The following is a 64,979-nucleotide window of genomic DNA, read 5'->3' as shown; positions in this document are numbered from 1 at the left end:
GACTGATCTTCCTCTCTCACCGCTCCACATCTGCTGCACCACTCTGCAAATCCCTACACTGGCTCCCTGTGTCCTCCAGAATCCAATTCTAATTACTCATATCAAAATACTCTCCCTCCCCCCCTCTGTCCCTCTGACCTGCGTCTTGTTTAGTCTCTGGTAACCACCTCTCACTCCCGCCTACAAGACTTCTCCTATACTGCTCCCCACTTATGAAATTCCCTACAAGGCCCAATCTGACTTTCCCACAGCCTTCAAATCTTTAGACGCTCCCTGAAAACCCATTTGTTTTTTAGAGCTTCCTTTATCCCTGATGATACTACAAACACTAATGCACCCTCACAGCTGTCCCAATCTCCACTCTGAGCCACACTCGCTCCTCTTGTTTTAGCTGTGCCCTCTTCCATTTCGAATGTATTGAGACAATACCCTTTGTTTTCATGTCTGCATCTATTGTGTCTACCTTGTGTGTCCCTTTTTTATGTATGCCCTGTTTCCCTACTGTACGGCACTGCAGAGCACTGTGGCACCTTAGAAATCTACGATAATAAAATTAATATTAAAGAAAAAACATTAAAAATTTCAGAAGTTGCTTTCTGTACATTGCCATATGTAAAAAACAAACAAAACATTTACAAATAGAACTGTTTACATGAACAAAATATCATCCTTTAGTTATGTCCGTCAGTCATTGATTATACATGTGCACGGTGAGTCCCTTACCGTTGCCAGTTTGGTACCATGGATCTCCCAGGTTGGTATAAAACCTTCTAGAGGACATTGGCGGATCCAGGGGGGGGGGCAGCCTTAGAACACAGAAAGGGGGCGGGGCCTAAATCGCCCCCCCTAAAATCGCCCCGGGTAGGGCAAATGTCTGGGTCCGCCCCTGCTAGAGGAGTTGGCGCGGCCTCCAGGTAAGTTCTTCTTCCCATGGTTTTATTTCTATAGAAAAAAATGTGGTTACTGTTATAATTAAGAGGTATTAAACCACTGTTGTTACTGTCAGTGTTACTTTGTTACCAACCTCTTAGTCTGATTTACTTATATATAAATATCCAAACTAGTTTCATCATTATTATGAGATGTTCCTTCCTGCAGTACAGATGGGGGAGCAGGACGTATACGGATCTCAGTGGATTTCATATAATATGGACTTTAATGATTTATCCTCAAGTAGTCACCAATATACCTGCAACATATCTACATTTGTATTAAACACTGTTATCTGCTCAGAGAATAGAAGGGATAAAACAAGGAAAATGCCTCAAGGATCTTTGTTACTGGTGGATTATAATATAAATATAACCAATAAACATTTATTGTCATCTTACAACCAGATTTAAACACATAAAGTGAAACGTGTAGATATGAATCATACTTTGATTGATCCATTTACTGTAGAAAAGGCTCTTTCTTTTGAGAACCAGCCTCATGTACAAGTGTTATATTCATATCCATGTTTTATTTCAGTGAGGTCGGGGCAGGAACTGATGTGAATGATTTAACCTTCTGTGTACAGTGTTATGTAATATGTAGGTGCTGTATAAATAACTAAACATAAATTAAACAAATACCGGTGTATTACAATGTAATCCTGCAGTCTGTGTATAACATGTGTCTGTTGTTCTATTAATGACAATGGTATAATAACATGTGATACATCAGCTGCTGGTATAACGGGTCTGCAGATACAATGTATCACAGGGACAGATACAAATACAACAGAGGGATTGAATGAGACCGAGGTGATCTAAACGCTAAAGGGACAGGCAGAGGAAAAAGTACAGGCATACCAGGAGTTAACTTATCTGGGTTGTGGTAGAAACCTGAGTTATCCAATCAGTAGAGCCGGAAGGAGAGGGGTTCGTTTTTCCAGAAGGGCTTATAACATATAGGAAAAGGATGTGACTTCCTCTTGCCGGATAGACTTGTTAGAGTAGGTATAGACTCTCTGCTGTCCTGGTGAGTATTGCTACATAAACTGTGTTTACTGTGTTTTACACCGTGTTATACTGTTTTTGTACTGTGTATATTGCTGTGATTTTGTCTTCTTTCATTGTATTCTCAGTTGTGTTTTATTTCACCTTTGTTTTCCAAATTTGTTCTCCTCCCTGTCTTTTCTATCCTTACTTTTCCTCCCCTTCTTTTTCCTCCCTATCCGTCCCCCTCCTCTCTCCCCCCTCCTCATTTTTCCTGCGTGATCCCCCTCTCCCCCTACCTAATATGCTCCGGGTCCTCGGGTTGTCTCCTGCACGGCGACATCTGGTTCGCAGAATCAGCAAGCCGGTGCTAGAGTGGCACCTGGACGTAGTGTAGGAGAACAGAGCAGGGCACTGCCGGTGAGAGCGGGGGCTGGGGGTCCCAGGCCGGAGGTTTCTTGTTCTGTGTCCCCGTCTGCAGGTTTACCGGGGCGTGTGAGTTTGGGTCGGAGATCTGGGCGTGCTTCTTATGCGGAAGCCGCTTCATCGACCACGGTGGGCCCATCATCCAGTGTGGAAGGAAGTGGCCGTGCAATCGGTGAGCATACCAGTGGGGGGGTCTGGTTCTAGCTCCGATTTCAGTTCTTCAGCCTCGGAGAGTGAGGTTGCGGCCAGGTCTGAGAGTGCAGACACAAAGTTGGTGAGGCTCCTGAGGAGGAAACTGCATAGTTCCCGCCGTAGGACGGAGGTTGGAGGCGGGGAGCCTCGGGAGGACAGTGGTACCTCAGGAGGTGATGTTGTGCACTGTGCCAATACAGCGGTCCTGCGTGATATTAGGATCAGTGTGCGCAGTAAGATACGTGCTGGTTGGTTTGTGGACATGTTTGCCATCACGAAAAAGGCTAAGGATGGCTTGTTAGCAGCACGATCACGCTCTGGCGTGGGGGAGGAAGCATATAGGAATTTTCAGAGTTGGTTGGAGGGCTTTCTAGTTTTCGCTGCCTGTTATCTGGAAACCAGGCCTGTGGAGCACATGAACGGGATTAAGTACATATACTTAATACAAGGAATGTTTACCCGATCCAGGGGTATTATGTGGAGGCGATACGATGAGGCCTTTCGAAGGAAGCAAGATGGTATGTCATTGATGGGTTTCGGGTGTAAGGATGTGGAGGTGTGGTTGGATGTGACACAGCCGAGGCTGGTACTGATGTGGGTGTGGCAAGACCGAGGCAGCCCCCTGTGCGTTTTGGGCAGCCCTTTCGGGGGGAAGTGTTTCGCTTTCAACGGGGGCCACTGTGAGAGAGATGCGGCCTGCAGATTCAAGCATGTATGTTCATACTGCAGTGGGGGACACCCGAGGAGAGAGTGCCCCAGGAGGAATAGTCCTGCCACTAGTGAGAGACCCGCCACTGGAGGCGCGGCTCGGTAAGGCGATATCGCCCATTATATTGTTTGAGCTTGGGAAATGGCTGGGTTGGTACCCTAATAGGAAGGCGGCTGAGTTTTTATGGAATGGTTTTAATGTTGGGTTCAGATTGCCGGTGACAGGTACGGTGCAGACTGGTATGCCCCGGAATTTGAAATCGGCTACGGAGTGGCCGAGGGTAGTGCACGAGAAAGTGTGTAAGGAGGTGTCGTTGGGCAGAATGTGGGGCCCCATATTGGTTCCCCCAATTCAGGATTTAGTTATTTCCCCGGTGGCGGTGGTGCCGAAGAAAGAAGTGGGGAAGTTTCGGCTAATTCAGCATTTATCTCACCCGCAGGGCACATCTGTGAATGATGCGATTGCAAAGTCTGTATGTTCGGTCGGTTACCAGTCTTTTTTGAGGTTGCTTTGTCATTGGTTCAGCAATGTGGCGCGGGTGCGCTGTTAGCGAAATTGGACATTGAGTCTGCTTTTAGGCTGTTGCCCCTGCATCCTTCTTCCTTTCGGTACATAGGTTTTCGGTTGTCAGATGGGTTTTACGTGGATAAATGTTTACCTATGGGTTGTTCGGTGTCGTGTGCGTTTTTTGAATGTTTTAGCACTTTTCTCCACTGGTGTGTTGTGGCCGGGTCGGGGCATCAGAGTGTGGCCCACTATCTTGACGATTTTCTGTTTATTGGTCCAGCGGGTACAGCAGTGTGTCAGGGTTTGTTGTTTTCAGCCCAGGCGCTGTTTAGAGTAATGGGAGTTCCGGTGGCAGCGGACAAGTCAGAGAGCCCGACTGTGAGGTTGTCATACCTAGGTATTGAGATTGACACGGTTACAGGTTGTTGTAGGCTCCCAGCGGAGAAAGTGTCTAAGTTGAGGGGAGTAATTGATGCAGTGCGGGGTGAATGTAAAGTGCAGTTGAGACAGGTGCAGTCGCTGCTTGGTCTTTTTAATTTTGCTTGCAGAGTCATTCCAATGGGGAGGGTGTTTTGTCGGAAGCTAGAGAGGGCTACGGTCGGTGTTAAACAGGCTAGTCATTTGGTGAGAATGTCCAAGGAGATTAGGGAGGATTTGGCTATGTGGCGACTATTCTTGGAGAGTTTTAATGGAGTTTGTTTGTGGCCCCTGCCTGGCGCCAATAACGTGGAGTTACAATTGTTCACAGATGCTGCTGGGTCTTCAGGGTTTGGCGCTTACCTGGATGGGGAGTGGTGTGCAGCAGCTTGGCCATGCGTTTGACATCAGGAGGGTCTCACAAGGAATCTTTTGCTGTAAGAGTTGTTCCCCATTATTGTAGCCGTCGAGTTGGGGGGGTTTGTCTGCGTAATAGAAGTATATCTTTCTGGTGTGACAATTTGGGGGTAGTACATGCTATTAATAATCAGAGGGCTACCTCCCTGCCAGCTTTGAGGCTATTGAGACATTTGGTTTATAGATGTTTAGTTCTTAATGTTACCTTTAGGGCAAGGCATGTTCCTGGGGTGGATAACGGAATTGCGGATGCTTTGTCTAGGTTTGATTGGCATAAGTTTCGTTCGTTAGCCCCTCATGCCAATGTGTCTGGTGTTTCATGCCCCGATTTTGTCTGGCAGATTATAAGGCCAGAGTAGAGGAGCTTGCTAAGCGTTCGGTTGCACCTGGGACGTTGAAGAAATATCGGGAGGCTTGGTCGTCCTGGGAGGGTTTTTGTGGATCTGATGAGGCTTGAGGTAAGACGCGGCGACAGCGCATGCTTGCATTTGTGTGGCATTGTTTTCAGGCGGGTAGATCTAAAACATATATGGTGTCTGCTTTGGCTGGTATTTCGTTTTTTCTGCAGATTACAGGTTGTCGGGATGTTACCAAACAGGCATTGGTGTGTAAGGTTTTAAGTGGTTGGGCTAGGATTTCCCCCCGTTAGAAGATAAACGTAGACCAATTGATAAGAGAATGTTAGTGAACTTGGTGAATGTTATCACGGTTGTGGCAACGGATGAGTTTGAGGCAGCCTTGTTTCGGCTGGCATTTCTTATGGCATTTTTCGGGGCTTTTAGAATAGGTGAGTTGGTAGCCTCGTCTAGGACGGCTGTTGATTCGGGGTTGCTCTCCAGGAATGTGGTGGTTCAGGATGAGAGTATTGCTTGTAAAATTCATAGATCAAAGACTGATTCGTTAGGTAGAGGGAAGTGGATCGCTTTGCAGCGGAACCAGGATATAGCAGTTTGTCCAGTAGAATTGACAAAATTGTACAGGGATAGGTCTCCTCCTCCCGGTGTTAATTGGCTTAGACACAGTGATGGTTTTCCCCTTACGAAGTTTCAGTTTTCAGCAGTATTCAAAAATTGCGTGGTTAAGCTTGGTTTGAGTGCAGCGGACTATGGGACGCATTCCTTTAGGATAGGGGCAGCTACGGTAGCGGCAGAAGGTGTGTCTGAGCAGAGCATTATGGCTTTGGGTAGATGGAGGTCTAAGTGTTTTAAGCGGTATGTTAGGCCAGCTGTGGTGCTCTAGGCTTAGACAGTGCGATGTAGTAAGGCTGACCCATGATATGCGTTGCTTACCTTGTTGAAAGGGAGCGCGGAGGGTTTTGCCATTTCTTTTTTCCGGGGGCCTGATTGGAGGTGGCACCCTGGGGTTTCCGGTTTTACCTTCGCATGGGTCACCCTGCGTCATGTGCGAATGTGGCAATTTTTGTTTTCCGTATTAATTATATTACTTTGTGTCATTTAATTTACATGCATTATTACTCCATGTTACAGGTGCACGTCAGGATGGGAGGAATATTTGGCTAGTCCGCCATTCATTTGTTTTTTGGGCCGGTAAGAGCGGCCCTGCTCATGATTTGAGCAAATTTCCCCGGGCAGAGTCAATAAGATAGATAGGTGTTAGGGGTATGCGTTGGGCATCTCTGTTGAATATCCTAAAAGACACTGAGAGTAGGTTTGGGCGCCCTTCAGAACTTATTATTCACCTTGGGGGGAATGACCTGTGTAAGTGGTCCAGTTTAGAGCTCACTGAGCAGATAAGATCTGATGTCGGGGCCATTAAGTTACATTGGCCAACAGTTCACCTTATATGGTCCGATATTATCCCTAGGCGCAATTGGAGGGGGGCGGATAAACCAGCACGGATTGAGAAAGCTCGTGGGAAGGTAAATCGGGCGGTGCGGAAGATCTTTCAAGAAGTAGGTGGTGGCTGCATTAGTTATCCTTCCATAAGGGCAGTTTTGACGCAGTACTATAGGCCCGATGGTGTACATTTGTCTGATGTGGGTATGGCATACTTTATAGAGCAGATTTTCGGTTTTCTTGTTTGGCTGTGAGAGGTCAGTTGGTGGCGGGCTGCGGTTCCTGGTGGGGAACCTTAGCTGTGGCGGTAAGCAGCCCAATCAGCGGCCATTTTGTTACATTGAAGGCGTAGTAGGCACTCTCATCTTAAAGGGATTGGGCAATTAGTCAAAATAGCCCTTCGGGATTAAGGGGCTCCGCTTAGGCAGGCGGGCCTCAGCTAATATGCCAAATGGGGGAGTTTGGCATTTTACGCCTAGTCGGGTCCAAATTAGTTTGGACAGAATTTACAACTGGTAGGTGTGGCCTGGATGCCGATTGGTCTGTTTAGGTTGGCCACCAATTTTCCCCAGCAGGTTCGCCTCTAATAAATTCCTCACCTTTCAAACGCCAATTCAAGTCTCTGTGTCGTTATTTTAGTTTGTTAAGTTAACTCTGGTAAAGGTTAAAGATGGTATAGTATGTGGTCCACCATAAGCGGTTTAGGTATCACAGGGACAGATACAGTACTTATTAGATGATATTTGTGATATGGTTTCATCAGTGCTGTCAGTGTTACTGTAATTACACATGTGGTGACATAAATACTCACATACCTGAGAAGATTGGTACAAAACAAGAAGAAAAAGGTGAATTCAGGACATTTTACACAGATTTTGTACCCGACCTATTCACAGGGAGTGTATACAGCCGACAGTGCTCCTGACACACATATGAAACATACTTACCTGCTGTGAAAAATAATTTGTGCAACTGGCATCTGGGCGCTGTCAGAGGCTGCGTCTTCTAGAAGATTATATTTATTTTACTGGGAAATTACGGCCTCATTTCTTTATAAATAATAGGGTCTCCTATACAGAAACATGGGGTCCAATCACTTGTGATAACGGGGTGAATAAATAGTGCAAAGCAGAAACAAAGCCCCATCACTGCAATATACGTTTTAGTCCGTTGATAAGGCTTCATAGATTATTTTACTATCAAAAATCTCTGTATCAAACTTTAACAAATACATTTTGGACTTCTGATAAATTATTTTAAAAATAAAAAAAATCTATAAAAAAATTGCTAACTTGTAATAAAAACCTTGTAATGAGTCACCTGAGCCAGTAGGACCCTCATACTTCTTACTGTCCCCTGATATATGCACATACTGGGTAGTACACCTGTGCTAGCCCCGCCTCCTGCGTGTGTGACATCACGTACGCACATCCACAGCCCGGCAGTTCAGGAGGCAGAGCGCGGACCCAGGAGGTTAGTCTACCTTATATTTTGAGAGAATAGGCAGACACAAAGCTACACACACACACATACAGACACACACACATAGAGTTGAATCTCACTCTTATACTCTGTGTGTAATCTCACAGCCAGTTATCCTGAGGAAACACTTTGAAACTACTACATCTGAAAGCTGGAGAGTGGCGGAAAGTTTCTTGCAGTACAGATCCATTTCCTGAAACATGTTATTTAATCTCTAGAGGAAAATAATTATAATAAATATATAATAAAAAATGACACAATTTATGAGAGCAGCAGCCATTTTCTTGTAGCATGGGAGGCTCAGGAGACGCTGGAGTTTATCTTACCTGCCGGGAGTCCAGGAGATCTCCCAATATAGAGTAGACAACTATGATCTGAGGACCCCGGAATACAGAGAGGGTCTTCTCTAGCTCCCAGTGTCACAGCTTTACCATAGAGAGATGTTTTATTTCTCTGCCATACAGCCGGGATCAGTTCTCCCAGCCTACATGTGTCACTTATGTGTTACATAGATGCTGGGACTTGTAGTACCACAACAGCTACGGAGACACAGACGATTACAATAATGCCAGATTACAGGAACAATTTGTGACATTTATTAACTGCATTACAGACATATAATTGATGAATAATCATTGGACATTAGATTTACATAAAAATATTGTTCTGAGTTTTACACATGATGCTATGAATTATTTATATTTACCATTCCAGGAATACAGATGTTAGATAATGTTCGAAATAAAACACAGCTGCTGCATAATTGGCAACTTTTATGATCAAGTGGTAAGTGCAGGGGAGGGGGCGAAGCGTTGCAAATCTGCACAATTCGCAGTAAATCACATTATTTTGGCTCCACCTTGTGATGCAATTGTGGTATTTCTCTGCTAGGGGTGTGATTCACTGTGAATTGTGTCATTGTCCCACCCACTTCACTAGGAAGAGGGCGGGGTCCGGGGGAAAGGACTGCTCTCCAGGGGGTCTGGGAGAACTACCTGAAATTCAGGAGTCTTCAGGACATTCCGGGAGATAGACAAGTATGACCTGCTGGGACATTGTATGCACAAGATTATATACTTATTACTTATACCAGGATCATATTCTTCATATACATATACACATATGTAACTCCACCCACTGCTCCATTATATGGGCTAATTGTTCCACCAATCAGATTCCCGTCATGTGCAGACCCGTTCTATTCATTTACTCTGCTCCTCTCCTATTGGCTAAGGATTTTGGCTCCAACATTTAAAAGGCCCCTCCTTTTGATTTTGGTGTCCAGTGATAGTAAATAAGGATAGACTGCTTATCCAGACTTGTAGTACCACAACAGCTACAGAGACACAGGCTGTCTAATACAATAATGCAAGATTACAGGAACATTTTGTGACATTTATTAACTACATTACTGACATATAACTGATGAATAATCATTGAACATTAGATTTACATAACAATATTGTTCTGAGTTTTACACCTGACGCTATAAATTATTTATATTTACCATTCCAGGAATACAAGCGTTAGATAATGTTGTACATAAAACACAGCTGCTGCATACATGGCAAATGTAATGACCAAGTGGTAAGTGCAGGGGAGGGGGTGAAGCGCTGCAAGTCTAATAATTGTGGCCCCTGGCAGAGAAATGTTACAATTGCACCAGGGGGTGGGGCCAAAATGATGTGATTCAATTGTGTCATTGAGGCCCCCGTCCCACCCACTTCACTAGGAAGAGGGAGGGGTCCGGGGGAAAGGACTGCTCTCCGGGGAGTCTGGGAGAACTACCTGAAATTCAGGAGTCTCCAGGACATTCCGGGAGATAGACAAGTATGACCTGCTGGGACATTGTATGCACAAGATTATACACTTATTACTTATACCAGGATCATATTCTTCATATACACAGCTGTAGCTCCACCCACTGCTCCATTCTATTGGGTAAATGTTCCACCAATCAGATTCCTGTTCCTGTGATGTCACCAGTCTCTGGGCGGATTTCTCCCAGCTCCTGATTCTCCCGTTATCATTATACAACCTCTCCATACACATAATGCAGCATGAAGGGGCTCAGTGAAGGTGGTAGTGACGGTGTGTAAGTGTCTGATCGGGTCACACAGAGAATAAAAGGACATCTGTCCAGCCTCATAATCCAGATATATCCTCACTCTATCATAGGGAATAGTGTCAGGTAACTGGATCACTTTATTGTCATGTATCACTGAATACTCATCACCAGTCCTATCCAAACACCAGGACTTGTTATTCCATCCAATGACTGACTCATCTCCTCTTCTGTCTATACTGGGATAACACATCCCTACACTCCACCACTCTGATTCACTGATCTCCACCTCCCAGTAATGTCGCCCTGAGGAAAATCTCCTGGTGCTTATTACCTGAGGATAATCCTGAAATCTCTCTGGTGTTTTTTGACATTTCTGCCTTATATCTGACCAGGATGCAGCTTTCTTATTACCTGATATATGTATATTATTACCAGCTGTGTCTACATCCAGTAATATGTCTGTAGGTTCCTGCACATAGAAGCATACATTTATACCTGTTATTATATCAGATAATGTGTGTAGTGCCCCTAAGATCAGACCCACATCCAGATTTCCTACATCATGGACCTGGTAATCATGTTTCTCTCCCTCCTCACTGTCTCCCTCCTCACTATCTTCCTCCTCAGTATTACATGTATTATCCCTGTGTGATTCCTCTTCTTGTACAACAGTCACAGGATCAGTCATGCTACTCAGCTCCTCAGTATCACAAAAGTCACCTGTGTCTGGTTCCTGTAAGACAGTCACTGGATCAGACATGTTACACAGCTCCTCAATGTGACGCATCTTCCTGGACAGCTCGTCCTTCTTTATTTCCAGCTGCTGGATCAGATCAGAGACTGAGAGTAAAACGCTCTCTTTCTGCCTGGAGATCTCACTCAGGACTCTCTTCTCTAGTTCTTCCAGCTGTCTCCTGATGTCTCTAAACAGGGCAGTGACCATCTCTGTTACACAATCTGCTTTTTCCTGATCTTCTCTCCTGCGCTCCTGCAGACTCTGGACTCTATTCTCGGTCTCATCTCCCTTTCTGGTCAATTTCTGCAGAAAAGTTCTCAGTTCCTCCTTCTTCTTCTCAGAGGCCTCATCCAGCGACTCCATCTGATGTCCTCTGTGTTCCCCGATCAGACAGCAGGACACACAGATACAGGCAGCGTCCTCAGTGCAATAATATTTCAAGATCTCGTCATGGATGGAACATTTTCTCTTCTCCAAGGAAGCTGTGGGATCAATTAAGACATGTTCTGCTGACTTGTTGTGTGTCTTACAATGTATATCACATAGAGAAGCTTCACACCTGAGGCAGGTTTTAAGAGCAGGTACTGGAGAGTGGACACAATAACTGCAGAATATCCCAGTTTTCTCCTCTGGAATAGAACGGACATGTTCTGCTATGTTGCACAGCTTCCTGTTTTTCTCCAGAACAGGACGCTCCTGACACTCTGATCTGCATTCAGGACAGGTATAAACTCCAGACCCCTCCTGTGTATCCAGCACACTATCAATACAGACTCGGCAGAAGTTGTGTCCACATCTCAGTGTTACAGGATCTGTATAAATGTTCAGGCAGATGGAACAGTCCAGCTCCTGTCTCAGATCAGCAGACGCCATCGCTGACAGCAGAAGAGAGAAATGAAAGTGTCTCTGACTCTCAGAAACCAGTGGGATCACATTCTCCACACAGGGAGAGGCTGAGCTTGTCACTCACATTATATCTATAGACTCAGTTATACTAAGTGACACAGCTAATACATAGAGGGCCAATATGCAGAACAATTGTCTTATTTTGGAAACAGTAAAGGTTATTTAATAAGCTGAACAGTTTTAATTTTGCACATTTTTCAGGGCTTACAGAAAACTTTAATAAATTATAGTTAGTAGACCTTATTTATCAAAAATATCTCACAGGGACAGCTGAGCGTCATTCTACTTTACTGGTGATAACGGCTCAGAGCGAATATAATTACTGATCGCTTTGCCGGACCAGTCTCCATCATTTGTGCATGAGTGAGGGGGGCTTCCCAGCCCACACGTGTGATATGAAATAACGACCACAGATTTCAGCATTAAATTCTATTAATGAAAAAATAAAACCAAAAATGTAATGTTAAATAAACACATACACAAATTTTCAGCACTACATATAAAGTATTACTTATATTTGTTACAAAATGTAAATTGTTTATTAATGTTCCTTAAATTCTTAAACTTTATGTAATTTTCTGTTAATGCATAAAGAAACATTACCTAAATAGAAGTGCATTGAAAAATGTTTTATTCCAAGAAATGGCGCAGCCAGAACAGGCATCGCAGCGGTACTAGCAACACCACAACATTGGAGGGAGGATGCTATTGCCGGCAATAATTAGCTGCAGTGGGGGTATCGCTGGAATTATCCACATTTGTATAAAGAATGTTACCAGGAAAAATACACGTTTTTACCAGCAAACGGTCCACTCAACATTTGCTAAATAGGCCCCTTAGTTTGTTTCAATATCTTATAATTCATAATAAAAATAATTTCTGCTCAGGAACCACTGCCCATTATACTGGGGTGGTGACGTTGGCGCTCCAGAGGTCTGAATCTTGGTATTACCCTGTCCCCACAGCCCAGCGGGGACGGGAAGAGCTCCATTCCTCTGTGCATGGGGCTGATAGGGTCTGTGTGGTGGGGGCAGCAGCCCTGTGATAACCACCCTGGGACTGGATTTCTCCATAGGATGGGGGTCCCCACGCTCCTGGGGGTAAATGCATCAAGGTCAGATTTTTTCAGCTATTTAAAATCACAGCAAATCGCGAGAGATAACCGGCGATTTTATTCCTCAAGTCGCTATATGGATAAAGTAGATTTTTTTGTCTGAACTTCAAAATCAAATGTAAATAAATAGGGAATACCTGGCACTAATAATATATTCAGAATCCCAATGGAATGTCTCAAAAACGCTGCTAGTCTGGGGATAGTGTCACTCCCCTCAATATATACTTATAACCACAAAAATTGACAGTGCGATTAAGAGGCATCCAATGGGTAAAGTGAGACAAAGATTGTCCAATGAAAATCCTTAATAAGATAAATAATAATCTACCTCAATTGCAAAAAATATATACAGATGTACATAAAATCAAATATTTAATGTATAAAATCCATATAATCACCAAAGATGATCTTATAAAATGAATACAAAGTAGGTGCACAATGATATCAGATGTTGATATACTCAGTATCAGTGAATCTCATACTATGACCAAAGATTAGCAGAATCCCGTATATGTCTCTTAGACCGTGAAATATTCTGTTATCCATTATATAATAATATTGATAAGATTGCTGAGATGAATGCCCGATAAAGCTTCTAGGAACGTGTATCCTCCAGAAATATGATACGCAATCACAAATAGGGTATTTAGCAATATACTTGCAGTTCTGAAATCCTCGCGGGGGAAGTTCTGATCTCGGTCTCAGTGTTTGTGTAATCCAAGAATCTCAGTCGGAATGAGGTGCACACCTCTCAGGTATCCGGATAGTTACACTGTGACTTAAACTGTGTTCCGCTCCACTGTGCTTAGAGCTTTCCGATCGGTATTGTTCCAAGTATAAACAGTCAGAATAATAGATGTTATGAGACAGATTGTATATTGGGTGGTCTAATTGATCCAATGTAGTAATAGCGACTGAGTTAGGACTTTTTCATAGCTGTTTATCTCTCGTGATTTGCGGAGCATTAAACTCGCCCATGTTTAGCTGAAAGTCGCCATTTGTACACAAATGACAATTTGTCAAAAATTTGAAAAATGATGACAATTTGAAAAATCACACGATTTTAGCCTCTCTTAAAAAAAATTGGTGAGTATATGGGGACTTATTAGTTTTATTAAATAGATGTGGTACTAAATAGGGTGTTTAGTGTTTTTATTGGGGTTTTATTACTTTTATTAAAGCTGTGTGGTTTTTATGAGGGTGTTATGGATTATTTAAAAATATTTTGTGGAACTACAGGTCACAGCAAGGCATGGGTGTCAGTGCATTTTGGCACTTGTGGTTCTCCAAGTGCCAACATGCCCTGACTGCCATGGGTATACTAGTGATTGTAGTTGTACAAGCATCAGCATGCCCGGCCTGGCTGGGACTTGTAGTTCCAGAAACAAATATGGCGTCTGTTTTTACATTAATTCGCCGTTAATACCCTAAACCCACCGCCCAGGGGTGTAGGAAGAGCTTCAGCACTGGGCTGGGTGTTCCTAGAGGGGGGGCCCGCACGTGTTTTTTTTGCAGACCCCACTCCCTAGGGAATCCAGCCCAGTGCTGAAGAGCCTGGGGTTGGTTGTCATTATGGCAGGTGGACCCCCTGCCGATCCCCTGCCACATGCGGTCCCCCACAATTTTTTTTCCCGATTTCCACGCAACAAGCGGTAGGCTGGCAGCACTAAGGTTACTAGTGCTCGGACAGGGGGACCCCACGTATATTTTTTTTTTTAAAAAAAAATTCATCTATTTTTAAACATTAGACAGCTGCTGGGACCTGCAGCTGTATAGGCAGCCAGTGTAACAGTGATGTGTTTGGCAATCTCATCTATAGAAAGTAGCGCGTTGTATCTGACAATTTTGACTTCAAACTCGGACGAGTTTGCAAAATCGCAGCTTCATAAATTAGGAGATTTGTACAGCTAGAGTGGGGAAAAATCGGGACCGCGATTTGCAGCAATTTTGAAAAAAAATGTCGCTGGTTTAAACTCGACCGCGATAATTGCTGGATTTTCAAGATCGCAGCTTGATACATTTACCCCCTGGTCTCCGTGTTATAGTGTAAACAAGCCCATGCTGTCAGTCACTGATAAGGATTTGGGGACATTATGTATTTATTATAAAATAACACAGTACACAGTGTCCCCACCAGCCATGTCACCCATGACACACATAGCAGGGCTGGTGGGCACTGTCATGGTGCCACCAGTAATAACAAGGTACTGTATGACATGATGACGGTACATAGGACACCCAGTCAGGGGATTGGTAAATGGCCCTGGAAATAACTTCTGGAAGTGGCCTCATGTGGGCGGGACCAAATCACCTGTAAGAGGGGCCAACACTAAAGTAGGCGGGATTAGCAGTTATCCAGAGCCACAATCAGTGGTAAGTGAGGCTAATGCAACATGCAATAGTAGGCGGAGTCATATCAACGCCAGGCAGAACTAATGCACAAATAAAAGGCTATAAAGTATTGTGCTCTACACAAAGTATTTAATGAATGTAAAGAACTAAACACTGGGCTGTGACCACATTTTGTAAACAAAAAGACATTTGATCCTCTGCACTCACCAAATACATTATTAATGCTATTCTAGCTACATCAAACTGTACAGGGAATGTTAGTTCCACATATTGCAATATATGGTAAGCTGACCAACGCACGCCAGTCTCGGGGGCGTATTTAGGGGGGGGGGGGGGGGTTATGTTGCCCAGAAACCCCCCTTATGCTTGAATAATGCTGAAAACTTTGTTTGAATAGGCAGCATCACTGTACATATCAGGGAATTACCCAGAATAAAGAGCCTGCACTCTGCTCTACTCGTACAAGAGAGTCCCATTTTAGGCGAACGAAATTAAACAGTGACAGTGTTGCATTCGTATCAGCACTTAGGTGAGAGTAGATTTTGCAGCACAGGGTTGGTATTGCCATTAACCCCCCTGTGCTGGCAGCTAGGGAACAGGGCAGAGAAGTCAATTGTCAAGCTCCTCACCAATTGTATTTCCCACCTAGCCCCTTTTTGACAGGCAGTGTTAAAGGGTCTGCATGGGGGGCTCAGTTTCAGTCCCAGCCCAGGCCTGTACGCAGATGGCTATACACGTCCCCTTCTGGTCGGGAGGAGGCATCCAGAGAGTGCAGAGCCTTTTTTGCCCATAATAGGGAGGAGGACATGGAGCCTTGGAGGCAGGGCCATTTTGGTACACAGAGGGGGTGGGAAGCCCGGGGCCATCCGGGCCGGAGTTTTGAAAACGCGGGCCAGGCGGGCGCTCAGCCGGCACGGTCGGCGAGCGGTTTGATACGTCACCAGTTATCCCCTCCAGAGAATAGGCAGTTGATGGAGAGCAGTTACCGGAGGTCCTCTGGACCAAGGTATATGGGGGCGCAGTGGAACCTGATTTAGGCCAAGCCCCTCCACAACTTTCGTTCCTAGTAGCGGAAACACACCAGACGCAGGGTTTGTAAGGAATGTCTCTGTTGGTATGCTCGAAACTAACAACGGTTTTATTTCAGCTTCACAGAACCAGCAGCCGGGGGTGCAAGTCACAGAAGATCGTGCAGTGGAGTCGCGGGCAGCCGCTGGTGGATCTTCATCGGGCACGATGGATCGGGCAACAAGAGACGTTTCTGCAAGTGCCGAGGAGCGGCCGGCGGTCGGGATGATGGCGGAACCCGGGCCGGAAGTGGAGGTCACGGATGAGAGAGGTGAGAACATTTCTGCTAGTACACACAAATCACGTGGTGTTAGCCCCCCGAAGTCTACAACGAGCGAGGAATCATCGGGTTCTGGCAGCAAGCCCCGCAAACTGATTAAACTATTGCAGACGCAATTAGGAGGGAAGTGGACCACTAGGCCTCTGCAAGCGCTAGGCCCCGACATAGTTGCGCGAGCTGGGGACTCGGGAAGAGTGGAGAATGAGGCCCTACTATATGGCATTAGGCTTGTGTCAAAGAGAAAATAAAAAAGGGTATTACGTTGATATGTTTACCTTGACTGATGAGGGCAAAAAAGGTCTTGAGGCTGCGATGGACAGGAACGGTTAAGGGGAAGAGAGTTACAAAACTTTCCCTAGGTGGGTGAAAGGTTTTTGTGTGTTTGCAACCCTTTACACGGATTTTAGGCCAGAGGAACAGGTTGAGGTATGGCAGTATCTACACCTAATTACAGACGTTTTCTTGAAGGACGGGCCGGTTATTTGGAGGAATTATGACGAGATGTTTCGCAAAAAGATGACGGGGCGGGAGAAGTTGCCATTAGATTTTAAAGACATAGATACGTGGATGAACCTCATGAGGCCAAGTAGTCAGCATCAGGGGGTTTCTCAAGGGAGGAGGTTTCCTGGGACGGGGAGGGCGCAGCAAACCCTCCCCGGCAAAGGAAAGTGCTTCGCTTTCAATTCAGGGTCTTGTCAGAGGGGGGCGGCCTGCAGGTTCCACCCAGCATCAGAGTGTATTAGAATCAGAGTTGGGGGTGAGAGAGGACGTGGGGCTGTTACAGCAGCTCCGGGTCAAGGCAAAATCCCCAGTTAAGCTTGAAGTTTTACATAAGTGGCTGTCACTTTACAGTGACGCCGAGGCCGCAGCCATAATTCGGGAAGGCTTTCATTTGGGATTTAAAATTCCTATTTTTAAAAAATTAAATTTACCATGGCCCCACAATCTGAAATCAGCTTTTATATTCCCGGAGATTTTGGACGAAAAAATTGCAAAGGAAGTCCGTTTAGGCAGGATGTTGGGGCCTTTCTTAAACGTAGTGCCCAAAAAAGCGGAGGGGAAGTTCAGACTCATTCAACACCTATCTTAGTAAATGCCGGCATTGACCCGGCAGTCAGCGCTGTCCAATATCAGTCATTTGAGGAGGCCCTTGCTCTAGTTCAGGAGTGCGGGGAGGGGGCATTAATGGCCAAGATTGATATAGAGTCAGCTTTCCATCTGTTGCCTCTCCATCCTGAATCATTCCAGTTTATGGGCTTTAGACACCGCAGCGGTTTCTATGTCGACCGCTGTCTGCCCATGGGTTGCTCGATTTCATGTGCTCTTTTCGAGAGGTTTAGCAGCTTTCTACACTGGTGCATTCAGGCTGGAACAGGACACAGGGGGATTGCTCACTACCTAGACGATTTTCTGATTATTGGTCCTGACAAGTCCAGCAGTTGCCTAGAGGTGCTAAAATCAGCGGAAGCCCTTTTTACAGTAATGGGAGTTCCCATTGCCAGCGATAAGACCGAGGGTCCGTCACGTTGTTTAGCTTTTTTAGGCATTGAAATTGACTCACAAGTAGGTTGTTGTAGGCTCCCGAGGATAAGTTGAAGAAAATGGGGGAGGCGATTGGGATGGCGCTTAGCTCTCCTTACATGTCATTAAAAAAAGTTCAGTCACTTCTGGGGCTCTTTAACTTTGCGTGTAGAGTGATCCCAATGGGCAGGGTTTTCTGTCGTAAATTGCAAAGAGCCATAGCGGGTAAGAGTAAACCCCATGCAGCGGTCAGGCTGTCACAAGAAATTAGAGATGTTCTTCAGGTATGGCAGAGGTTTCTTAAGGAGTTTAACGGGAAAAGGATTTGCCCCACCCCTCCGATAAACAACGCTACCCTTGAGCTTTTCACGGATGCTTCGGGATCGCATGGTTTTGGAGCTTACCTGGGTGGTCAGTGGTGTGCAGAGGCTTGCCCAGAGTCGTGGCATAGTAGTGGATGGGTTAAAAACTTGGTTTTGTTAGAGCTATTCCCGATTATTGTTGCCATAGAGCTATGGGCTGTCACCCTACGGGGTAAGCACGTTGTTTTTTGGTGTGATAACCTAGGGGTAGTTCAGTCAGTGAATAGCCAGAGCGCATCTTCCCCGCAGCCGATAGCTTTGTTGCTTCACCTGGTACTTCGGTGCCTTGAATACGAAATAATTTTTAATGCACGTCATGTTCCCGGGGTTAACAACGAAATAGCGGATGCCTTGTCTCGATTTCAATGGAGGAGATTTCGTGAACTGGCCCCTCAGGCAGATAGCAGAAGCATTCCCTGTCCCCCTTATGTTTGGCAGATCATCACGCCGGCATAAGAGGTCTAGCAGAACGCGGCCTAGCACAATCGACCTTGCGGGTCTATCGAGCAGCGTGGCGGCAGTGGGTCCATTTCAGTGCCCCCAAAGACCAGTCGGAGTCAGGCCAGCGGGATGCGGTGATGGAGTTCATGTGGTTGAAGTTTTGTGAGGGAGCATCTAAGGCTAGTATGTCTTCTACTCTGGCAGGCATTTCGTTTATGTCTCGGCTGCATGGCTGTGGTAGACGTAACTAAAGGCTTTTTGATATCTAAGGCTTTGAAAGGTTGGGCAAAGGAGAGACCGGCCAATAATGACACGCCCCAGCCGATTACTATACAGGTGTTAGCCCAGCTTATGAGGATTTTAGTGGATGTGGCTTGGGACGAGTATGAGGTCCTGCTGTTTCGTACTGCGTTTAGCCTGGCATTTTTTGGGGCTTTCAGGGTATCGGAACTAGTGGGGCAAGCGGCAGGTCAAGTATCCGCAGGTCTGCTTACTGAAAACGTGGTCATACGTGAGGATCATATTAGCGTTAAGATAGCCCGATCAAAAACGGATCAGAGGGGGAGAGGTTGCTGGTTACAAATGCAGGCCCAAAAAGATAAAGAGTTATGTCCAGTCGAATTAACCACCCAATTTAAGCTAATTAGGCCTCACAACTCAATTTTCCTAATACATAAGGATAAGGCGCAGCTTACCAGATATCAGTTTAATGCGGTCCTGAAACAGGCGATGAAGTTGCTAGGCCTTAACCCTTCTTTTTTCAGCTCATATTCCTTTAAAATTAGTGCGGCCACCTCCGCGGCCTTGTCAGGGGCTTCGGTAGAGGCTATAAAATCACTCGGGAGATGGAAATCTTCGGCTTATCAAAGTTACATTAGGCCTAATGTTTGCTGTGGATTAATGATACACGTGAATGTTGTGGTTATTTGACTTTGTATTTATTTTGCCTTTTCTCCCTTATGCTTTCATTATTATTGTTTGTCACTGTCAGATATCTCTGGACCCTTATCTTCATTGCCGTTTGTCCAATCCTCTTATCCCCTACCCTGTTACTCAAGGCTTATCTGCTCGTCGCGTTGAGCGAGAGCGCGAAGGGCTTTCTCCCGTTTTTTTTCTCCGGAGGCCTGATTAGTGGTGTGCCTCTGGGGTTTGATCGGGTTTCACCTTCGTGTGAGTAACTTACCCTTACCCAAATCCATTTGTCCCCATTTACTTTTCCTTGCCAGCTATCCTCCAGGCCCGTTTATGGGCTGCCTTCGTCAAAATTCCTATGTGCACCTGCGTGCTGTGTGTGATGATCCGGTAAAGATTGCAGTGATTAACTCTTGTCTCTTTTTTAGATGCTGGGGTTACTGCGAGAGATGTGTGGATCATCGGGCACTATTATATTTTCTGGGCAGCTAACCAGACGGGGGTGCAGACGAGGTTTACCAGCATAGGAGATAGACGGGTTTTTTGGTTAGGTAAACGGGGTTTAGTGTGGGGAGGTCTCTTGCCCTGGTTACAACAGCTAATTGAACGGTGGGGAGCCCCTGACATATTAGTTTTCCATCTTGGGGGGAATGACCTGGGTAAGGGTAAGTCCCTTGAGCTAATTATACAGATGAGAGAGGACCTTCACTATATTAACAAGGCATGGCCATCAATTACGCTGGGCTGGTCCGCAATGATTCCGAGGCTGTCGTGGCGGTCACAGATCCTTCTTAAAAAGATCCTGATAATGGAGAGGAAACTTAATAGTGCCCTTCGGAAGGTTGTTAGGTCCCTTGGAGGTTTTGTGGTAGATCACCCGGAGATAGCAGCGGATAGGGTGTATCTGTATAGGAGAGACGGTGTGCACCTCTCGGACGAGGGGTTGTGTATTTTTATGGAGAGCATTTATTTGGAGGTGAGGAGAGTGCTCGGTTTTGTTGGTGGCGGGCTGCTTGGCCTTTAGGGCCAGCAGCGTGGGAGGAAGGCACTGCGATCAGCGGCTGATATAGACGGCTCTATCGTGATTGGTCGCAGGTATCTGTCCTCTTACATGGCAAGCGGTTACTCTTGTCCCTTCCGTGGGGAGGGGCCTCGCCCGGCTCAGTGAGGGAGGGGGAGTGAGTAGTAAGGTGAGTGCAGTTTACCCTGATGCCAGGTTAGGGCCGGCCAAGCAGTGGGGTTATGAGAGAAGTGGGTGGACTTAAGGCTACATTGCCATGTCCACGCTTGGTTAGGTATCACTGGAGATGATCTTCAGCGCCCTTTCTCCGCCACCAGGTTTAATTAGGTTATAATAAAAATATTTTTAGTGCCACTTACTCAAGCCTTCGTGTCTTTATTTTATATAAGTCTTTATGTTACATAAGCGGTTATACTATTTAGGGTATTGTGTGGAACGAAGAGCATTCACAGTGAACTATTTACTCCCATTCACAGCAATAATAGCGCTATAATGTGAAACTACCGGGACTGGGAGGAGCAAGGCAGAGAGTGGAGGCTTCTCATTGGTTGTCGTTCACACATGTACCCAGCAATGACTGCCTATTGGAAGGAAACATAAATAATACAGTGATTGGCTAACAATTAGCCAATCATCTTACAGTCACTGCTGCTTCTTCACACTCCCCCTCTGAGAGATCCTCCCCGTCTCTTGCACAGTGTGAGGGGGGATAGAAAGCTGAATCCCACCCTCCTACCCCAGCATGTTACCCCCTACACCTGCCAGGACAGCAGCTGCACCTATAGTACAGGACTGAATATTACAGACGCTGCAGGGTGAGTATTAATTGTTTAGATTAATTGTTATGGTTAATATTAAATGGGAGGATTATCTATCATTTGAGAATTTAAACATTCATTTTGAGCTATTTAAATTTATTTGATTGGATTAATATTTAGTTGTCATTGTTAGAAATAATATATTCATTTTGAGTGGTTTAAATTCATGTCGGTTGGGTTAAAATGAATACTGGGTTTACATTGGGATTGTTCAGTCATTATTAAGGGTTTTATATTAATTACGAGGGTTTTATATTTATGGGATGGGTTAACCTTTAATCTGGGTGTATTACTAGTATCTGCAGATAGGGTGACAGGTTTTCTTATTATTATTATTTAAAAACAATATGTTAGAAATAGCTACAAAGAAAAATAAAACTACTAGAGACATAAGTGTCTATTTATCAATGTGCGTTGATGAGGCAGATTTTCAATAAAATATTGTGAGTGATACTCAGCAGCCTCTGCTGTACTGTCCCAGAGGGTAAGAGCCAATCCCAGGCTCAGTTTTGTTTAGTGGACAAATACATATGTGATATATATATATATATATATATATATATGTGGGCCTGAGTCACTAGGGGATGGATCACTGTATTCTGTGCGTATTGAACACAAATCCCTTCTGTGCCCGCTCACGACAAGAACTATCAGTCTCCAGCGAATACAGATCCTCAGCACTAGCAAACGCAATGGGCGGTTACTATGGGCTGCAATTTTGGGGTGTGAACATGGAGGTAAAGGGGCGTGGTGCCGTAGTCAATTCACAATGATGGCGTTCTCGTGCAGCGACGTCCAAGTCAGGGTCGAGCAAACCTAAGTAACAGCGTGGTTCTCAACGTATAGTCAGAACATTTGACAGACTGTCCTACCTGTTCATGTCACCACCTGTGGCTGCTGGTTTCTTTAGTTGCGGCTTGTCTGGATCTTGGAATGTCGGGGCCCTATTTGGGAAAAAAATGGGTACATTTAGAAAATTCCAGCCCCGGCGTTAAATCAGTTGGACCCACAATTAATACTTAGGCCTTCCTCCAGCCCCAACATTAAAGTAATAGTATTCCCATCTAATAAATAAAACTATTTCCCTCTTCCAGACAGCCCCAGCAAAAAATAAATAGCATTTACGTATAATAAATATATACCTATTTCCCGCAACCGTCACTGCCATTAAATAATTCATATTCACATTTAATAAATAGACCTCATACCACCCCATCTTAAATTAATAGTCCACACTATAAAATTAAATTGCCCCACCATCACCCCACAAACAAAAGAGCACCCATTAGTTAGCCACCACCTACCACACATACATTACATTGCCACAAGCCCGCTGTGCCATCACACACACATTACTGTGCCCCTTCATCAGCATGCTGTGCCCCCTTATGATCATACTACGCCCTCCATGCTGCTTTTGCTCCCCCCTTCTCCAGACCTCCTTCATCACCCTATGCCATGCTGCTTTGGCCCCCCTTCACCCTGCGTCATGCTGCTTTGGCCCCCCTTCACACTCCACCATGCTGCTTTGGCCCCTTCTCACTCTCTGTCATGCTGCCTTTGCCCCTTCACACTCTCTGCCATGCTGCTTTGGCCCCCTTCACACTCTGACATGGTGCTTTGGCCCCCTTCACACTCTGCCATGCTACTTTGGCCCCCCTTCACACTCTACGCTATCTGTGCTCCCCCTTCCTCCCAATTGTTTCCATTCTTGCACTTACCTTTTCCATCGGCTTCTTTCTTCTCTTCTTCTGTCTTCTCTCTTCTTGCCAACTCCTCTCTGTGCCGGTCCTCACTGAACGTCGGGTGTGATGATGTCACACCTGACATTCAGTGAGAACGGAGCAGAGAGGTGGTGTGTCGGCGCTGCGGTCACGTGAGTATTAGTTTTTCTATTTTTTTTTTTAAGGTGTACCTGCTCCCCCCACCAACGAAGATGAGAGCGATCAGGGTCAGGGCCTACAGGGGATAGCCCATCGGCCCAGTCTGACCCTGTGCGTGGGTTTCCTCTGGGTGCTACGGTTTTCTCCCACACTCCAAAAATATACCGATAGGTTAATTGGCTGCTATCTAATTGACCCTAGTCTCTCTCTCTCTCTCTCTCTGTATGTTAGGAAATGTAGGCTGTAAGCTCCGATGGGACAGGGACTGATGTGAGTGAGTCTCTGTACAGCGCTGCGGAATTAGTGGCGCTATATAAATAGCTGCTGCTGATGATGATAGTATCACCTAGGGCCATATTATTTACCACAAAATCACCAGGAAAAGTCCTCTCCACAACAGCACAAACCTTAGGGCCATGTACAAATTGTCAGTGGCAGTTTTATTGCAGGCACCAGTGCGTTCTCCTGCGCAAGCGCCAGTATACTAGGCTTAACCACCCACCCCTAATTACAAGATATTTGATTTAATTGACAGGTGAGTCAGCCATCTTGGTAATGGCAGTGACCTGTTCCGGGACTGACGTGCAGACGCACCTACGCGCACTGAGATCCAATAGCTGTGCTGAAATATCTCAGTTACTGGAAAACATGCGAGCAGCACCGTTCTCTTGTACCGAGCTGCGGGTGCTGACAGCAACACTTGACCGTTGCTTTCATCCGCAGCTCGATATGTAAGTAATGAGGAGAAGGTCAATGCATACAGGGCTGTCTGCAGGCGTCTGCGGCTCCAATTGGGCAGTTACAGCACCAATGGAGTGATTTGAGGAGGAGGCAGTCCGACCTCCTCGCAGAATTGAGTACAGAGATAACTGCGCATAAGTTTGCCCAAAATTCCAGTATTATATGCAAGTGGCAGAACACACACACACAAAACACACAAACAAATTTGGACACATGTTTGCAAATTACTTTTATGGACTTGTCTATTCCTACTGACTAGAGATTCTCATTTATTGTCCTTTTTTTGCTTGTTTTACTTCAGTTTATTAGGTGGCAGATAACATTTATAACGACCTTTGCTGTTCCAAAATGACTTGATTTGCATGTAGTGTTACATTAATCAGAATATGCTAAATAATAGTATATTGACAAATTTATATAAGAAAGATGCCACATAAATGGCGAATGTCTGCTGTGTAAGTAACTGCACTAGGTCAGATTGGGGGCAGAAGAGTCCACCATGGTCTTACTATTATTTTGTTCCATAATTTTTATGGTCCTTTAACTACTAATCAAAATTATACTATAACATATAATATATTCTCCAATCAAAAACAAGATGGATTATAATACACTTAATTGCTCCAATAACCAACCTTGCTAGGTCTTAGTCATGTGAGATAAACTGTTACTCAGGGCCCTCTTAAGAACATCTTGGGCCCCGGGCACAGCAGTGCACCGGGGCCCCTATATATACAGAAAAAAAATGATTATATATATATATATGGGCCCTGCAGCCCAGAGGGGCCTGTCGGAGGCAGGAAAAAAAACAAACCTGAAAAAAAGAAAATACTTACCTTGCGGTCAGCTGGCGATCCGGCTCCCTCCATGGTCTCCTCCTCCGTCGCGCTCCGCAATGGACTGCGAGCGCGAAGGAGGAGGAGACCAGGGAGGGAGCCGGATCGCCAGCTGACAGCACGGTAAGTATTTTCTTCAGGTTTTTTTTTTTTTTGCTTCCTCCGATGGGCCCCCCTGGGCTGCAGGGCCCCCGGGCACCTGCCCATTGTGCCCTATGGGAAAGACGGCCCTGCTGTTACTGCCAGGTCTAGGCCATATGAAACTGTGGTGGGTTATTTGGCCCAGTTATGGAACATGTGGTGTTGGATATTACACGATGCAGCTCCCACTATCTGCATGTCTGTATATGTTTGAGACAAAGAAAATTAAAAACAAATATAACACGTCCTATTTTTTAACAGGACGCCCCTATCACCGCCATGAGGGAGGCCCACAGGAGCCATTGGTCCAGGAGGAGGTGGCGGCTCAGGAGGAGGAGGCCGCGGAGTCCAACACTTTATCAAACTTCCCCCTGAACCAGCTGAGCAGCCACAGGTGCTGGTGGAAGAGAGTAAGTACCGGGATATTGTAATGTAGTGGAGTTGTGCCAATGTTTAGTTAAAGCAGAAAGACATTGACATGAGAAGCAGTTTACCCTTCCCATGGTTACACTGTACAATACCAGAGGGCATCCTAAGTACCCCCGATGGGGAACCTGCCCCCCCCCCCACTTTATGTCCTGTTTGCAGCTGGCTGGTACGGTAATGGTTGGCTTGAATATTGTAGCCTGGGGGTTGGGAATCTGCTTAGTACCCTATTGGCAACATTTACAATGAAAAGAAATGGGAAAAATATGCTGCTAAACTAACTAAACCCACAATATTATACTTCTGATTACTACTGTGTTCAGCATAACACAAATCTTGGGCCTGTTGTTTACTTAACACACCATATGCGCCCTCTACCGGGCCTGCAAAATGTATTTAAGTTCATCCATAGACCGAGCATTTCACCAAATCTATGTATTACGAGGGCATTTCCTAACTTTTTTAATTCTTTTTTTTGCAGCTGACGAGGAGGTAACTCCTAGACGCCGCCCATCCCAAATTCTGTTACAGAAAATAAAAAAGGAAGAAAAAATAGAAAAAAAAATATTAAAGAAAACCCAAAAAAGCCCCCAGATATAAGTCACCTTAATAAATTGCTAAATAAATTTAATTAAATTGTATTATATTATTTTATAAATCGCGTGTGTTTGATTTATGTTCTAAAAATGGGTATTTAAGATTTTTGAAGTAATAAATGCTGGACCTCAACCCCCAAACACCCAGGAAGCTGTACCCAGCTCCATGCTGATAGCACTGGGACTCTGCCCATAGCCCTGGGTGGTGGGTATAGGGGGGTAACAGTGATTTAGTTACGCCCGTCAGTAGGTTAAAGGGTGATGGGGGAACAGACAGGGGGGAACCTCCTATTAGTGCCCGGCCTGGTGGCAAAGTTGCCAATTGTAGTAACTAGAAGCACCTATGGGTGGACACATATTATAATGTACATTACAACAACCAGCACTACACAACCTACACTGTATTGTTTGGTAAATAACAAACAAGGGCAGACAGTAGGAAAGGTAGATGAAGGAACGCTTGAAAGCTACAAAGTTCCTGTGCTATTCAAATGCATAGTGTCCGCCGCCGTAAGAAGAGCAGGGAAGTAACTTGTGGATGAATCTTGTAGTTATACAGGTGGATGAGCACCGCACGGCAGTAACGTGTGTTACTCCTGCAGTCATTAAGTAGCGTATGTGACGATCCGTGTCTTGTTGACTTCGGGAGTGCGCAGTGGACAGGTCCGTGCATTGTAGCAGGAACGTGCACTGCGCTCAGTATGCGTGCTGTAATGACTCAGGCCCAGGTATTTTAAGACATAAAAAATGTTTTGTTCACAGAATAAAGCATTGTGTATGATATCTATGAGATGTACTCCTACCGCCCTAATCCTTGATAAATAGGCTCCCACGTGCTTTGTATGGTAAAGCAATCACCTACGTAAACTCCGGCGGTACCAACTTGATGTATAGGGAGAACCCTCATATCCATCAATACCACCAGCCGCCCATAGGGCTTTGTGACCTTTATAAACAGAACCCAGAATCTGTGCGAGTTACAGCAGATTATGTCACATACTTACACTGACACGTGTGCAGCTATAAGCGTTGTGTCCTGTGACTGTATAAGGATTGTCCATAGGAGAGGTAACGTCCACGCTGTGTGTATCACGGCTGTCTGTGGATCAGTGGATTTAGATGCTGCGCTATCTCTCTGGCGGTGTTATCCAGTGTTCTCTGTTTGGAACGTATCTTGAGGAATCGCTTGTATGGACTCCTAATATAAGTGTGCACAACCAACGTGTTCAGCTTGTTTATGGGCCTGGACCCCAAATCACTAGAGAAACTAACAAGGTCATTGGATCTTTATACGCCCTTAAACAGTCTCCCTTCCCCTCAAAGCTGTTGTATGTTTGTCTTATGTATGTTTTTTATATGAATGCCTTTGGGTCATGGGTTTCTTCCATGATCCATACATATTGGTAAGATAATTGGTATCTGCCTAAACTGATCCTGGTATGTGTATATTTGTGTGGTTACGGTAAGTAAGTTTAACTACAAAAACAGTTTTCTGTTTATTGTGGCAAGTTTTGTCTTTGTTCTGAAAGTATTTGGAACCCCCCTAAAAAATTTTCCCCTGAGTCTTCCTCTTCTGACCAGTCCTACAATAAATATAAACATGAATTTAGTTATGGTCATTGCTGCGCTTTGTAGCTGGGTTGTCTTACCTGCACACAGGCCCCTGCAGTTAGTAGACACCTGGGGAATCCCCTGACACAAGTTGGATAGGGACCTAACATACAAGTAGGTGACGCATTGTACTGGTAGGAGGAGGAATCACATGCAGGCAGTCAGCGCACCAGCAGGTGGAGTACACACATTGGTTATGGGAGTTACTCCAGCAGCCGGGAGTTCCCAGCTTTAGCTCTGCAGTGATAGTAGATGAGTCTGGGAAGTCCTTCCTGTTGCATGAAGCCCAATCTCATAACAGTCTTATCAGGTCTCCCTCTTGTTTTAAATTCTCCCTAGTAGCATAAAATAAAAAAAATAGTCCCTTTGCTCCTGTCTACCTGCACCCAATATGTTGGAGTGTCCCAGTCATGGTGGTGGGCCTGCCCTGCCCCCAAGGAGAGATTCCACCCTCCCAACACCCTCTGTGCCTCTTCTTGGGGGCAGGGATGGTGTTCAAGAAACAAAACAAAAAAAACTCTTACTTTTAAATATAACTGTGATTAACTACCTGTAAAGCATCAACAATTCAACAAATGCTAAATACAACGTTTTAACGTGAAACTCAACTTTTGAACCAAACTTTCTGTAAGTTATACTTTATAAACTTAAAGCTTAAGTGGAATAAATTTAAAGGTATTTCGCGAAAGAGTAAATGTCAAAACCAATCTACATTAGCTGGTACATTCTCTTATTCATGTGTGATTGGTCCATCATCCGCCTTGTGTATGTTGGGGTTGTTGGTTTTCAGTTTACATGAATGAAGATATTTCAGGTGAGAATTGAATACCTGTAAAACAGGTTTTATGAAACAGCTGGTAAGAGAAGATACAATTATAAGCACGGTGGCTCAGTGGTTAGCACTCCTGCCTTACAGCACTGGAGTCATGTGTTTGATTCCTGACCATGTCCTTATCTGTGTGGAGTTTGTATGTTCCCCCCATGTTTGCGTGGGTTTCCTCCGGGTGCTCCGTTTTCCTCCCACACTCCAAAAACATACTGGTAGGTTAATTGGCTGCTAACAAACTGACCATAGTATGTCTGTGTCTGTGTGTGTGTGTGTTAGGGAATTTAGACTGTAAGCTCCAATGGGACAGGGACTGATGTGAGAGAGTTGTCTGTACAGCGCTGCGGAATTAGTGGCGCTAAATATATATAAATGATGATGATGATGATGAATCCTCAACATTCTCCTCTAGGCCGTTCAGTATATATTCCTCAGGAAGTGATCTTTTCAGCCTGTCCCAGTTATTTGCTAAACTCACCAGCTCTGATTGTAACTTTCTTTATTTGTACATCAACCTTCACAAACCTTCACTCAGCTTTTGTAGTGCATTACGAGGGAATACGCCCTTTCCTTACCCAACATGCTACCAAAACTCTTATCCATTCTCTCATCATCTCCCGTCTTGACTATTGCAACCTCCTGATATCTGATGTTCCTGACACCCATATATCTACACTTCAATCCATCCTAAATGCTGCTGCAAGACTGATCTTCCTCTCTCACCGCTCCACATCTGCTGCACCACTCTGCAAATCCCTACACTGGCTCCCTGTATCCTACAGAATCAAATTCAAATCACTCACCCTTACCTACAAATCACTCAACAACACCACTGCTGGATACATCTCAAATCTCATATCAATATACTCTCCCTGCCGCCCTCTGACCTGCGCCTTGTTTAGTCTCTGGTAACCACCTCGCACTCCCACCTACAAGACTTCTCCCGTGCTGCTCCCCACTTATGGAATTCCCTTATAGTCCCAATCAGACTTTCTCACAGCCTTCAAATCTTTAGATGCTCTCTGAAAACCTATCTGTTTTTAGAGCTTCCCTTATCCTGGATGATACTATTCACACTAATGCACTCTCATGACTGTCCCAATCTACACTCTGAGCCACACTCGCTCCTCTTGTTTTAGCTGTGCCCTCTTCCACTTAGAATGTAAGCTCTAACATGAGAAAATACCCTGTTTTATGTATGCCCTGTTTTACCTACTGTACGGAGCTGCAGAGCATTGTGGCACCTTAGAAATCTACGATAATAAAATTAATAATAAAGAAAACATTAAAAATTTCAGAAGTTGGATACCTGTCCAGTGGAGACCTCCTGTGGAGACCTTGCCGGCTCTTATCAGAGATACTTTGACTGTGTGGGATCGATTATGCCAGAGAACCGAGGGACTGTTGCGTCCCACGACGGGTGTGTCTCTACGAATAATCGCCAAACAAATACCAGACTTGAATCTTTCTGGATGGATTGATAGGGGTATTCGGACTCTAGGACACTTGCTGGACTCGGGCGGGCTCTGCTCCTACTCACACCTCAGTGACCTATATTCGCTGCCCAAAGGTGACTTTTACAAATACCTTCAAATCAGGCATCTATTAACTTCCTTACCGTTGAGCATTCCGGCAATAGGCCCTCCCTTAGCCAGGTATTACTCCCCATTAACTAAAGGTAGTAGTAGAGCCAGTATCACCCTCTGGTATAAAACCTTATTGAGTCTTGATATTGCTCCCAAATCCAAACCTCAGACCCAATGGGAATCAGACCTTCAGTTAGATTTGTCAGAGGAAGACTGGGAACATATTTTCGCCAACTCCTTTAAAATGTCCAAGTGCCTTAATCACACTGAGATGTTGGTAAAATTATTGAATAGAATATATGTTACTCCAGACAAACTTCATAAGATCTGGCCTTCTATATCCCCACTATGTTGGCGTAATTGTTCTGAGCGTGGCGATATTTTCCATATATTTTGGTCATGCCCGGTAATAAGGCCTATATATCGAATAAGGCATTTCAATTGATAAGCTCAGTCCTTCGTCACTCGGTCCTCCCCACACCAGAGTTAGCTTTATTGCAATATTATCCCCCCTCTCTTCCCAGTTGGGATAGATACGTGACAGGCCAGATACTGATAGCAACCAAAGCAGCTATAGCCCAGGCCTGGAAGCAGCCTCTCCCCCCTACTCTGGCCAAGATAATCTCCAAAATTAATTTCAATTTTGAAATGGAAACCCTGGGTGTCCCATATTCCACGTCAACATCGTCCCCGCTGATTAAGTGGAGAGCCTGGCATAATTATGTGACAGATGGGGAGGGAAATCCATCACGTTCACTTACCTCGCCCTCTAATGACAATGACGCTGGTGAATGATCTTTTGTTTGATGGGGTGTAAAGTATTAATCAAGCCGAATGGACACAACGTATAGTCAATTGCATTTGATTTTGACGCTGTATTTTTTCTCAAGGATATTGTGTATGTGTTCCATCCCCTTTATATACCCTTTCCCTTTTTTTCTTCTGTACCCCTTTTGAAAAACCAATAAAAATTTTATTCGTTAAAAAAAAATAAAAAAATTTCAGAAGTTGCTTTCTGTACATTGCCATATGTAAAAAAACCAAACCAAACATTTATAAATAGGCAGAGTTCTTTGCTGTTTTGTTGTTGTTGCTGACAGCATAATTCTCTTAAATTTTTTGTAGGGGGGGGGAGGAGGAGGGCTTAGATTCTTGGGTGAAGCTGGACCACTAGTCATGAACACGGGCCAGGGCCTAAGCCGTTCCTTGCCACTACGTGTCGTAAATGGCATATTGCCAACTTTACGTTTCTCCTCAGATGATTTTAAGTTTCTCTTTTTGCTATTTTTTGAGAACTTTTTGGATTCTACATGCCCTGTACTAGAAGATTGGGCATCGGGCTAGCCAGACGACGTTGATGGCATTTCATCGCCTATGTCATGACTAGTGGCAGCAGCTTCAGCATTAGGAGGAAGTGGGTCTTGATCTTTCCCTACTTTATCCTCCAAATTTTTGTTTTCCATTATATGTAGCACAAGAGAGCGTACCCCTAAGCCACACACACTCGGCAAAGCCTTTAAAAATTATATGCGGCACAGGAGAGTAGCACTGGACTTATACTGCTGAATCAGTGAACTTTGTAACAGCAGTACCACTGGACTTATACTGCTGAATCAGTGAACTTTGTAATAGCAGTAACACTGGACTTATACTGCTGAATCAGTGAACTTTGTAATATAGCAGTTCCACTGGACTTATACTGCTGAATCAGTGAACTTTGTAATACAATATTGCAGTACCAATGGGCTTATATACTGCAGGATTGGTTTTGCACATTTTGTTGTAATTAATTTTTTTTAAAAAAATGTTTTTGTCTTTTTTTTTATAACTTTTTTTTTATTTTTTAAACACTTGGGAATAATGGGGAAATAACTATGCCCTTAGAAGCACAGAGCACAGGACACAGCACCACTGGACTGAACAGGACACAGCACAGAACCCAGCAGCACCACTGACCTCAGAAGGACAGAGCACAGCACACAGCACCACTGGACTGATACTGCAGAACACAGCACAGCACAGAACAGCACAGAACTAAACAGCACAGCACGAGATCTACCAGGACAGAGGACCACCTAACACACCCTCCCTCTACCCTGATCAATGCCCGAGTGAAGATGGCGGCGACTAACGGGGAATTTATAGGTTCCGAGTATCGCGAGATCCGACAGCGGGATTATGACTCAGAGCCACGGTTTCAAGTTTCCATTTGGCGCCAATACCCGGATCTGTCTCGGATCCGACTCGGATCGGAAAGGTTCGGGTGGGCTCGGATTCACAAAACCCGAGTGCGCTCATCTCTAATATAGAGTTCTCTAATGTGGTGGATTAAACCCTGTGGACTCTGGGTGGAGATAACGTCACCCCACTCCATGTGTCTCACTCTGAATTCCATAATATGTACTGTGGGCCCTTCCTGGACCTTAATTGTCATCAGGAAATACAGCAACCCCTTCACCTATGATATATATTCCATATATTCAACAATGAACATTCATCATCATCACCATTTATTTATATAGCGCCACTGATTCCACAGCAATGTACAGAGAACTCACTCACATCAGTCCCTGCCACAGAACTGTGAGGCAGAAGTGCTAACCACTAAGCCACCGTGCTGCCCACATTAAGAACATATCCCCATGTTCATTGGAACACAGGCTGAGCTCCACACTCCAAGGTCATTCTTACACAACTGAGCTTGGATGGGCAGCTCCTAAACACCCCCCATTATAATTTGCCACAGCAGTGTCCCTATTTTATCAGGTCTGCCTCTTTCAACAGGCCCTGGTGACATCACGCACTGTGACATCACGCACTTGACATCATAGTGAGTGACCACACTGCCCAGGGACAGTGCAGAGAGGCAGCTCAGAGAGAGCGAAGAAGTCAAACACACAGCTGTGTTTTTCATAAGTCTCTCAATTGAAAGCTGTTTACAGGAGTTATGAGGTGAGGTCTAATTGTGAAGGTGCATGTGATAAGTATGAGAGAACCTGTTAATGTTTAGAGCACAGCACAGAGTATATCAGGAGATGAGTGATGTGTCAGTGAGGACAGGACTGCATGTGACAGGGGCAGTTACATGATGTGTGGATGGGTAATGGAGGCAGCAGGAAGCCACAGACTGAGAATTATATAGTAGAAGGAGCAGGTGCCCCAGCAGCACAGAGTATTTAATTAGATGATTTTGTGGAAGCTGTGGGAGGCAGTGACCTGTCCTCTCCCTGATAATGATATATAGCCCACTGCCCAGTGTAGATTCTCCTTTCCTGTATGTAAGTTTAAATATTTGTTTTATTTTATGTTGCACATTTTAAACTGCATTGAATGTGAATAATTAAATGTAAATATTCCATCATTCGCTCTTTACAGAGATGATTTCTATTACGTGCTGTTTCTGAACCCTGCTATCATCTTATCGCAAAGGGGAAACATTTGTATTATCAGCAGACATTAAAGTGATAACGCCACAAAAAGCTAAAATTACATTATAATAAAAGAAAAAAATGAAACGTACCTGCACTCACCCAATCTGGTGCGTCCTGTGATGCCTGTAACGGCTGAAACAGGAAATCACTTATTATGGTTGGGGTGGGATTTTTTTTCAAAGTTCTAGTGGTGTTGTCAAGGGCCCTCCCCCCGTAGTTGTCACACTCACAACCTATAACTGATAGTTATTTGTAGCCACGGATCCCTTTTCCTGTTGCTCACAGATCGGAGTATGCCTGGCTGTTTGTCTGGCACTAGTGTACATTAAATAAGCAGGTAAATAAGAATGTATTCTCTACTTGTCTATCCAGGTCGAATAATAATGAGCTTGAGACCCTGTGGAAACAACTGAGGGAGAGCAAGCAAGTTGAGGCAGAAGAACTGTGGATCAAGCAGCAGTTGGTATGACAACTATCTATAACCATTTATATACATACAAACATACACGTACAGAGGTAATCACGACACGGAGTGGTCATGCCAGGCTGAGGGGTGTGTGACGGTCTCTGGGGCCGTGCTAAGCGCTTCTGAAGCATTAGGCTGCCTCCAATTCCCCTTCTGTAACAAACCTCTAAAATTGCTGCGTACCTCCCAACTTGTCTGGGGACAAACGTGCCGACTGGTGGAATGGCGGCACAGTGGCGTCAATTCGTGACTGTCCCACCTAAATCAGGACATCTGGGAGGTATGATTGGAATATGGCCATTGTGATACTATGAACCATGTGTGTGACATGTCATTGTGCATGATCCCACGCTATATCTTCATGTGTACGTTCACATCAGTTCCTGCTCCGACATCCGCATGGCAGTGGGACACTAAAAGGTTAATATCCCTCACCATACGAATGGCTGGAAACTGACTCACGGTACAGATTCAGTTTCCTACTAATCACATTATAGACGGGATTAATAATGTGATGCCCACTGTCTGTACTGGAAAATAAAAGTACGGAAAGTGTGACATACATTTATCTGTCTCTCTCTCACTGTCTGTCACTCTCTCTCTTTCTCCATCTCTGTCTCTCTCTCTCTCACCCTCTGTCTCTCTCACACTCTCTGGCTCTCTCTCGCCCTCTGTCGCTCTCTCTCTGTCTCTCTTTCTCTCTTATTTCTCTGTCACACTCTAAAACTGACCTTATATCTGCATTATCCCCTGAACAGGAAAGAAAATGTGACATCCTTGAAGGAAGAGAGGAGCTGCTATCAAGCCTGGTCAGTCCATCATTATATCACTTAATAGTCCAATGTGATGATAGTCACAGCCGTGGTGCACTCTCTCCTCGCAAGTGTCCCATAAGACCAAAACTGAAGCTTTGTCTACACACTTTATTACTGTAATATATACAGCAATCATCCCGGGTGTATTATATACCCAGCAATCACCCAGGGTGTATTATATACCCAGTAATCACCCCGGGTGTATTATATACCCAGCAATCACCCCGGGTGTATTATATACCCAGCAATCACCCCGGGTGTATTATATACCCAGCAATCACCCCGGGTGTATTATATACCCAGCAATCACCCCGGGTGTATTATATAACCAGCAATCACCCCGGGTGTATTATATAGCCAGTAATCACCCCGGGTGTATTATATACCCAGCAATCACCCTGGGTATATTATATACCCAGCAATCACCCCGGGTGTATTATATACCCAGCTATCACCCCGGGTGTATTATATACCCAGCAATCACCCCGGGTGTATTATATACCCAGCAATCACCCCGGGTGTATTCATATAAACACATCAAGTAGTAATATCTCCCAATTTCATAGAACATAAACACTCTCAACCATACTTGCCTACTTTTTAAATCTGTAATCCAGGAGATCCAGAGTACAGATCATGTGACTGAGGGTAGCAGGAGGCGTTGCGATGTCACTATGTCACTATAGCCCCGCCCCTAATATAACATACAGAAATTCAAGGTATTGAATAGCGGGACTTAATGACATGATTAAGCCCTGCCCCCGCTATTCAATGCCGTGAATTTCAACATTTTACAGGGTGCGGGAGGTTTGCCTACTCTTCCGAGAGCTTGGGAGGACTCCACGAAATTCTGGAGCCTCCCAGAAATTTCGGGAGAGTAGACAACTAACTATGCTCTCATCCCAGAGCTTTGTTTATCTCTTTTTAAGGTCTTCCACAGTAGTTTGCATGGAGACGCTCTGTCCTCTGGATTATTGTCCCAGTGTCCTAACTGCTATTGTATCAGGGCCCATCGTTCTCGTTATCCTACAAGACAGTGCGCTGAATCTGTCTCCTCCATCTAATGCCCACACTGGGCCTTACTAGCATAAAAAAGTCATTATTTCTTGAATAAATGGCTGCGGTGATTTATAAGTAGATATTTATATAATATCACATCAGAATATGCTACAGAACTCCAGATATAATAATAGTTGTACAGTAAAATTCTACAGTAAAACAGTGTTACAGTAAAATTGGTCAAATTCTGTCATTTGTTTAATAAAATAGCAGACATCCAGGTGGTCTTACGTTTACTCTGTCCAAAAAATCCCCTGCGTAGTCTACGTAGTCTTCTGTTTGCCAAATAATGTAATACAGTGACTGGGAACGATCCGCACTTATTCTGTTCATTTATAGTCTGATTTATGGTAAGATAAGATCTACAAATAAAAGATTCCTAGAAACTTGGACACAGCGGCGCAGCAACATAACCGTACCCTGCAAATAAGCCCCTTTGTGCGAGGAGAGTGCACTACACAATGTGTTACACAAATATACAATATGGTGTGCGCTACGTATTCATATACTGAGATCTAAATGTAATTTTCTCTATTGCAGCTCAGCAGCTATATGAGGGAGAATGATCTCCTGAAGAGTAGGCTCACCAGGCTGCGGCTGCTGGCCACAGAGCAGGAGGTACAGTATAACAGTTACTATAAAGAGGTGGCGCTCAGGTGGTGGCTTTGCTTACATTACCCGTGGTGCAGTCACTTCAGAGCTGAGGGTACATTTTACACGGCACTCAGTTCATAGGTGCAGAGAGAACATGACACAGCTGTGTGACCAGTAAATAACATGGACTCATGTATGTAGTAACTGATAGCCGGGCGGGATGGAGGAGCAGGTGCTTTGCTGCCGGAAATATTTTATTGTGTTTATTACATGTGTGCCCAGTGTGAAGTGTACAGACATGTAAATGTGTAATGTATTTATGTATAAACAGTAGGAGAAGTGGCGATATGGCGATACCACCATATACACCCCCACATCCACCTCTGTGTATAACACTTATGGATTCCACTCACCCAGTGGTCCAGTAGGGATCTGGGGGGCCCAGTGTAGATGGTGCTAGACATCAGGGACAAAATAATGTCAGTCTGGGTGAGAGATATTCTGCTCCATCTATAAGATCCAGCTGTGTCCTGGGACCAACAACTTACCATTTATTCCATCTCCTGTCTACCTGTGTTCAGCTACCCGGCAGTACCAATCCAATGTAAACGGTCAGAAGGTTTTAGCAACCAGCAAAGAGGTGCTGCAGCAGCTACACCCCCCAGAGAAGTGTAAGCGGCTCCTGGTAGGCTGGTGATGGAGCTTGGTGGTGACAGTGATTACCCACCTAAAACACGGGATACGTTTAGTTTAGTTTGGCCAATGGGGAAACTAGGATTAGTCAGTGACAACAAGTTGCTGAAAACCAGCAAAAAATATAAAGCGTTAAGGAGGACGGGGCGTCACAGCACAGACAGGGACTTGTCGCTTAAAGTTTTTGTGTAATCAATGGCGAAACGTTTTTCATAGTCTGGATTGGTTGTCCCACAATAGGTCCACGTTCCAGTATCTGATATATCAGATATAGAGATCATACTGGATGTCTGACCTGAGTGATATTTCTATGGTTGTAATCCTGCATAATATCAGAGTGGGTTCTTGTTTCATGTTCTATATAAGTTGCTGTTAAATGAACTCTTCAAGACAAATTTCTAGACCAAATCAAAATATATATTTTTTTATTAAGACCAATTTGTTAATTTTTCCATTAAATTATTTTCTCTCGTTCTGCTGTAAAATGTATAGTAACCTGGTAATAACCTGCGGGGACAGACTGTGGCTGGCTTATCCGAGTCCCATGGAACTTGTCCTAAAGATTTGTTGTGTATAATTTATTTCACTCTGTGTCTCTTTCCCTAGATTATCAACAGGAACCTGCGGGAGTGGCAGCCGCAGCCAGAAGCACCTTCTCTGTTAGTATCTATATGGTTTATTCCATGTACACATACATTCTATACGGTTCTAAAGAGGAACATTTGTGTATATAATCAGTGCTGTCCATACTGCAATAGAAATATCAGGAAGTCTTTAAGTCCTGTACTGGTGACTCCAGACAGGATCTGTCTATACTGTTCTATTAATTGCATTCAGGCTCTGTCTGTAATTTTCTAAAAACTCCAGAAATATCTATTATATACTGTTAAATTGTTGCTCATCCTACATTAAAAAAATCGTATAAGAGAAACCTCCAGATAGGAACTATGACCATGGACTGTGTCAGTAACTCTTGTGAATAGAAGACATAAGATTAAATAATAATATTTTCTGGTCCTTCAGGATGAAACCTGTGGAGGAGGCTGCGGAAGATCCTGCAGAGATGGTGAAGACTGAACTGGTGAGTCCATGTCATCAGCCCCTTCCTCTATGTTATATAAAGTGACATCATATTTACTGTCAGCAGTAAGACATTTGTACCTGCCACCTCTGTCACAGGTCATCTTTTGTTACTACTAAACATCTTCTATCAGAAAGAAAGGTTCCCATCCCAGGAGAGGGACAGATAGCTAAGACGCTCAGTGTGCTAATAACATACGTGCTCTGACCCTACCTCACCAGGTCTCCTGCACCACACCAGAGCTCTCACTAGTATAGTGCATTGACGTGGAGCAGGAGGCCAGCAATGGCAGTGATTAGCATGATACCTGGTGGTTACAGTCATTACCATGAGGAAGGACTTCTCTTTCTTTTCCCTACAGGCTGTAAGCTCTCTAAGCTGGGCATACATTGCAGCAAGACCACCATCAACAAAATTGTGGCCAAGATCCAGGCACTCTGGCCAAGCAGCCAGTTTACCTCTGGCTTACACTAGGGTCTGTTAGTACAGTTGTATGATGACTAGAAACACCTAACCATGCAGGATATTGAACTAGTTGATTTCAATTGGATTATTAGCAAATAATGTGCTGTTCATTTTGGGGCAACTTGCTGCAATATGGGACCAAATGGTCAATATCGTAGCATGGCCGGCCAACTCTGACTTCCCTAACTTCAGTGGCTGATCTTGTGTCGTACTCCTCATAATCCCACCACTGATTTTCCTTTAGGAGCGGCAACTGCAGATGAAAAGTGCTGTAAAACGTAAAGAGCAGAAAAGGAGCAGCATTGCAGGACTGAGGTAAATTATTCTCCTATTATTATTTCAAAATGATTGCAACTGTTCATCGCTATAACATAGTTTCTCTTTCAGATTGCTATTTAACATCATATGGAATCTCATGCGCTGGTCCTGCAAGCTGCTGCTCCTGTCTGGCATTCTGCTCCTGCTCTTCTATGTGCTCCTGCAGACATACGCGACCGTTACCACCAACTGCAGGAGCTGCACTAGAGGGATGATGGAGACTATGGAGTTAATCCTGAGGCCCTACCTTGCTATCAAGGTTGAGGGCCCAGTTCCCATATAATAGCTTGTCCCATCAGGAGAAAGGGTGCAGGCTCCTCTACCTGGTTGGTCTACTCCTTGTCCCCCAGTCCATACGGTGTAGATGTCCTGCTGCAAGGAGGCAGTGACCAACAGGAGAGGTTGTCGCTCTCTGTAGAGACCCATTCGTTCCAGCTCCAGCTGGGACGTATGGATCTCTACAGAGAGTGACGACCTCTCCTGTTGGTCACTGCTTCCTTGCAGCAGGACATCTACACCGTATCAGATGACTAAGGTAAGAACTGGACCTGTGAGTCAGACCAACCGGGTAGAAGACCCAGCACCCTATACTTTCTGCACCTCCCTCTAAAACATCTGCACCAGCATAGGAGATCCATACCATCTGCAGGAGCTCGCACAGGAGATCTATACCATCTGCAGGAGCTCGCACAGGAGATCCATACCATCTGCAGGAGCTCGCACAGGAGATCCATACCATCTGCAGGAGCTCGCACAGGAGATCCATACCATCTGCAGGAGCTCGCACAGGAGATCCATACAATCTGCAGGAGCTCGCACAGGAGATCCATACCATCTTCAGGAGCTCGCACAGGAGATCCATACCATCGGCAGGAGCTCGCACAGGAGATCCATACCATCTGCAGGAGCTCGCACAGCAGATCCATACCATCTTCAGGGGCTCGCACAGGAGATCCATACCATCTTCAGGAGCTCACACAGGAGATCCATAACATCTGCAGGAGCTCGCAATAAACCCATTGAACCAGAGTCTAGTACTGTTTCTTTCATACTGTCATTTATTGTTACAATGTCTAATTAAATATATAGATATACATTTCTTTAAAGAAGTTCCTCTCCCCAATCATTAACCAGCGCTACAGCTAGAAGCAGGCTCCCACTAGAGCAGGGGGGGGGGGGGGCAATGAGCATGGAGACCCCCTCTCATAATGTAAACCAATACCACCCTACTCTTTTTTTATTATTATTTTTTTTTATTTCCAAGGTACATGACTCGGAATCACCCGGTGCAGTGCAAACTGTGCTGGGGAATTGGGACTTTGGACCCTTCCCAAAAGGGAAAGGGCCCTGTGCCTCCCCATCCTGTAGAAGCCAAAAGGCCACAGAGACGGAAAAAAAGGGAGATCTTCAGTCCCTCCTTTGCTGAAGCTAGGGAGGGCCCCTTTATATCACCGACATAAAAGGCTCCCTCCAAAAGGAGGGAGCCTCAGATGACTTGGGGAAAGAGGGTCGCCCATAAGATCCTATACCCAAACCCCTACCAAATGTGGCAAAAACAAAGACACATAATCAAAAGAGTGCTTGGTACCAAGTGTAATAAATAAATAAATAAATAAGTGCCATAAGGCCCCAGCCTTTCGGACGGAAATATAAAAATGATGCTTGCACTCGGCCAACAGGCTAGGGCGAAAAAAATGGTGCTGCCTGAAAATTAAAGGTGCAGAGGGCCTTACTCTGTGCACAGGTGCCTCTTTCTCCACAATGCATTTTTGGGCATGTAGCAACTCGGGCTCCAGGCAGCCGGCCTCTTGGCCAGAGGACCAGGTGACGGCCCATCGCCTACAGGGGGGTGTCTTTAAGCCCCACTGCATCCATGGGCATGTACACCTACTCTTAGCCAAAAGGCCAAGAAGCACCTGTGTACCTGCTCGTTAATGCAAATATCTAATCAGCCAATCATGTGGCAGCAACACAATCATAAAAGCATGCAGACAGGCTGAAAAGGTTCAGTTGTTGTTCAGACCAAACACCAAAATGGGGAAGAAAAGTGATCCAAGTGAATTTGATCGTGGAATGATTGTTGATGCCAGACCGGGTGGTTTGATCATCTCAGAAAGTGCTGATCCCCTCTGGAGTTTACAGAGAACGGTGCGCAATGGTTCAAGCTGACAGGGAGGCGTCAGTAACTCAAATAACCAATGTGTTATAGCGGTGGTAGGCAGAGGGGCATGTCTGACTGCACAGCGCGTAGAGCCTGGAAATGCATGGGCTGCAGCAGCAGAAAACCGCACTGGGTTCAACTCCTGTCAGCTAAAAACCCTTTGATGAACAAGCCCGGTTATAATTATAATAACAAAATAACACATTGCATAATGGCTAACAGTACAGAGAGAACAGTTTTATATGTAAATTATATGCACAAAAGGGCAATCATGTGAAATCAAACTTCATCAAGACCTCCTAGTGTATGTTTAGCCAGTGCTTTCATTGTAATGTAGATCGCTGTATAACGATGGACTGTACTTAATAACGTGGTTGACCAGAGAAGAGGTGTTTTCTTTCATCCATGCTACTTTCCAAAGGGGAACATCAAGCGTCGACCCTTTTTCATATGTTTCCGATTAAACAATACTGAGTAACTTACAAAACCTGGGAGAACCAACCTTCTCTATTTAAGTAGCTTTTACTGTCACATCATTTATACGTTTCCTGCGGCCAGAAATCGATGCGCTATGAGAGTTGAGGTGGAACAAGAACATTTCGAACTCGTTTTATTGCTCTTCATTGGGGAGTTATTACAGATGATCGAAATCCCCCCAAATCATGAAACATTGTTCAAAAGATGCAGATTGAAAATTGTATATTTATTTTATAATGCTATTTGTAAATTATACTAATCAGGATCCATATATACCATCCATGTGTGTCTGTTATATACAGTGTTATATAAAAGTGTTCACCCCCTCCCCCACTCTTCCCATTTTATTTTATTTTCTTCTCTTATATTATGTAATCAAAATGAATTTATATGGTAATTCTTAACACCGATCTAAATACCGTATATACTCGAGTATAAGTCGACCCGAATATAAGCCGAGGCACCTCATTTTACCACAAAAACTGGGAAAACTTATTGACTCGAGTATAAGCCTAGGGTGGGAAATGCAGCAGCTACTGGTAAATTTCAAAGTACATGCGACAAAAACAATCACAGTAATGGATGAAAATGGGCAGCCAGAGGAACAGAAAGAAGGGGTGGTCTCGAACCCCTGGGAATACAACAAAATGGATTCTCCAGCGCAATAGATACAAAGGAAAGTGTAAATAAAAAGCAATATGAAAAATAAAAATATGTAGATTGTAAAAAATGCAATATTGGATAAAACAATGGTGGACTAAACGTGGACTTACTCATAAAAAACAAGCAGGCATCTCTAGAGGATGTGATATCCGTTTGTATGTATGGGGCTGGTTACTGATTGCATATGTCCTCACAATACAATATAGCAACCGCCAATCTAACGGTGCTGTTAAAACATTGTCACAATAAAAACAAAGGGCCACGAGTCTGGGAAGGTTGGATAGTGCACTTACCTCCCTCCCCAGATGGTGTGTCCAGGTAGTCTATGCAAAGGTCCTCCTTCCAGGTAGCGATCCTGCTCCTGGCCGGTGTTTGCTTCTAACGATGTACCAGGAAGCAATCTCAAAGTCTCTGCATACAAGTGAATAACAACGGCATAGTCGGTAGGACAATACCAAAAGTTTATCCAGGCAGTGAGAAACTGATGTGCTCGGGACCACTGTGCGGCTGCCGTAAATCCCGATGATGTGGTGGTATTCCCCTGTGTAAGCGCTGTGCGCTCCGTGTCTGGCTCTGTTGCCGGATGTGCTGGTGATGCAACCCGCGCATGCGCGGTAACCGGTGTTCGGAGTCCTGAGCATCACTCGAGTATAAGCCGAGGGGGGGCTTTTTCAGCACAAAAAATGTGCTGAAAAACTCGGCTTATACTCGAGTATATACGGTACATTTGACAAATATAAAATACATCTCTAAAGCTTTAGTTTAAATAATTGCAAAAAAAATGACTGGTTGCATATATATTCACACCTTTATTTTTATACTTGGTAGAAACTCATTTAGCAGGAATTAAAGCCGTGAGTATATTTGGGCAATCTTCTACCTGCTTTGCACACCAAGAAACTGCAATTTTCGCCAATTCTGCTTTGCCATTTTCGGTTACAAGAGGACCCTTGGTGGGAAATTTTCAAACCATTCCACAGATTGGGAATGTGACTTAGCTTTGACCGGGCTACTCTGGAACAATGATTTGCTCGGTATTTAAGCCACTCCAATGTGGCATTTGCTGTACGCTTCGGCTCACTGACCGGCTGTTGACTGCAGCAGGTTTTCCTGCAAGATTTGGCTACATCTTAGTCCACTCATTTTGCCCACGATTTTATCAAGTTTTCCAGTCAGAGGAAAAATCCCATAACATTATACCACCAGCATGATTCAATCTAGGGATCGTTCTTTTGGAATCACGTGCTGCGTTAGATTTCTGCCTAGCATTGAAACCAAACGTTCAATCTTGGTCTCATCAGGACAGATAATCTTTCTCCACTTGGTATAAAGATCTTCCCCATGCTTTCAGACAAATTCTAGGCAAGATTTCATGTAGCCAGGCTACTGTTGTCCAATGGATAGTTTCTATCAACTCTGCAATGGAAAGCTAAACTGACAGAGCTGCCAGGCTCCTCTTGGTGGGTACCCTCACAAGTACCCTTCTCGGAGGGATATTCAGTTTTGTTCTAGACAAATTCACAGTTTTGCCACATTATCTTAATTTCTTTATGATGGATGTGATAGTGCTCTGGGGGATGCTAAACAGTTTGGAAATCTCATTATAACCTTCTTCTGACCAGTGCTGATCATTAACATGTTCTATTTGAATTTTCTTTGAACTTCATGATGAAGCTTTGACCAACTTTAGGACCTCTCACAGACACGTGTGTTTATTTTCAGATTACGTGAAACACTAATTGTACACAGGTGGGATCCAATTACTTATGTGACCTCTGAAGACAACTGATTACAGCAGGGTTTACTTGGGCAAAATGCTCAAGCAATCGTTGTCTGTTTTATATTTCTAATTACTTAAGAAAAATGTTTAGCTATTTTGTTTTGGCATTGTGAACTGTTATGTTTTTATCAGTGGGAGGGATTCTGGGATAAATCCATTATGATTCTATGATGTTAGAAAGTAAAATGTGTAAAAATCTCAAAGTGGTAAATACTTTTAATAGCCAAAAAGAGATGGCAAAATAGGAAAAATTAAAATCATGTGTTTTCCCCTGTGATCCTTTTACGACACCATTTACATTTCAAATCCCCCCTTCAAATGCTGCACTTGCCCCTCTTCTTCAAGGATACTGGTCATGCATACTGCAGATACCCCAGACTGTTTGTGACTATTACACTGTTTCAATGTGAGCATATGTCTGCGACTCTCTGAAGCTAGTCTAGTCTGTGGATTATGGCAGATTCCAGGGGACTTGGGTTCTGGAAGTGAAGCTTGGGAAAGAAGACTGTTTTCAGTACAGAGGAATGCAGTTGTCCAGGGTATTCCATCTCCTATGGTCAGTAATGTGAATAAAAATGAAGCATCTAAATTGATAGCTGTGATTCAGGTCCAATCAGGTGCCTCATTCAATGCACACCTTAGGTTTGAGCCATTAAGGAACGTATCCCGCAAATGGGTGCTATCGTCAGCAGAAAATACCCTGCGCTTGCCCAGACCCGGACGGTACGCAATAGAACGCAGCCACATCCGAGTCACCTCTGAGTGCAAAGACACTTACTACAGCCACCGATTTAGGGGAGTGAACAGGGTGGGGAATGGGCGAGCACACGTAGGCAATATACAGTAAGGGTGTTCTCGTACAGTCATGTCCAAGACAAACTCAGGTGCACACAGAAGTACGCTGGTTTTCTGCTGTATCTCTTGCTCCAACTAGGGGACTAGTTTAAGTTCCGAATACTAGTGCGGACGGCTGAGTACTCCCAGTTCTGAGCTGGTGTAAAATTAAAATTCTTTTGCAGAGTGGGAAAGGCCGCACCTGGCAAGGGACGCACCTCATTACAATCATTTCAAATCTCGTTCATGCGCTGCTCTGCAAAATGAGGTGCATCGTTGTACCTACTCTGTGACGCGCCAGGAACCGAACGCCCTGACTCCACCAAACGCCTCCCCGTTGTGTGCAGATGTCATTTCCTCTATAACTGTGACCATTCTGCCCTGCAAACCTAAAACATTAACTGAGACTGCAGCTGTAAAAACCACTGCGGTTCCAGAGCTGCATTTGTGCCGCCGAAACTTCAATTTGCCCATTGTAAATCAAGAGGTGATGGCTGGAAACTAAAATATAGTATATTTAACTAACTCACATTTTCACAAACCATCCGACACCCATTTCACCTGCTACAGAATAGTCTGCCCGCAACTGCGGTTCCCTGTGTTAAATTAATTCATTAATGTTAAGAAAGACATCTACCATAAACATTTGTATATGATTTGTGTACATTATAAAAGACAAATATTTTCATTTTAAGCATTATTAGATTATTAGAGCTACCAAAGTAAATACCATTTATATTTTATATCTGCACCAAGAAAGTTGGCATTTTGAAAATAATAATAGTTTTTGTTCTATTGCCCCCTAAATATTGCTGCCTGCGACAGCTGCCCCAGTTTGCCTCCCCCTATGTACCGCCCAATCTTTAATAAATGTCATTATATCAGGACAGGGACCAAGAATTGGAAAAGAAATGGGCAAGAAATTGACCAGCGAGAGGATGAGAGTATTTATAAAAATATTCAGAGGACATTAACTTTTCAGTATATTTTCTACCTAGAAAATAATGTGGATCTTGGAGGGGAAAACACAGTAAGCTGCGTATTACACCTGTAATAATGCAGTTTAACAAAACATCAATGTTGTAATGCAGTTACATCACAGATTACAGCATACTTGCCTACTTTCAGCAAGTGTAGTCCGGGAGAGGGGTGTGACTAGAGGACGGGAGGGGGCCAAACACGTCATTTTGGCCCCGCCCCTGCGACGGAAATGCCGGGGTTAAAATGACGCGATTCACCGCGTATCGCGTCATTTAGACTAGGCAGTTGCGGGATGCGGGAGACTTGCCTGCTCTCCCGGGAGTCCGTGAGACCGACCCAAATTTCGAGAGTCTCCCGTACATTTCCCGGGAGAGTTGGCAAGTATGGATTAAAGGATAATCAGATTATCAGCAGTTGCAGATAAATGACACCAATATACATGAAGTCTGTACTGATTGCTGTTCTGCTATGCAGATGCTCCTAATTAGTTACATTCATTTCATGCCATCTAATAAAAACTCATATTCCACAGTGTACCCATCTCTTACACACACTGGACCTCAGTCACATTGTGTGCCGGAGCACACCAAATACCACTTTGGTTTTGCACTTGTCCGATTAGATGGCCTGTTCAGCGCTCTACAAGGTGCAATTTGCATGTCTGTTGTACGGTCTTTGAAGACACCTCCGCAAACTAGAAGGGCGAGCGCCGTGCAAAAGTGTACTGTCACGTCCCTACTCCTAACACTTTACCAATATCCCTTTTATTAAATATAACTTTCGTTATCTCTCTAAAATATTACTCGTTTTAGCCTTAAATAAATCATAAAGTCAGGAGATGTTGGGACTGTCTATTTTACATGTGACACCTTTGTGTGTTTTAAGATTTTCATTTACGTTGTTTAACGGGAATCTCATTATAAGGGCAGGAAACTATGGACTACAGCGGCACAGGCTCACCAAAACTGGACATTTGAAGACTGGAAAAACATTGCCTGATCTGCCGAATGTCGATTTCTGCTCCTACATGTAGATGGTATCCATCCCGCCTGTGTCAGTGGTACCCTGGCTGGATATGATTTATATATTATGCTAAATATTTTCTATGTTCTTTTTAATTAATATCATTTTTATTACTACTTTTTTTTAAAAAAAGAAATGTTCTGTCTCCTGACATATAGGAGCTTCTTGCAGAAACGGACGATTACTATGTGATTCAGCAATACTTCAGCTGTAAGTATAATCTAAATATATAAAACTAAAGCTCAACTAAACAAACTAAAAATAATGCACATTGTCCCATTCTATCCTTGCCCAGAGATATATAGGAATTGATGGCCTAAACCATTGAAATTTGGAATGATACTTTTAGTCCATGATGTATACACGCTGCAGGAGAATGTGGCTGCGATGTGTTTATAGCAGATTCTTTAGCAAAAAAAATTCACAATGGACTCAACACACGTTTCACTATGCAGAATATATTTTATCTACTCATCTGAACATGTTGCCCATCATGACTATGAACAACCTGTACTCTCATATGGACGAAAGCACTTAGACGCATATATATGTGGCAGTAAGTGAGGTTAACCTTACCTGCAAGTAAGATGCCACATCCCAGGCCGACCAATGAGGAAGGAAGGGGAGTGCCTGGAGATCTGTGTATATAAGTCCTAGCATGTCACATGCACTTTCTCATTCACTGCTCGAGATCCCACCCACCCATGCCCTTTATAGACCTCCCTGCTTCCGTGGCGTATGAGTTTTAACCTGGTTCCTCCCCACGCCACAGAGCAGGCACAGTTGGTAGGAAGTCACTGTGGGCAGTGGCTGATCGTTACAGCGTTATCGCTGTTTGACCACAGTTGCTATCCCCATCCAGGAACGTAACGCGGTCCTTTTTGATGAGGATCCCTTGGCCCGCATCTGAGGGCGGCCATTGCGTAGTCGGGGTTGGGTTTAGTCACTTTGACCTCAGAATTAACGTTGGCCAGGCAGTTTAGGATGTGTCCCAGTTACGTGGAGTAGGCCGTCAGCCATCCACGCTTGGTTCCAAATATCAGTTTGATTTAGCTGTCTCACGGTTCACTTTCACCGCCATTTATTTAATAATTAATAAACTGTGACCTTCTTTAGCCACTTCCTTAAGTCTCAGTGTCTTTATTGTTAGATAAGTTCAGTAAGCTTGTATATGTCATTAGGATGTTATGGGTAAGAGAGTGAAACACATCCAGGTTTTGCAGTTTATAATTTTTTATATATTTTTTGCAATATGTTGCTGTTATTTCAGCTATCTGTGCCTTATCCCCTCAGGGACTCCGCACCTGTCTCGGTGCCTCCCGAGCTCTGGGGGCTGTAGGAGCAGAGCCAGGTCCTGAGTCCTCTGCTTCCTTAGGCTCAGGCTTACTGGGGTCACATGTGGGGAACCACGGCGAGCAGCCGATTCAGTATGGCTGCAGGGATTGGCCAAACCCATTTATAGCATTCAAAATGCTCTCCATCAGGCCCTTCTTCTCCGTGTTATTTGGCACTCCTTCCTGGTGCTTCGTCTACCGAAGGCTGCGATTGATGGTTATTAGGAGCTCTTTGGTGGTCTTGTCCCATTTATCTATGGCTTCCAGTGACCGCACAGATGGACTCTGCGCAGGACCAGCAGGCGGTGAAGAAGGCGGGGTCTCTGACAGCTCCTCCTCCTGCTCCTCTGACTGGTCACTCACAGTGGGTGGTGGCTCCGCATCTAAGAAAAAGTGAATAAAATATCTTAAACCAAATTGATTTGGAGTTATCCATTTAATCCTGGAAAAGAAAACAAGGGTAGAGAGTGAACAATGGTACAGGAATATACACAAGTCTAGTGGTGTTATATTCTATATTGTACACAATAAGGGTAATTACCTGATTCTGTTTGTTGTGGTTTTGAAAGGGGGGCCTGCGACACTCTCCACTCGCCCGGCCCCCTCATCTTCCTGGACAGCTATGCAGGCTAACGCGGTCAGCTTGAGAGACAGAGGTCCAAAGAGACAATGGGACTACCGTGATGGGGCTGCTACCAGAGTTTGTTTGGTCACCTGGTAACAGAAGAAAATGTAATTAATTGACAATGTAATGTGTTGTCTTCTAAGACTGAAGTAATGTGGAGATGTTTCAATTAGGGATGAGCGCACTCGGATTTATGAAATCCGAGCCCACCCGAACGTTGCGGATCCGAGTCGGATCCGAGACAGATCCGGGTATTGGCGCCAAATTCAAAAGTGAAACTGAGGCTCTGACTCATAATCCCGTTGTCGGATCTCGCGATACTCGGATCCTATAAATTCCCCGCTAGTCGCCACCATCTTCACTCGGGCATTGATCAGGGTAGAGGGAGGGTGTGTTAGGTGGTCCTCTGTGCTGTTTAGTTCTGTGCTGTTTAGTTCTGTGCTGTTTAGTTCTGTGCTGTTTAGTTCTGTGCTGTTTAGTTCTGTGCTGTTTAGTTCTGTGCTGTTTAGTGCTGTGCTGTTTAGTGCTGTGCTGTGCTGTGCTGTGCTGTGCTGTTTAGTGCTGTGCTGTGCTGTGCTGTGTTCTGCAGTATCAGTCCAGTGGTGCTGTGTGCTGTGCTCTGTCCTTCTGAGGTCAGTGGTGCTGCTGGGTCCTGTGCTGTGTCCTGTTCAGTCCAGTGGTGCTGTGTCCTGTGCTCTGTGCTTCTAAGGGCATAGTTATTTCCCCAATATTCCCCTGTGTTTAAAAAAATAAAAAAAAGTTTTTTTAAAAAATACCAAAAACTACTTTAATATTTTTTAATTACCACAAAATTTGCACAACCAATCCTGCAGTATAAGCCCATTGGTACTGCAATATTACCAAGTTCACACATTCAGCAGTAAAAGTCCAGTGGTACTGCAATATTACAAAGTTTACACATTCTGCAGTATCAGTCCAGTGGTGCTGTGTCCTGTGCTCTGTCCTGCTGAGTTCCGTAGTGCTGCTGGGTCCTGTGCCGTGTCCTGTTCAGTCCAGTGGTGCTGTGTCCTGTGCTCTGTGCTTCTAAGGGCATAGTTATTTCCCCATTATTCCCAAGTTTTTAAAAAATAAAAAAAAAGTAAAAAAAAATAAAAAATTTTAAAAAAAAAAAAATATATAATAATTATAACCAAACTTGCAAAACCAATCCAGCATTATAAGTCCATTGGTACTGCAATATTACCAAGTTCACACATTCTGCAGTATCAGTCCAGTGGTGCTGTGTCCTGTGCTCTGTCCTGCTGAGTTCCGTAGTGCTGCTGGGTCCTGTGCCGTGTCCTGTTCAGTCCAGTGGTGCTGTGTCCTGTGCTGTGTGCTTCTAAGGGCATAGTTATTTCCCCACTATTCCCAAGTTTTTTAAAAATAAAAAAAAAGTAAAAAAAAATAAAAAATTTTAAAAAAAAAAATATATAATAATTATAACCAAATTTGCAAAACCAATCCAGCATTATAAGTCCAGTGGTACTGCAATATTACCAAGTTCACACATTCTGCAGTATCAGTCCAGTGGTGCTGTGTCCTGTGCTCTGTCCTGCTGAGTTCCGTAGTGCTGCTGGGTCCTGTGCCGTGTCCTGTTCAGTCCAGTGGTGCTGTGTCCTGTGCTCTGTGCTTCTAAGGGCATAGTTATTTCCCCACTATTCCCAAGTTTTTTAAAAATAAAAAAAAAGTTAAAAAAAATAAAAAATTAAAAAAAAAAAAATATATATAATAATTATAACCAAATTTGCAAAACCAATCCAGCAGTATAAGTCCATTGGTACTGCAATATTACCAAGTTCACACATTCTGCAGTATCTTGTGCTACATATAATGGAGACCAAAAATTTGGAGGATAAAGTAGGGAAAGATAAAGACCCACTTCCTCCTAATGCTGAAGCTGCTGCCACTAGTCATGACATAGACGATGAAATGCCATCAACGTCGTCTTCCAAGCCCGATGCCCAATCTCGTAGTACCGGGCATGTAAAATCCAAAAAGCCCAAGTTAAGAAAAAGTAGCAAAAAGAGAAACTTAAAATCATCTGAGGAGAAACGTAAAGTTGCCAATATGCCATTTACGACACGGAGTGGCAAGGAACGGCTTAGGCCCTGGCCCGTGTTCATGACTAGTGGTTCAGCTTCACCCACGGATCTTAGCCCTCCTCCTCCTCCCCCCCCTACAAAAAATTGAAGAGAGTTATGCTGTCAGCAACAAAACAGCAAACAACTCTGCCTTCTAAAGAGAAATTATCACAAATCCCCAAGGCGAGTCCAAGGGTGTTGGTGGTTGTCAAGCCTGACCTTCCCATCACTGTACGGGAAGAGGTGGCTCGGGAGGAGGCTATTGATGATGTAGCTGGCGCTGTGGAGGAACTTGATGATGAGGATGGTGATGTGGTTATTGTAAATGAGGCACCAGGGGGGGAAACAGCTGATGTCCATGGGATGAAAAAGCCCATCGTCATGCCTGGTCAGAAGACCAAAAAATGCACCTCTTCGGTCTGGAGTTATTTTTATCCAAATCCAGACAACCAATGTATGGCAATATGTAGCTTATGTAAAGCTCAAATAAGCAGGGGTAAGGATCTTGCCCACCTAGGAACATCCTCCCTTATACGTCACCTGAATAACCTTCATAGTTCAGTGGTTAGTTCAGGAACTGGGGCTAGGACCCTCATCGGTACAGGGACACCTAAATCCCGTGGTCCAGTTGGATACACACCAGCACCACCCTCCTCGTCAACTTCCTCCACAATCTCCATCAGATTCAGTCCTGCAGCCCAAGTCAGCAGCCAGACTGAGTCCTCCTCAATACGGGATTCATCCGAGGAATCCTGCAGCGGTACGCCTACTACTGCCACTGCTGCTGTTGCTGCTGTTAGTCGGTCATCTTCCCAGAGGGGAAGTCGTAAGACCGCTAAGTCTTTCACAAAACAATTGACCGTCCAACAGTCGTTTGCCATGACCACCAAATACGATAGTAGTCACCCTATTGCAAAGCGTATAACTGCGGCTGTAACTGCAATGTTGGTGTTAGACGTGCGCCCGGTGTCCGCCATCAGTGGAGTGGGATTTAGAGGGTTGATGGAGGTATTGTGTCCCCGGTACCAAATCCCCTCGAGATTCCACTTCACTAGGCAGGCGATACCAAAAATGTACAGAGAAGTACGATCAAGTGTCCTCAGTGCTCTTAAAAATGCGGTTGTACCCACTGTCCACTTAACCACGGACATGTGGACAAGTGGTTCTGGGCAAACGAAGGACTATATGACTGTGACAGCCCACTGGGTAGATGCATCCCCTTCCGCAGCAACAGCAACAGCTGCATCAGTAGCAGCATCTACAAAATGGCTGCTCATGCAAAGGCAGGCAACATTGTGCATTACAGGCTTTAATAAGAGGCACAACGCTGACAACATATTAGAGAAAATGAGGGAAATTATCTCCCAGTGGCTTACCCCACTTAGACTCTCATGGGGATTTGTGGTGTCAGACAATGCCAGTAACATTGTGCGGGCATTAAATATGGGCAATTTCCAGCACGTCCCATGTTTTGCCCACACCATTAATTTGGTGGTGCAGCATTACCTCAAGAGTGACAGGGGTGTGCAGGAGATGCTTGCGGTGGCCCGCAAAATTGCTGGACACTTTCGGCATTCAGCCAGTGCCTACCGCAGACTAGAGGCACATCAAAAAAGCTTGAACCTGCCCTGCCATCACCTCAAACAAGAGGTTGTGACGCGCTGGAACTCCACCCTCTATATGCTGCAGAGGATGGAGGAGCAGCAAAAGGCCATTCAGGCCTACACAGCCACCTACGACATAGGCAAAGGAGTGGGGATGCGCCTCAGTCAAGCGCAGTGGAGACTGATTTCCGTGTTGTGCAAGGTTCTGCAGCCATTTGAACTTGCCACACGAGAAGTCAGTTCCGACACTGCCAGCTTGAGTCAGGTCATTCCCCTGATCAGGCTGTTGCAGAAGCAGCTGGAGAAAGTGAGGGAGGAGCTGGTAAGCCATTGCGATTACACCAAGCATGTAGCTCTTGTGGATGTAGCCCTTCGTACGCTTTGCCAGGATCCGAGGGTGGTCACTCTTTTAAAGTCAGAGGAATACATTCTGGCCACCGTGCTCGATCCTCGGTTTAAAGCGTATGTTGTGTCTCTGTTTCCGGCGGACACAAGTCTACAGCGGTGCAAAGACCTGCTGGTCAGGAGATTGTCCTCTGAAGAGGACCGTGACATGCCAACAGCTCCACCCTCATTTTCTTCCACATCTATGGCTGCGAGGAAAAAGCTCAGTTTTCCCAAAAGAGGCACTGGCGGGGATGCTGATAACATCTGGTCCGGACTGAAGGACCTGCCAACCATTGCAGACATGTCTACTGTCGCTGCATTGGATGCTGTCACAATAGAAAAAATTGTGGATGATTACTTTGCTGACACCATCCAAGTAGACATGTCAGACAGTCCATATTGTTACTGGCAGGAAAAAAAGGCAGTTTGGAAGCCCCTGTACAAACTGGCTCTATTTTACCTGAGTTGTCCCCCCTCCAGTGTGTACTCGGAAAGAGTTTTTAGTGCAGCGGGGAACCTGGTCAGTGAGCGGCGAAGGAGGTTGCTTCCTCACAACGTTGAAAAAATGATGTTTATAAAAATGAATAATCAATTCCTCAATGAAGTACAGCACTGCCCTCCAGATACTACAGAGGGACCTGTGGTTGTGGAGTCCAGCGGGGACGAATTGATAATGTGTGATGAGGAGGAAGTACACACTGTAGGGGGAGAGGAATCAGAGGTTGAGGATGAGGACGACATCTTGCCTCAGTAGAGCCTGTTTAGTCTGTACAGGGAGAGATGAATAGCTTTTTTGGTGTGGGGGCCCAAACAAACCAATCATTTCAGCCAAAGTTGTTTGGTAGGCCCTGTCGCTGAAATGATTGGTTTGTTAAAGTGTGCATGTCCTATTTCAACAACATAAGGGTGGGTGTGAGGGCCCAAGGACAATTCCATCTTGGACCTTTTTTTTTGCATTATATGACCAATCAACAGTCGTTTGCCATGTTCAAAAAGTAAAACCAAATTTAAAAAAATACAAGAAATTAAACCAAAAGTAAAATGCCGTGTCATAATTTAAAACAAGAGGTATTGACGTGCTCTAAAACTACTGTATTGTTGTTTATATTTTATAAACACTACACTTGAAAGCTTGAGTCTTTCAATAGAAAAGTAACTGTCCATTGCACGAATATTTGCAACAGGGACAATTTTAGGGTTAAGAAAGTCAACTAATAATAACACTTCGACGCTGTCTGTCTTTATAAACACTACACTTGGAAGTTGGAGGAGGTATTGTGGCCCCGGCACCAAATTTACTACCGGGGACACTCCACTGTGCAGTCCATATTTAGGTGTATCAGATATTAAACAACGGTGACAGTTGATGCCCAATTTTTTAATTATATTGTGGCCTCATTATGTAACCCCCTGTCACTGTGTGTAGTGTGGGGTGCAAAGGGTACACAGTGCACCTCCTTCTCAAGCCCTGGCTAGCTGATGGGCATGGGTGTAAATGATCAGGGGGTCCCTGCACATGCAGGTGTTTCTTTGTAGTTAGTGGGACACAGGTAATGTCACTTTGGTGCAGTGTAATAGAAGTCACAATAATTTGGGCGCCAGACCATCTCTATAACAAACTGAACTTTTATTTACACTCTTCCTCCAGCACGATAATCATAATGGTTGCAGAATATATACATCTCCTTACTCTCTCCAGCACAGTTATTAATGAGAAATACGAATATGGTTGCAAATATCTTATCACTCCTCCTGCACAGTTCTTAATGTTATCCAGATGTTAAATAACATAATTTACATGTCTCTTGCACTCCATACTCACTGCAGATCACCCTTTCTGCAGGGGCACATGCATGGATGCTAATAGGCAGGCAGCCTCTCCTCCATGCAGCTCTGACACACTCTGTGTACCTCTCAACTGCAGCTCATCCCTCCTCTGCGGGGATAATGTCTCCTGTGCTCTGACACGTCACTCTGTGTACTCTCAGCCTCAGGATCTGACACTACAACTACCATGCCTCTTGTAGCAGCCCTCACTCCAGGGCCTCTTCCATGTGCAGTGTCCCCCTCTCTCTTGGGTTCACTATAGTGGCATGGAGTTCTCCCCCTCATCCAGGGCACACATTCCTTGCCCTGGCTCAGTCACCACGCTCAGACTTCCAGGCAATGCTGGGGGAGCCTGGGAGCTTCCACCCCAGGTCCCCAGCTACAACTCTCCTCTCCTGTGTCTTCTCTCTCTTTCTGACACTTTAAAGATCGTGCCTTTAAATGAAAAAGTCAGTCTTCATTGCACGACTATGTGCAACAGGGACATTTTTTTGGGTTTACAAAGTCAAACAATAACACTTCGACCCTGTCTGTCTGGGGTCTCTCAATGACGAATTGTCTGTACCATGTTTGGAGGAGGTATTGTGGCCCCGGTATCAAATTGGGTACCGGGGCCACCCCACTATGCAGTCCAGATACTTGTTTGGTGGAATTCAGACACGTGGAGGGTTTTTTAATTATATTGTGGCCTCGGTACCAAATTGTGTACCGGGGCCACCCCACTACGCAGTCAAGATACTTGTTTGGTGGAATTCAGACCAGTTGAGGGTTTTATTATTATATTGTGTGGACCACTCTATCTATACCACACTACAACTCTATACCACTCTATTTCCTACTTTAATTCTATTTCATACTTTAATTCTATTTCCTACTTTAATTCTATTACTAATTAATTACCATAAAGAGGAACAAAATAAACCAATTTTACCAAAAGTATAATATGACTTAGACTTACAAACACTACACTTTAAAGATCGTGCCTTTAAATGAAAAAGTCAGTCTTCATTGCACGACTATGTGCAACAGGGACATTTTTTGGGGTTTACAAAGTCAAACAATAACACTTCGACCCTGTCTGTCTGGGGTCTCTCAATGACGAATTGTCTGTACCATGTTTGGAGGAGGTATTGTGGCCCCGGTATCAAATTGGGTACCGGGGCCACCCCACTATGCAGTCCAGATACTTGTTTGGTGGAATTCAGACACGTGGAGGGTTTTTTAATTATATTGTGGCCTCGGTACCAAATTGTGTACCGGGGCCACCCCACTACGCAGTCAAGATACTTGTTTGGTGGAATTCAGACCAGTTGAGGGTTTTATTATTATATTGTGTGGACCACTCTATCTATACCACACTACAACTCTATACCACTCTATTTCCTACTTTAATTCTATTTCATACTTTAATTCTATTTCCTACTTTAATTCTATTACTAATTAATTACCATAAAGAGGAACAAAATAAACCAATTTTACCAAAAGTATAATATCACTTAGACTTACAAACACTACACTTTAAAGATCGTGCCTTTAAATGAAAAAGTCAGTCTTCATTGCACGACTATGTGCAACAGGGACATTTTTTTGGGTTTACAAAGTCAAACAATAACACTTCGACCCTGTCTGTCTGGGGTCTCTCAATGACGAATTGTCTGTACCATGTTTGGAGGAGGTATTGTGGCCCCGGTATCAAATTGGGTACCGGGGCCACCCCACTATGCAGTCCAGATACTTGTTTGGTGGAATTCAGACACGTGGAGGGTTTTTTAATTATATTGTGGCCTCGGTACCAAATTGTGTACCGGGGCCACCACACTACGCAGTCAAGATAGATAGATGCGTATTGCGTATCATAGATAAAGTACATTCAGTGGTGTGGGGCAAATTGAAAAATATTCAAAATGCACTGACATTATCAAAAACAAGAGGTTGTCACACGCTAAAACTCCAACATGTATATGATGGAGAGGATGGAGGAGCAGCCGTATGTGTAGTGTAATGCAGATCTGTTGAAGGTTTTTTATATATTTTATTGTGGTACCCAGTGCCCACTCCTCTACGCAGTCCAGGTACAATTATTGGTGCGAATCATAAAAGTTCAGGGTTTTTAAGATATTGTGGTGACCCACTCCTCTACGCAGTCCAGGTACAATTATTGGTGCGAATCATAAAAGTTCAGGGTTTTTAATATATTGTGGTGACCCACTCCTCTACGCAGTCCAGGTCCAATTATTGGTGCGAATCATAAAAGTTCAGGGTTTTTAATATATTGTGGTGACCCACTCCTCTACGCAGTCCAGGTACATTTATTGGTGCGATTCATAAAAGTTCAGGGTTTTTAATATATATTGTGGTGACCCACTCCTCTACGCAGTCCAGGTACATTTATTGGTGCGATTCATAAAAGTTCAGGGTTTTTAATATATATTGTGGTGACCCACTCCTCTACGCAGTCCAGGTACAATTATTGGTGCGAATCATAAAAGTTCAGGGTTTTTAATATATTGTGGTGACCCACTCCTCTACGCAGTCCAGGTACAATTATTGGTGCGAATCATAAAAGTTCAGGGTTTTTAATATATTGTGGTGACCCACTCCTCTACGCAGTCCAGGTACAATTATTGGTGCGATTCATAAAAGTTCAGGGTTTTTAATATATATTGTGGTGACCCACTCCTCTACGCAGTCCAGGTACAATTATTGGTGCGAATCATAAAAGTTCAGGGTTTTTAATATATTGTGGTGACCCACTCCTCTACGCAGTCCAGGTACAATTATTGGTGCGAATCATAAAAGTTCAGGGTTTTTAATATATTGTGGTGACCCACTCCTCTACGCAGTCCAGGTACAATTATTGGTGCGAATCATAAAAGTTCAGGGTTTTTAAGATATTGTGGTGACCCACTCCTCTACGCAGTCCAGGTACAATTATTGGTGCGAATCATAAAAGTTCAGGGTTTTTAAGATATTGTGGTGACCCACTCCTCTACGCAGTCCAGGTACAATTATTGGTGCGAATCATAAAAGTTCAGGGTTTTTAAGATATTGTGGTGACCCACTCCTCTACGCAGTCCAGGTACAATTATTGGTGCGAATCATAAAAGTTCAGGGTTTTTAAGATATTGTGGTGACCCACTCCTCTACGCAGTCCAGGTACAATTATTGGTGCGAATCATACAAGTTCAGGGTTTTTAATATATTGTGGTGACCCACTCCTCTACGCAGTCCAGGTACATTTATTGGTGCGATTCATAAAAGTTCAGGGTTTTTAATATATATTGTGGTGACCCACTCCTCTACGCAGTCCAGGTACATTTATTGGTGCGATTCATAAAAGTTCAGGGTTTTTAATATATATTGTGGTGACCCACTCCTCTACGCAGTCCAGGTACAATTATTGGTGCGAATCATAAAAGTTCAGGGTTTTTAATATATTGTGGTGACCCACTCCTCTACGCAGTCCAGAAAGATACCTTGTTGCAACGTTTTGGACTAATAACTATATTGTGAGGTGTTCAGAATACACTGTAAATTAGTGGAAATGCTTGTTATTGAATGTTATTGAGGTTAATAATAGCCTAGGAGTGAAAATAAGCCCAAAAACTTGATTTTTAAACTTTTTATGTTTTTTTCAAAAAAAATCCGAATCCAATACCTTAAATCCGAACCGAGACCTTTCGTCAAGTGTTTTGCGAGACAAATCCGAACCTCAAAAATAACGAAAATCCGGATCCAAAACACAAAACACGAGACCTCAAAAGTCGCCGGTGCACATCCCTAGTTTCAATCAGCGGCTAATTCACACGATGGTATCGCTGATTGGCCGCATGTCACTACCCCTTCGAAGCACCCTGGCTCTTGGTCCCTTTGTGTGGGGGACCCCTCGTCCTGCTTTATGGGGGCACGTCCTTGTAAGCCCGGGCTGATTGCTCTCGCCGCCACCATAATTTTATTATTTAAAAAACTGGGACCTGTTTTTTTACCAAAATCAAGTTGTTGTCAGTGTGATTATATTATAGATAAGGTTTTAGGTGTTAAGTTAACAAGTAAAGAGGTTTGGTGCAATAAAGAGGTAAATCAATGGTATGCAGTTTAATACACAGTACAGAGATACATCTCCCAAACACCTATCAGATACTCTTATCTGCATGTGAATGTGACATTCATAAAAATGTAAACTAGGCGGAGTACAGCAGTTCCATCCCATTACTGATGTGTTCTGGTAAATAAATGTTCGTAGTGTATCCGATACTTTAAGAGATGGCTGATAGCGGGTGCTCACTGTGGCTCAGATATATTCAAAGTAGAATGGATGCAAAGCCAGTGATGGCTGCATAGTTAGTGTGTATAGTTCTAAGTGTGTATAGATACAAGTGTGGAACAAAAAATTTAAACAGCATAATTCGGAGTTATACCGGAGTTGAACAGGAGGAAACAGGAGAAGAACTTTCTGCCTATTAACACAGCTTCACAAGGACAACTGTCAGTATTCAACTGAAACTCCATATTCCACCTCTGATGTTTTCAACTCTCCCTGGCTACAAGCTACATGCAACATAAGGACTGCTTTCGACTCTGATCTCATTTTCCTCTCATCTCATGAAAGTTTGTTTTATTTATCAGTCTGCTTTCAATGCAAAATCCACTCTGTTTAATCAGACTGCTGTACTACTTGCTCAACCACTCCCTACCCATGCTACAGTTATTTCAGTCCCCTATCTCACCACTGTACTTCAATTTTATTTAAGCTTTGTCTCCCATCACAAGTAGGAAGAAATTATACTGTCTTTCAACCACTCTCCTCTCCCATGACTCTGCAAAATCTCAGCTATTCAATTACCTGCTCTTTATTACTCTCCATTCAACACTTCCACCCACTCCCCCACATGGCTCCCCACATCATTACGTTATACTATCCAGACATCCAGGAATACACTACATTTGCTGCATACTAGCTCTACACTACTTATCTGATTACACTGGACATTGCAATTAGGCAATTCATTTAATTCCTCATTTTTGCTATTTGACTAATAGTCACAATGCTTGCCAAAATATTTTTCTTTATCTCTTTTCATGGCATTATCTTAAGGACTATATCATCCCTCACCCATCCTGCAACACACACCTCTGTCCACATTGCCCCTTCATTACTTCACTCACCTCTAGTGAACACTCATAAACTCTTTTCCTATTTAAATTCAATAACTTTAACAGCCTCACCCTGCCGCCAGAAACTAAAAGGACACACATCTTACAATCATCTTTCCTACCTTTCTTCCTTCCTGCTTCTATTAGCTGGTGATATATCACCTAATCCAGGTCCCCCTCACTTCTCCCACACACATATATCTGAACACTACAGAAATCTGGCAAACCTCAAACACATAACCTGTCTCCCCTCTCTTCCAAAGTCCTTTAAGTGTGCCCTTTGGAATGCACGCTCTGTTTGTAACAAACTTACCTCCGTACATGATCTCTTCCTCTTAAACAACCCTAAACCTTCTGGCAATAACAGAAACATGGCTCACGCATTCAGACACTGCCTCACCTGCAGCCCTTTCACATGGTGGCCTCCATCTCACCCACACCCACAGACCAGGAGGCAGACAAGGAGGGGGGGTTGGACTACTTCTCTCCCCACAGTGCACAGTCACAGTTATACCAAGTGTCCCATCACTCACTTTCACATAATTTGAAGTACATGCTGTTAGGATTTTTAACCCATTCTCTATGCGTGTTGCTGTCATCTATCGCCCCCCTGGTCCACACCAACAAATTCTTGAACACTTCTCTGCATGGCTCCCTCACTTCTTATCTACTGATATCCCTACCATCATCATGGGTGATTTCAACATCCCTATTTCTAATCCACGTTCCAATGCTGCTTCCAAACTACTCTCTCTAACCTCCACACTTGACCTCTCCCAGTGGATTGAATCCGCTACTCATCAGGATGGCTACTGTCTTGATCTTGTTTTCTCTAGACTATGCTCAGTTTCTGATTTCCTTAACACTCCTTTCCCCCTCTCGGATCATCACCTTATTAGATACTTGCTCACCCCCAGTTCTTTACCCTCCCTAGTGTCAAACTCTTCCAAGCCTCCTCGTACCCGCAGGAATATCAACTCTATTGATTTTGAACAGTTTTCCACCTCTCTTCAACACCTTCTCTCCCCAATTTCTACATTCTCCTCCCCTGATCGGGCAGTACCCCATTTTCATCAAACCCTAGCAATTGCCCTGGATCAAGTGGCTCCAGCGACTCTACATATTTCCCGTAGAATTCGTTGCCAACCATGGAACACTACAGTAACACGAACTCTACAAAAACTTTCTCATAAAGCAGAACATCACTGGCGTACATCTTGTGCCTCTAATGATTTCATAACATATACTGATATCTACCACTCCTACAGAAATGCTCTGGACACTGCTAAACAAGCATACTACCGATCTCTCATCTATGCTCAGGCTTCTAACCCCAAACGCCTCTTTGTATGAGAGAGGCCATTAAGCCGAAGGAGTTTAAAAGCATGTGTTGTGAGCTGAATATGTTACTTACCAACAAGGGGTTAAGCCTAGGACGGAATCAGCCAATTGGAAGGTGGGAGTGGTTGTGGAAAGAATATATCCAGCAGCAGAAGAGGGAGAGCTTCCTGTTTCCTGGATCCGGATAGCTGGCAGCATCAGGCTAAGTGGTTCTTTTATATTGCATTTTCTGTCTTGTCTGCTCCTATATTTCCCTCGCTTCCTCCATCTCCTTTACTCTTCTCTCCTCCTGTTGCTTTATCTTCTCATTCTTCCCCTCTTTTCAGTCCTTGTTTCTCCCCCCCCCCCACGTGCCATGGCATCCACCCGTCCCCGCCGTTCTAGGTCTGTCCCCTCCAGGTTTTCCCCCCCTCTGCCTCCTCCTCCACGTTCCGTGGCCTCCACGGAGGCTCCTTCCTCCGTTTCCCGGGCCTCCGCTCCCCCCCCCCCCCCTTCAACCCAGCGTGTATTGCCGGGTCCGTCCGGCGGGTCTGGGCGGGGGGCGGGGCGTGTTTTTAGCCATGCCGCTGCCGCGAGGGGTCCTCGCGGGGCTGGCACCAGACGACCTAGGAGGTCCAAGGCGCCGGAGCGGGCGGCTAGGCCGCTTGTTACCGGCGCAGGCCCCAGGAAGGCAGGAACAGTTCGCGCCAGGGGCAGGGGATCTCCTTCCCCGGCGCCCGCGGCGCCAGGTCACTTCCGGCCCTGGTTCCCTCAGCCAGCTCCCGCTGCTGAGCTTAGGGTAGGGGGGTCCACAGTTGTTAAAGCAGTGGGGGCAGGGGTTCCAGCCCCCCCTGCCTGTTCCCAGGGGCTCCCATCTCCCTATAGGGGCCTGGGCCCCATTATATTTGACCCCCCTCCTGTTTCCCCATCCATCTCCAGCATTCAGGTTTCCGGGCTTCCCGGGGATCAGCCCCACATAAATATGCAGCAGGATGTTCTCCCCCTTTTGCCAGCATTCCATGGGGCATTAACGGGCGGTACCCCCCTCCCCCTCCCTTTCCCTCGTTCCAGAGACAGCCCCCCTCCCACCTCATCCCCCCTACTATTTTCCTTAGAATCTTCGGTTAGGGCCGGGATATCATCTAACCAGGCCCCCGGGCTGTTGGGGCCAGCCCCGGTCAGTTTTTCTAATACCTGGGGAGCATTTTCACACCAGGCCCCCCCCGTAGTCCCTTCTATAATTCGGTCTTCCGGCCCTTCAGTTCCAGCTGGCAGCTGGCCTTTTACACCGGCACCATTTTACCAGTCCGAGGCTGCCAATACTAGCACCCAGGGGTTTCTGCCATACCCCCCCAAAGATTTCAGGCCCGTTCTAGATGGTGTAAGTGAGTGGTCGGCCCCCTATCCTTCCTTGTCGGGTCAGTACCTTCACGCGTATCCTAGACCCTCCTTTTATAATTCCGCTGTGTGTTCTAGTAAGGATCCTCAGCTCCCCCCATCAGAGCAGCCACGGGACCGTAGTCAAAGGGTCCCTCCTCCCGCTGGTTTCTACGGTCATCTCTCGAATGCTTCTCCCTTAGTCACCTCGGCAGAGGTCCCACCTCACGTTTCACACAGTTTGTCTCCCCCGCATGCTAACGTGTCTTCTCATCCAGTGACACAGGTGCAGCTGTCCTCCGCAGGGACTCAGGTGGACGAGGGCGGGGCAACGAGTCTTCAGCTGCGAGGAGAAGAGTCGGTGCAGGCAACAACGCAGCAAGGGGCTCGGCAGAGTGGATCGGAAGATGAGGACGTACCGGGGGCTGTTCGGCAGGAGGCACTGGGAACATCCGGTGAGTATGAGGGCTCTACTATATGCAATACACAATACATGTCTGATTCTAGCATTTCAACTACCAGTGCAGAGTCAGCTTCATCTTCCCCTAGGCAGGGTCAGCGCAAGCTGATTAAAATTCTTAACACTCATTTTGGGGGAGCTAAGAGGAAGAGCAGGGACAGGTTAGATACCACCTCTTCCACACCGACAGGAGGACCGCTAGTGAAGTGTGAGAACACAGCATTGTCGATAGGCATTAGACGCAGCATGAGATATAAGATTAAGAGAGGGTATTACGTTGACATATTTGAGCTGACAGCAGACACACAGAAAGAGTTGGCGGCCGCGTGCGCAAGAGGTGGAGTTGGTGAGGATGCGTATAGAAATTTTTCTAACTGGCTAACGGGGTACTGTGTTTTCTCGGCTTGCTATTTGGAAACGAGACCAGATGCAATTATAGACGTTTGGAAATATCTCCATTTAATTAACGAGATGCATAGTTGTGAACGCCCCGGGACCTGGAGGTTGTATGATAAGCTTTTCCGAGAGAAAGTGCACGGCCAACATTATATGCCCCTGGCCTATAAGGATGTAGAAATCTGGATGAGATTGAATAGAGCCCAGATGGGAGGGGTGCACATGGGGTACGGTCCCCCGCAGTCGGCTAGGTTTCAGTACGGGGGGAGACGTGGTGCTCCCCTGTCCTCAAGGAATCGGTGCTTTGCTTTTAACAACTCCTCATGCGGGAGGGGGGAGGCATGCCGTTACAGACACGCCTGCTCCAATTGTAGAGGAAGTCATCCCCTCAAAGACTGCCCTAGGGGCACCGTTGGCGTCGGTAGGGGACGGGGGGGGGGGCAGGGAGTGCTATCTAAGGCGGTTTCTCCCATTATATTCCCTATCCTTTGTAGGTGGCTGGCTCTTTATCCGGATGCGGCCCAGGCCTCTTTCCTTAGAGAGGGTTTTCGCCTCGGTTTCCGCCTCCCCATTGACAGTGGGGTGACGGGTACCGCCGCCAGGAACCTTCGTTCCGCATATTTACATCCTGACATTCTGGCAGAGAAGGTTGGTAAGGAGATAGGCCTGGGACGTATGGTGGGCCCCTTTTCATCCCCCCCCATTCAGGATTTAGTCATTTCCCCGGTCGGGATAGTACCAAAAAAAGGCCCCGGGAAAATTTAGATTAATTCAGCATTTGTCTCACCCAGCGGGCAACTCGGTTAATGATGCGATTGACCCTACAATTAGCTCAGTGGTGTACCAGTCTTTCGATGATGCTTTAACTTTAGTTAGGGAGTTTGGCAAGGGAGCGATGATGGCTAAATTGGACATAGAATCCGCTTTTCGCCTCCTCCCTTTGCATCCCGAGTCCTTTAAATTTATGGGTTTTAAAATTCGTAACGAGTACTATGTGGATCTATGCCTGCCAATGGGCTGCTCGGTTTCATGCGCATATTTTGAGGCTTTTAGTTCCTTCCTCCACTGGTGTGTCGGGGCGGGAACTGGACACCGCGGAATAGCTCATTATCTGGATGACTTCCTGTTTATAGGCCCAGCCAATTCCCCTTGTTGTAAAGACATTTTGTTTTCGGCACAAGCGCTATTCCGGGTGATGGGCGTACCAATAGCTGCAGACAAAACAGAGGGCCCAGCCACATGCTTGGCCTTTTTAGGCATAGAAATTGACACAATAGAAGGTTGTTGTCGTTTACCCCCTGATAAAATTGTTAAATTACAGTCACTGATTGAAGAAGTTATGTCGTCCTCGTCCTGCTCCTTACGGAAGGTTCAATCTCTGTTAGGCTCCTTCAATTTTGCTTGTCGGGTGATACCTATGGGCCGAGTGTTTTGTAGAAAATTGCAACTAGCAACGTCGGGTT

The 64,979-nt window shown here is 44.8% G+C and overlaps 1 protein-coding gene and 1 long non-coding RNA gene across 2 annotated transcripts; one reads left to right on the top strand and one right to left on the bottom strand.

Moving 5' to 3' along the window:
• Nucleotides 1-8,438: 8,438 nt before the first annotated feature.
• LOC142150338 (E3 ubiquitin-protein ligase TRIM39-like) lies at nt 8,439-11,542 on the bottom strand. The gene is made up of 2 exons (XM_075205535.1): nt 9,586-11,542; nt 8,439-8,800 (listed from the first exon to the last, which is right to left on the bottom strand). Exon 1 carries the CDS (start codon nt 11,540-11,542, stop codon nt 9,845-9,847), a length of 1,698 nt encoding a protein of 565 aa, XP_075061636.1. The 3' UTR covers nt 8,439-8,800; nt 9,586-9,844.
• A 22,135-nt stretch (nt 11,543-33,677) lies between these two features.
• On the top strand, nt 33,678-38,422 carry LOC142150337 (uncharacterized). The gene is made up of 5 exons (XR_012691092.1): nt 33,678-34,004; nt 34,766-34,816; nt 36,422-36,499; nt 37,775-37,827; nt 38,192-38,422. It is a non-coding gene; the product is annotated as an uncharacterized LOC142150337 (long non-coding RNA).
• Nucleotides 38,423-64,979: the final 26,557 nt, after the last annotated feature.

This window comes from Mixophyes fleayi, chromosome 4 (genome assembly GCF_038048845.1).
Source record: "Mixophyes fleayi isolate aMixFle1 chromosome 4, aMixFle1.hap1, whole genome shotgun sequence".
In the NCBI taxonomy this organism is placed as follows: Eukaryota; Metazoa; Chordata; class Amphibia; order Anura; family Limnodynastidae; genus Mixophyes; species Mixophyes fleayi.
This window is presented reverse-complemented; position numbering and strand designations above follow the sequence as displayed.

What these genes read in the sequence shown, in the direction of transcription:
- LOC142150338 (XM_075205535.1), bottom strand. Translation starts at nt 11,542, where the DNA reads ATGGCGTCTGCTGATCTGAGACAGGAGCTGGACTGTTCCATCTGCCTG.